The 72,089-nt window shown below is 33.7% G+C and overlaps 4 protein-coding genes across 4 annotated transcripts; 1 reads left to right on the top strand and 3 right to left on the bottom strand.

Moving 5' to 3' along the window:
- Positions 1–47: 47 nt before the first annotated feature.
- On the top strand, positions 48–1,727 carry LOC130675840 (uncharacterized). The gene is made up of 2 exons (XM_057481720.1): positions 48–1,260; positions 1,390–1,727. The coding sequence occupies exons 1-2, from the start codon at positions 960–962 to the stop codon at positions 1,566–1,568; spliced, it is 480 nt and encodes a 159-aa protein (XP_057337703.1). The 5' UTR covers positions 48–959; the 3' UTR covers positions 1,569–1,727.
- A 55,500-nt stretch (positions 1,728–57,227) lies between these two features.
- LOC130676363 (uncharacterized) lies at positions 57,228–57,902 on the bottom strand. Its single transcript, XM_057482517.1, has one exon. The coding sequence runs from the start codon at positions 57,900–57,902 to the stop codon at positions 57,228–57,230; it is 675 nt and encodes a 224-aa protein (XP_057338500.1).
- Positions 57,903–60,404: 2,502 nt separating this feature from the next.
- LOC130676362 (uncharacterized) lies at positions 60,405–61,847 on the bottom strand. The gene has a single exon (XM_057482516.1). It carries the CDS (start codon positions 61,845–61,847, stop codon positions 60,405–60,407), a length of 1,443 nt encoding a protein of 480 aa, XP_057338499.1.
- Positions 61,848–64,658: 2,811 nt separating this feature from the next.
- Positions 64,659–66,197, bottom strand: LOC130676361 (uncharacterized). The gene has a single exon (XM_057482515.1). It carries the CDS (start codon positions 66,195–66,197, stop codon positions 64,659–64,661), a length of 1,539 nt encoding a protein of 512 aa, XP_057338498.1.
- Positions 66,198–72,089: the final 5,892 nt, after the last annotated feature.

Below are 72,089 nucleotides of genomic sequence, written 5' to 3'. Positions count from 1 at the left end.
AGCTGTAGAGGGATGCCAATAGTTCGTCCTAACGGACATGTTATACAACGTACTACTCTGGCAAAAACGACATCTAGAAATCGTGACAAAAGTACCAACGCAACATCTGGAAATCGCGACATTCGTCCAGCGTGACATTTGGATCGTTACACTGTACGTAAAATGTGACACTCATGCAAGTGCGACGTCTGAAAAAAACGACATCTAGACAAGTCGACAATGTTGCAAACGTGACATTTGAAAAACTCACCAATCTGAAAATGGGACATTTGACAAACACGACAGTCAAGCCAACGATAAATGTGGTAAAGTCGACAAATATGTTATGTGACGTTTAGAAATATGGACATCTTTGCACAAGGACAATTGTACATTGTGACAATTGTAAAATTTGACTTTTGGAAATGTTACCACTCACTTACAAGCGACATATGGATAACGTGACAGTTGAACATAGTGACACTTGTGAAAAGGTACATTCGGAAAAATAATTATTTCTACTTACCAGCAATGAATTTATAAGAAATCCGTAGATAAAGTAGATTTCTTATGGTAATGAAACATGGAAAGAGAGAGGACATACATTTTAAATAAAACTCTAACTAATGCAGCCAAAAAATTATTTTAATATGTTTAATAAATTTTAGGATAAAACAATCCAATTGAAAATATTAAATTAAATTTATTTATCATTATCACTAACTCAAATTGATATTATTCTACGTACATAATAAAATGCTATACAAATAATGTTAATTAAAAATAATCTCGTAATATAAATTTTTTTGTACCTAATTGAATTTATGAAATCAAACTTACTTACCATGCTCTTATACCAGCTATATTCTGAGTACACTATCTAATTCTATAAAAATAAGAATAATTAGGATATCTTATCACTAATAGCTAGGACTCTTGGTGATTTTCGAAACGGATATTCTTCCGATGATGACACCAACATGGATTCAGAAAATGAAGTGATTGCAGATGTTGATACTGGTAATTCCGATGATGAGACTAATGGAGATGTAGATAATGAAGCTGCAGCTGTTACTTCTAGCAATCCCGATGATGTTACTTACATGGATTCAAATAATGATATTGATAATGATTCGGAAGAATCCGAGGCTGACACTATCATTCTCGATTTTGATGACTATTCTCATGGCAATGTTCCTAATCCCGACCTAAATGGTGCTGATGTTGCCTGCAGTTTACGGCGCGACGCGGTTACACCTGCGGACTTGAACAACGCTATCAGTAAGTTGAATATTCAATATCTCATGATATTAATTATCTATTCGATTAAATCAGTTTCACTCTTGTTGTTGGATATTCGTTTATAATGTTAAATATTAAATAATCTCAAATAAACCTTGTCCATTTTAGGAAGTGAAGAATGTATGACTTACATGGCCGCTGTTCCGAACGTCTACTACAAGCCCTGTGGGCACTATACTTTTTGCGAAGCCTGTCATAAGAAGATGTTGAATGATGTGCTAACCGAGGGTGGTGATTTCATATGTCAAATGTGTCATCAGTATGTAAACGAAGTTTTTATTATTTAAAAAAACTTTTAAAAACGGTGTCAAAGATGGTCTTCAGCAAGGTTTTATAAAAAAAAGAAATTTCGTTTTGAGGGTACTCTCAGACACTGCCCCTTCCCTATTTCGAAAAAATATTCAATGACTTTTCACTTTCATAAGCGTATCAAAATTTTATTAACAATTGGAATAAAAATTAAACAATAAATTAAAAAAAAAGACAATGTAGTTGCAATTTCATTGTCATGTGGAATTCAAATAAAACAACTTATAGTTTACATCAATTGGGAGTTAAACGAAATTTGTTGAATGAATTTCAGTAAACTCTTTATGTAAATTTGATAATTCTAATTGTTTAAATTTTTAGGCTAAATATTATTCAACGAATTTCGTTTAACTTTAATTGATAACATCTGTTAGTAATTTTTTTGAATTCTACATCTCAGCAAAATTGCAACTACGTTGACCTTCTTTTTAATTAAGGCTTGATTTTTTTTTCTCATTAATTGATTAAATTTTGACACGCTTTGACAGTTAAGGGCATTTCAGACAGTGCCCCCCACTTCAAAAATTTCAATGGCTTTCAACTGCCATAACCGTATTAAAATTTTATTAATTAATTAAAAAAAAAAATTAAAACCTTAATTGAAAAAAGGAGAACGTAGTCGTAATTTCACCGAGGTATAGAATTTTTTAAAAATTACTTGCAATTGATATCAATCAGGAGTTAAACGAAATTTGTTGAATAAATTTTAGCCTAGAAAATTTGAAAATTCAAATTATAAAATTAACATGAAGATTATACTGAAATTTATTTTACAAATTTCGTTCAGCTTCCAATTGATATCAACTGCAAATGTTTTTTTTTAAATCTATATCTTAGTGAAATTACGATTACGTTCTCCTTTTTTCAATTAAGGTTTTAATTTTTTTTTAATTAATTACTAAAATTTTAACATGGTTATAACAGTTCAAAGCCATTGAAATTTTTGAAGAAGTGGGGGGCACTGTCTAGGCATGACCTTAAAAGTTATTGAATATTTCCAAAAGGGGAGGGGGAGCTGTCTGAGTTTGGCCTTAAAAAGCGAAATAACATGACTCTAATGAAGATTAAAAATTATATAATAAGTAATAAAATTTTATACTAACTTTACTAGATAAATTATCTAAATATTGAAAGTAAAAATTTTTTTTTATATTGTCAGGTTTTCTATTGTCGGTTTTTAATAATTTATATTATTTAATAATATAGTAATTTAACTTAAAAAAAAAAATTTGAATTGTTTGTTGTAACCTTCCAATATTATAAAAAAACAATAAATATCAATTTTCCTAATAAAAAAAAAAAAACTTTCAGCATTATTTTTTGTATAAACCATCAATTTATATCCTAATTATTCTTATTTTTATAGAATTAGATAGTGTACTCAGAATATAGCTGGTATAAGAGCATGGTAAGTAAGTTTGATTTCATAAATTCAATTAGGTACAAAAAAATTTATATTACGAGATTATTTTTAATTAACATTATTTGTATAGCATTTTATTATGTACGTAGAATAATATCAATTTGAGTTAGTGATAATGATAAATAAATTTAATTTAATATTTTCAATTGGATTGTTTTATCCTAAAATTTATTAAACATATTAAAATAATTTTTTGGCTGCATTAGTTAGAGTTTTATTTAAAATGTATGTCCTCTCTCTTTCCATGTTTCATTACCATAAGAAATCTACTTTATCTACGGATTTCTTATAAATTCATTGCTGGTAAGTAGAAATAATTATTTTTCCGAATGTACCTTTTCACAAGTGTCACTATGTTCAACTGTCACGTTATCCATATGTCGCTTGTAAGTGAGTGGTAACATTTCCAAAAGTCAAATTTTACAATTGTCACAATGTACAATTGTCCTTGTGCAAAGATGTCCATATTTCTAAATGTCACATAACATATTTGTCGACTTTACCACATTTATCGTTGGCTTGACTGTCGTGTTTGTCAAATGTCCCATTTTCAGATTGGTGAGTTTTTCAAATGTCACGTTTGCAACATTGTCGACTTGTCTAGATGTCGTTTTTTTCAGACGTCGCACTTGCATGAGTGTCACATTTTACGTACAGTGTAACGATCTAAATGTCACGCTGGACGAATGTCGCGATTTCCAGATGTTGCGTTGGTACTTTTGTCACGATTTCTAGATGTCGTTTTTGCCAGAGTAGTACGTTGTATAACATGTCCGTTAGGACGAACTAATGGCACCCCTGTAGAGCACTCAACCCGGGCTCCAATTTATCTACCAGCATTCGCATATCCCAAGTTCGACGGGAGTTATGAGAACTGGTCGGAATTCAAGGACTTATTCACCTCAATAGTGATCAATGCTGAAGAACTCGCTCCAGTTCAGCGTCTTCAGTATTTAAGAAGCTGACTTTAAGGACAGGTTGCACTCAGCCTGGCCAGTGTACAAATGTGCGACGACCAATTTGTACCTGCTTGGAATCAGCTCAAGAAGAGTTAAAACAATCCTCGTTTATTCATTGGTGCTTAATTGGACGAGCTTCTACACATGTATGCGCCCACATCACGCTCATGTGAGCAGCTAAATTACCTCTTGAACACAATTTTGGAGGCAATCAACGCACTCAAAGCAATAGGTGTGCAACTAAACTCAGATATGAATCCACTACTTACGCAGTTGATCAAATCCAAGCTGGATTCATACAACCAGGAGCTTTGGGAAAACAAAATACGCGCTTCTACTGAATATCCACCATTCAAGGAACTAAACGAATTCCTTGTCAGTCGTGCTCGTGCTCAAGAACGAGTGCAACAGGCGTCTTAGTCGAAACCACCGCACGATCGGGAAAATCATCAAAGTCCACACACCTGCTCATAAAGTCAGAGTTACGCTGCTCTGTTCAAAAACCAAGGTAGCTCCGTTAAAACAATTAACGATACCAAGGTTGGAACTCACCGCAGCTCATATGTGAACAAAACTCATAACACACTCACATTGATCAAATCTCAACCATCTCGCTGAAAGGAGTTTGTCTGGAATAGGGTGTCACAAATTAAAGATATAATTCCAGATGACCACTGGAATTTAATTCCGGACACAAAATTGACACCGACAGCATCATTCGAGTAGGTGGGCGACTGGAAAATTCTCCAAATTGAGACCAAAGTAAGCATCCTGCTATTCTACCACGGAATGCGGCACTCACGAAACTCATCATCTCTGATGGTCATTAGCGTACCATGCGTGGTGGTTCTCAACTTACTCTTGCATTCATCCGACAAAAGTACTGGATCATTGGCGGTAGACAACCAATACGCTCAGTTATACTTAAATGTATAACATGCGCACGACATCGTGCTGATTGAGCTCAATAACTCATGGATCAGCTACCGTTATCAAGAGTCACTCCATCATCTGTATTCACACACACTGGAGTTGACTATGCTGGTCCAATATCACTCAGAAATTGTAGACGCAGAGGTGCAAAAACATACAAAGGCTGGATTTGTGTTTTTGTCTGTCTTTCGACGTCAGCAGTACATCTAGAGGTAGTCAGCGACTACAGCTGTAGTGGGTTCATCGCAGCACTCCCCAAATTCATCCGCTGACGATGTATCTGTACAGTCCAATCACGACGATGTGTCTGCACAGTCCAATCACGTCCAATCACGACGCTTGTACTCTTACCAGTTTAACCAGAACCTCAGAAAGATGATAACGAATAACTTACCTGGCTCATTGGCATGCTCGACGAAAGATCACGTACTCAAGAACTCATCAATCATAAACTCTGTTGCTGATGGCGGGCAAAATGTTGCATGATTATAGCTACACTCAAAATCAAATGTAGTCACACTTCCAGTGATTGGAGGCAGCACCTACTGGGGCCTAGTGGCTAAAACATTTAAACTTGATTATGCGCAGTGCGACGCATGCGCATTGCCTGTTTCCTGCCTCGTGTCGAGAAGATCGGCACCATTATCTTTCGCAACGTAAAATCTCAAGTGTTAATACGTGTTATCATAATCTTATTATTCCATACTCATCTCGAGAAACTAATTACAATTACTAAGTTAATTAATTAAATAAAGCATCGAGCTCTATAATTATATAATTATTTATATAATTAAAATAACCGAACTCAAGAAATCAATTACTTAAGAACTCCGAAATTCAAGTGATCTAAGACCACGTTTCTGACGAGGTTAGACCGACAGTGATCGTAGGAGACAGGTGAGATTCATTCAAGGTGCCTTTCGGACCTGTTGGATACCGATCGTCCTTTGGAGGATCCTTGTTTTTCTCCTCGTCCCTTACGTTGAGTTCCGCAACCTGTAATGGTATATAAATGCAGCTGCCCACTGATAAATGCTACCAATACAACCAACCAACCATCTGGCTCGAAGGACCATAAAATGTTGTAATAATAATTTAATAAATACATGCCAGGGCTGGTTGATGGTTAGGATAGTGGAAAAGTATGGACATTGAAAAATATAACAATATTTTTATTTGTTACAGCACATAATATCACTGGGTTACATTATTCAATCGTCAATTTAATGAATTAATACTGACGAATGTTTGAGCTCATGAATACGTGATAAATTGAATACAAATTACTTAGTTGAGCTCGAGTACTTAATTGAAATAATTATATTGAATCAACGTGAACACTGCATTTGTAAGAATGCCATGAAATCAGAGGTTACTGAGTGAAGTTAATTACCGAACACTTAGTGATTATTTTTATGAGCACCAAACGCGTAAATATTTGCGTACATTGAGTTCTCGAGGAAATTGATGTCTTATTTTGATTGATTGCCATGAGTTTATAATAAATTACACTGATTTGAAATTGTTTGTGAACACGAGGACGCATGATTGCAGAGGCTACCGAGCGAGAATAATATTGAAAATAAATAATTGAGCATAAGAATAATCAGAATAATTATTAAATTGAGTCTATTAATTGTATGAGCACTTTAAATAATTAAATAATCAACAATCAAGCACCTGTAATAGGTTCCGTCGGAGTAATCTCTTTAAAAACGTGGTCGCTGATCACTTGAATTCTGGAGTTCTTAAGTAATTGATTTTTTATGTTCGGTTATTTGAATTATATAAATAATTATATAATTACAGAGCTTGATACTTTATTTAATTAATGAACTTAGTAATTTTAATTAGTTTCTCGAGATGAGTGCGAAAAAAAAAGTGTGTGTGTCAGCTCTGACGCACGATTGGAGTTTACTCCTTCAGATCGACTGTCTAAATAGGCACAGAATAAAAGGCTTTCTAGTCTAAGAAAAATATTAATACCATATCAAATGGTAAATAAACGAATCAATGAAAATACCCAAATAATGTATTTTTATTCTATTTTAGTCTAGTCGAGAAGTTGAGTTCCTGCGATAAATAGTTACAGGTCTCCTAAAAATATAGTCGATGGCTTAAACGATCTAGAATGGCGTCTAGAAAAAGACGTTTTTTGGATTTTTTTTGGAAAAATAAAATTACAATTGTTATTAACGTCTCTCTTCTCAGTCACTCAATTGGTCGTAATAGTGATGTTTTTCCGGAATACCTTATTGCTGAAGTTTGGGGTCCATCACGATATAAAATATTGATATCGATAGTCTACCGTCCGTCAAAATCGGGTTATATGGAATTATTTGAAAACGACTTTTCGTCAAGAATATCTAATTATAAATTCTCTTGTTTTCTAGGCGATTTCAATGCTGATCTGCTCTCAAACAACGATAAAGCCGTCAGACTTAAGGATTTCATAGCGAGAACAGGAATGACAACTGTAACATTGAAGCCTACCAACCATGCAGCTCACGCGGATACGTGGATTGACGTCTGTGGAGTAAGTAAGTTGTCTGCCTTGGAATCATGGGGTCGATCGGGCCAACCATTTCTGTCATCACATGATTTAATTTACATTTGTCTAAAGTACAAGTACCCGAAACCAGACAGGCGGCACATTAAATACCTCGCCTGGAAAGATGCTGATCTAGACGTTGCTGCTGAGTTTATTGAGTTAAGGAGCCATGACTTACTCCCTGGTGATGGCTCTCAACATACAATAAACTCACATCTAGATAATTTAAACAAACTCATCAAGTATATGGTAGAACAATGTGTTCCTGTGCGTGACTTCTGCACAAAACATCGTCCAGCACCGTGGATCACATTAGAGTTACGAGAACTCTGGAAAAATCGCGATAAAAACTATAGAAAGTTCAACGGAAGTGGCCACCCTTTAGCGTGGGAATCATACTTAGTACTTCGTCGACGCGCACAATCACTATGGAAGAATGAACAAAAACGCTTATCTGCAGACGATCTTTAGTCAAGCGGGTAGCACCAAGAAGTTCTGGCGAGAAATGGATAGACTGGGACTCACGGCTTCTTCGTTGAAAACACGAAGTCAGTTAAAGTTTAGTGCGGAAGAATTAAATAACTACTATGCTACTGTGGTCGCTGGCAGAACTCCTCCATCATTTAATGATGTACTGGATAGCCTTAATGATATGGAAATGTGCTACCGATTCTCTTTCAGCGAAGTACATGATAGTGATGTTTTAAAGCATCTTATGGTCGGATCATCACGATCTTCAGATATTGACAGGTTACCTATAGTAGCACTACGAACGTTTAAAAAATTACTTACGCCACTTCTCACTAACTTAATAAACCGTTCACTAGAGTGTGGGAACTTTCCTGATATTTAGAAGCAATCATTAATTACTCCAATACCAAAAATTAAAACCCCGAAAGTGCTAACTGACATGCGGCCGATCTCTATTCTCTGCTCGATGTCGAAGGTCTGTGAACGCATAGTACTTGACCAGATAACTGAATATTTAAATGATTATGATATACTAGATGCGCGGCTAACTGGTTTTAGGTCTGGTATGGGTACTCACACTGCTGTCATCAGACTTGCCGATGATATAAGATATGGTATTCATGGAGAAAGACTGCAATGACTCGAAGTCTCATTGAGCATGGACTGAAAAGCAGTGCAGTTGCAAAATCTAGCTTCTCCTGCCTTACTCAAGAATTCTCATTGGCCAACTCTTAACTTTAACCTCTCTCCTCTCAATCCAGCCATCTCATTGGAGCGCAGGTACCGATTGTTCCCACTACATGCAGAACATTCTAGATCCCGGCTCTCGGGTATAAAAGGAGGGAATCGATGGCGGCAGTGCATTAATTCCTGACCAATTATACTGTACGGAACCTTTAGATAGGGAGCAAAGCTATTAGCGACTACATACCAAAACCTATTCAAGCAAGCAAGGCTTGAATAGTGACCAGCTACGTCTCGATAACAACTAGTTCTTTTCAGAACAACGTTGGTTTAGTTCTTTTCAGAGCAGAAGTAGACTGAAAAAATCGACTATATTTTTTAAAGTACATCAAAAATATTCTTTGGGATGATAAAAAAAAATTGTCGTGAAAATTTGAGCCCCTTATATCAATATTAAGAGGTGTGCCATCGCAGTTTTTAATTTTTTTTTAATGAGCGGGTTTTTGTCTCATAACTCTCAAACCATCGAGATAAACGAAATCGACTTTAACATATTTATTAAGAGAAATTGAAAGTTCTACAAAAAAGGTCTGATTAAAATTTTTCGTTAGATAAATCATTTCCTTATAATCATGCTTTGAACATTGGTATGATTTTACAATTTGATTGTTCAACTTTTAAATTTTGTCAGTAATGTGTTGTAATAATAATTTAATAAATACATGCCAGTACTAGTTGGTGGTTGAGATATTGAAAAAATACGCATATTAAAAAATATAATAATATTTTTATATGTTACGGCACATAATATCACTGGGTTACAAAATTAAATCGTTGATTTCATTTATATCATACTGATAGCTGCTGATCTCGTGAATGCGGAATAAATTGAATACAAATTCGATAATTAGATAATTGAGCTCGTCGATTTTGTCATCATGATTACGCCAACAAATGTTATCGGATCCTAATGATATTTTCTACACTTATTCTACAGACAATTATCACGGTTGAGTTCGGAGATAGACTGAGTCACTCGATGAGTTTAAAAGTTATAGCTGTTTGAAATTTTCACGATTTTTCTAAAAAAATCAACTTTTTTTCACTGTTTAAGTTCATATAACTAAAACTGATATACAAATTTCGTAGAAAGTAACTTAAAGCTTGTTCAATAAGCTTTAATTTTCTACTTTAAACTTTATATTTCGACTATTACATCCTATAATTTGATAGTCTTGAAAGTTTGGATCGAATAAAAAAATCTAGAAAAAATGGTTTTTATTCTGGATAGCTTCTGTATTTCTCATTATAATCTAATTCCGCCAGTTACATTTTGTTGCCCTAGCGGTTTTGGTGCCACCGTGAGAACTCGGAAAAAAGTCGACAGAAACTCGGTGTTTCAAGGGTGTTTCGATAGTGTTTTCGCGGTAGAAATGTGGCGTTTCGTGTGCAATTACAACACGGAGTTTTTACGGAGTCTTCTCCGTGTTTTTGAAGAGTTTTGCCAGTTTTCTCTTGGAGTTTTGTTGGTGTTTTCTTGGAGTTTCGTCGGTGTTTTCTTGGAGTTTCGTCGGTGTTTTCACGGACTTTTCTTAGTGTTTTATCGGAGTTCTTTGGGTGTTTCCTTGTAGTTTAGTCAGAGTTTCCACAGATTCTAGCGCTTTTAGGGCCACCGTAGAAATTTGAAAAAATCTCGAGCTAAACTCAGTGTTTCGAGGGAGTTTCGACGGTGTTTTCATGGCAGAAACGCGGTATTTTTGTATACTGTTACGACACGGAGTTTTTGCGGAGTTTTGTTGGTGTTCTTACTGACTTTTGTTGGTTTTTTCTCAGAGTTTTATTGGTGTTCTCTGGGAGTTTCGTCGGTATTATCACGCAGTTTTCTTGGTGTTTTGTGGGAGTTTTTAATGTGTTTCTTTGTAGTTAAGTCAGAGTTTTTACGGATTCTCGCGCTTTTAGCGCCACCGCAAGAATTTGGAAAGAAATCGATTGAAACTGGGTGCACCAAGGGAGTTTTGACGGCATTTTCATGGTAGACACGCAGTATTTTTGTGTACAGTTACGACACGAAGTTTTTTCGGTGTTCTTGCTGAGTTTCTTGGGTGTTCTTTTGGAGTTTTATGGGTGTTTTCGCGGAGTCGTCTTTGGGCTTGCTCGGAATTTCTATGGTGGTCTTTTTATGGATTTGCGGAGTATATTGAGGGTTCTTTCGTCGTTTTGGTAGTGGTAACTTAGTGTTTGTGTGGCATGTTTATGGCATTTTGAAATAAAAAACTTGAATATTTACACCATCGGTGGTGTGAACGTTTTAATTCACACAGTCTAAAAGTTAAAACTGTTTTAACACCAAATCATTCACACCACACCGTGGACTTAAAATTTTTGACATTGTTTAGATGTCATAAACAATTTTAAAGATTTAGGTTACATAACAAAGAAATCGACTTTGAGCTTACGAAACCTGTCCAATCGGAATGTCTTGTCATCAATGTTTTTGGTTAACGAAAAATTAAGCTATCGAAATTTTGGATTATTGGAAATTTAGGTAATTGGTAGTATTGGTAATTGAACAAACTGGTGATCGGGATTTTAGGTGATTGAAAATTTGGGTCATCGGAATTATTAGTAATTGGTAATTCAGGTAATAGTGGACTGGGTTATTGAGATATGTCCTATCGGTTATTTTTCCAATTGGAACCTGTCCAATAGACGTCTTCCCAACAAAATAATCTGTAAACTTGACAACTCTTTTATATTTTCAAAGTTTATATATATAATTATGTAAACGTGGTGGCCCGAGTCGACTGTGTCTCTATACAGATGTCAGATGCCTGTTTAACGTCTCTCGTATTCGAATTTATTATAATAATGAATAAATATGAATTATAACTGTTATATAACTCATTTGCTTATTAATCTATCATTATTCTCTACCGATTCCATAAGAAATCTTGGAGCTTAATATTTCATTTTTCAGATATTTGCTTACGCCGTTTTTGATAATTTTAATGAATGTATAAATCTCGAAGTTGTAATAAATTGTGTAAGCTTTCATCAACCCGAGAAAAAATTTTTATATATAATCATACATAATTATATATAACTATATATGGTCATATATAATTATATATGATCATATATAATGCAATATTTAAACGGAGAAAGTCATATGTAGCTCCATATATAATTATATATGATCATATATGATACTATTCCGAGAAATTTTTTTTATATATAATCATTTATAATTAATTATAATCTTATATATATACCCTCGCAGATTTGAATCACGGTGGGTTTGTTCCATTTTACCACTGTGATTACGCGGTGCATCCACCGTGACTCCACGGTGGATACACCGGATAATCACAGTGGATACACTGTGTATACATGTTTTGGTACCAATTCGAGCTCTTGATAATAATATTAAGGTTTGCCTCAATCGATTTTTCTATTTCCCATTTATAAATACCACGGGGAAAAAATTTTCTTTTTTTTTGAATTTTTTAGCTCACAAACCAATTAACGGATTTTCATGCACAATAAATATTTTTGTAGGAAATTGAACGCTCTACAAAAAAGTCGCTAATTATTTTTTGATAAATCCCCCTGTTCAAAAGTTATTTAAGAGTTCTAACGTTACACTCGAGCGCGACAGACGTGCTTTCAGTCACTCCGTTTTTCGAGTTCCAACAAAACTTTATCGTGTATTATTGAATAAGTGTAATCAAGTGCGTGTAATACTAGTGGCTGCTTTGAAGATATTTCCACCCACCAACAATAATTCTCTGAAAAGAGAATTATTATCTCGACCCACAGTACCATGACACACTCAATGAACTTCACAAAAGCTCTCCAAACCGAAGCAATCCTCACTCGTGAACAAGCGATTATCATTGATGCAATTGAAGGACAACCGATACAAAATTATGCAACTGGACTTGGGAAAATAATTGGACCTCAAAACATTAGATACATCTCAAGAATCTCAAACAACCGCGTATGTATCTACCTAGCAACAAGAGAACTAGCTGACTCTCTTATCGATCAACACATATCCATAGATAGTAAAAGAATGTTAATCCGGCCCTTAATCACTCGAAATAAGAGGCTTATTCTTTCAAACGTTCCACCTATCATTCCCAATGACATCATCGAAAAGAAATTACAAGAAACACATATCACCCCAATGTCAAACATCACTACACTGCGAGCCGGTCTCAATATCCCTGGATACCAACACATACTCAGTTTCAGACGCCAATTGTATATCAAACCTGATGATTGTGGAAAAATTCCTCCTTCATGGAAAATCGATGTTGAAGATACCTCCTACTGGATCTACCCAACCTTGGACAACATGCTCTGTTTTATGTGTAAAGAAGAAGGACACTTAGCTAAATCATGCCCAAAAAACACCGCTCAACAAGAAAAACCAAATGAATAAGGTCAAGCTGGTAAAGACCTCAACTTGCATAACCACTCGACACTACATGCATCAACAACTCAAATAACTACTCCGATAATTCTACCGAACACCTTGCAGGCAATAAATAAATCAACCACCCAGTCGACTAAAAGACAATTATCCGAAACCTCCTCAAGTACATCAATGCCTCCGCCCATCGCACCAATCAAAGATACTGGAGTAAACAATAAAATAACTAAAACTACACAAGACACAAAGAAAATAAAAGTAACTGAACCAATAATGGTACCGTTAAGTCATTTCAATATGAACAACATTAAAACAGACATAAACAAGAACCAACAGGAGTATCCCTATGATTTTGACCAATTAATCAGCTTCCTATCCAAGTACCACACCAACAAAAACTTGGAATAAACTCTAATAGACTGCAGACTGCAAGCCTTTGACCTTGCAACAATGCTACGCACACTATACAAATCGATCACTGGCAAAACAGATAAAAACCGCTTCACAAGACTTATTAAAAAACTCGAATCTGGAGCCCTCGCCGACGACTCAACCTCCACAAGCTCTTTCACATCTGAAAATAGTAATATGGAAATAGATAACACAGCAAATATACCTTCAGATACAAACAAAAGCTCACAAACCAACACTAAATAAAATAAAATAGAACAGACATACAAATAATAATAATAATGCAAATTCTTCAATGGAACATAAATGGTCTTATAGCCAAGCTTGAACAATTACAGCTCATCATCTCTGAATCATTCTACGATTGCTTATGCCTACAGGAGACTAACTTCAAGGGTAACTATGCCAAAAAAATTAAAGGCTATCAGGTCATACATAAAAACAGAATAACAGCAGGTCGTGCAAGTGGAGGAGTCGCAACTAACGTCAAAGACAATATACCAAATCAAGTTATCAACCTAGTATCCGAGTTGGAAGCCACTGCCGTTCAAATTAACTCAAACCATCCTATCACCATATGTAACATATACATCCCTAACAGCAGAACAGTAAACAATCAAGATCTCAAACAGATCATATCTCAACTACCATCCCCTTTCATAATAGCAGGCGATTTCAACGGGCATAACTTAAAATGGGGATCCAGTAACACTGACACAAGAGGATCAATGATAGAACAAACACTCAATAATGATGATGAACTTTTCTTACACAATGACGAAACCAGCACCCATTTCAACTCTAACTCAGGCAAACAAAGTGCTATTGATCTAACAATCTGTTCATGCAGTATTGCGCCTTTCCTTCAGTGGACTGTCATGGATGACTTATACGATAGTGATCATTACCCGATCGTCATAAACGATATCAGATACAATCATGAAACAAACCGGCATCAAAGACACCTCAAGTGGCTTTTCAGCAAGGCTAATTGGTACGAATCTCAAGAAACAATCTCAAATCAATTAAATAAATTACCAAAGCTTCATGAACAACCCCATCTACCCATCAATGAAATACTAAACAAATTTACCAACCTCATAATTAATGCAGCCAACAAATCGATCCCAAAAGGCTCCGACACCATTTACAGCTAATCAGTCCCATGGTGGAACTTGGAATGTAAAAACTCAATGAAAGAAGCAAAAAAAGCCTTCCGTAAATTAAAAAAGAATATCACTGAAGAAAACAAAATACACTTTAAGTGTGCTAGAGCTCTTGCCAGAAGGACAGTTAAACAAAGGAAAAAAGAACACTGGCGAAAATTCACTGAATCGCTCACACCTACAACCACGTTATCGCACGTATGGACCAAGGTGAGACGTATCACAGGGGCCTACACATCACCCCCGAATCCCTCTCTACCATCTATATCCTCTGAACAACCTCATATACAACAAATCGCAAATCATCTCGCTGACACTTTTGCAACTAACTCTGCTGACTCGAATTATACTGAGGAATTTTTTAAAATTGAAAACTCAACGAACCCAACGATAGAAAACCTCAGTTATAATCTTGACCCAATCAATAATCCTTTTTCACTAAAAGAACTGCAACAAGCAATCTCCTTCAGCAAAAACACAAGCCCTGGACCGGATGACATCCCCAATATGATTATCGAAATGTTACCAAATAACTGTACAAATTACTTACTCCAACTGTACAATCATATTTGGAGTAAACAAACTTTCCCGGACCAATGGAGAGAAACAATCGTAATACCAATAGCTAAACCGAATAAAGACCATACCAAGGCTTCAAACTTTAGACCAATCTCCTTAACATGCAACTTAAGTAAAATCATGGAAAAAATGATATGTAAAAGACTCAGATGGAAATTAGAAAATGAGAACTTAATAGAACCATCTCAATTCGGTTCCCGCAATCTAAAGTCAGCCACTGATTACCTTACATGTCTTGAAAATGACATATGTGATGCCTTCGCACTGGACGAGTTCCTATTGATGGTGTCACTAGACATTAAATAAGCTTATGAGATGACATAGGTAAACAGGGTGATATCCATTTTAGAAAGCCTTGGGCTCAACGGTAACTTGATTGCATTCATCTCGAACTTTAATATGAACAGAATTATGAGAGTGAGAATACACAACATCTTATCCAAAGAAGTAAAGATCAAGAATGGTCTCCCTCAAGGCTCAGTCCTCAGTGGCCTCCTCTTTTTGATAGCGATCAATGAAGCACTAGTAATAATTAAGCCCCCACTCAATCGTCGCTTGTTCATCGATGATTATACACTAGCACTCAGAAAAAAAAATTATCAATTAACATTCAAGATCATGCAAGAAACATTAAATAAACTCCAAGAATGGTCTGAATCAAGTGGATTTAAATTTTCTGCCATAAAATCTGAATCTATGATTGTTAAAAGGGGCCATAAATCCAAAGAAAATCCTGAGTTAGAATTATGCGGACAAACAATAAAAAAAGTAGATGCAATGAAAATCCTTGGATTAACCTTTGATAGCCAGCTTACTTGGAACCCACATATCAAATCACTCAAAACTAACTGCCAGGCACGCTTACAAATCCTTAAATGTCTATCTTTCAAACGCTGGGGTGCATCCGCTGAGGTACTCACAACTATCTACAAAGCTTTTATCAGGGCGAAAATGGACTACGCTGCTATTATTTATGACTTAGCCAAAAGGAAAACCCTTAAATTATTAGATCCAATTCAAAATACAGCACTGAGGCTGAGCCTTGGAGCCTTCAGAACAAGTCCAGCCACTAGCTTAGTGGCCGAAGCAGCAGTGACTCTACTAGACATTAGAAGGAAGGAACTATGTCTTAAATATACAGCCACAATCAAAGCCACACAAAGTAACCCGGCATTCCATTGTGTCACTAAGGATTTCCTCACCTCAGTATATACAAATAATCAAAAGCTACCTAAACCTCTTCGAATACATATAAACACATGCATAAATGAAACATCAATCGCATTACCTTTACCAGCAATACGCAGCATAAGTTACCACCCACCATGGTCAACCTCAACCATTGAAATTGATCTAAGTCTCTGCGAATAAGATAAACCGACAACCCCCCGATCATGTACCAAACTCTATTTAAAGAAATACAAGAAAAATACAAGAACCTTCAAGAATACTACACCGATGGATCACTGATTAATGGATACGCAGGATTTGCTGTCACCACCAAATCAACAGTACTAATTACCCATCGCTTGTATGACTATTGCTCAGTATTTACCTGTGAGATCTCCGCCATAATCCAAGCCCTAAAACTTATCAAAAACAACAGAGGATCTAACAATATCATATACACTGACTCGCTGTCAGCACTCCATGCTATCGGTAACATGTCCAGCTCACATCCACTAATAACAAAAACGCATCAACTCATAGACCAACTAAAAACAGACAACACCGGAATAATCCTCACATGGATTCCAGCACATCAAGGAATACAAGGCAATGAAACGGCAGATCAAGCAGCAAAGCAAGCTACTGAGATAGACGTAAGCACAAACATTGAGGTAACTCACCAAGAAGTTAAAAAACATATCCATAATAAACTTCTTGAATATTGGGATGAGCAATGGAGACAACTTCCCCCAACCAAGTTACACTCTGCAAGATACAGCATCTTTGAAAAACCACCGATACTAAACAGAAAACAACAATGTGCAATTACACAACTACGTATACGACACGCAAACTTCAGCCACATTCACCTCTTCACTAAGGATTACCCAAAAGAATGTCCCCACTGTAAAGCAAGAATTACCGTACACCACCTGCTAATCGACTGCAAACTCTACCAAGCTGAGAGGAACAAATGCGGTTTACCCCCAAAAGTTCCGCCCCAAATTGTAAGGCCGGATAGAGGACGAAATTCTGGGACGAAAAGTCCTCTGCCGTTTTTTCACCTGACGAACAGGTAAATTGATATTAATTAAAAAAGGTAGCCAATCAGAAAAGAGCATTAGCGCGAACCAGTGAAGTGGGGTGAACAGTCTGGGGGAAGCTTCAACGCGTGAGCGCTCGGCTGTCGTTCAGCGGCTTTCACAACGCGAGATGCACGCGAATGGAATTTTTAATTATTTAATTTTGGATCTCTTCGCAAAAATCGAGACCTGCAAAGAAAACTAATTTTTTATTTTGTTATTAACTGATCAACGGTCAGCTGACTGCTACCGGTTCAAAAAATAACAACGGAATTTTTAAAAAAAATCTAGATTCGCAATTATTGAAAAAAAATTATTTCGCACTTATCAACTGACTGGCAGTCAGCTGACTGCCAACAGTTTCAAGAAAAACTGAGAATTTAAAAAAAATAAAAGTTCAGTCCCGCAAAAAAAAGAAATTATTTTTCTCTTATCAACTGACTAGCAGTCAGCTGACTGCCAAAAGTTTCGAGAAAAACTGAGAATTTAAAAAAAATAAAAGTTCAGTCCCGCAAAAAAAAAAATTATTTTTCTCTTATCAACTGACTGACAGTCAGCTGACTGTCGACAGTTAAACCAAAGCCGGAGAATTTTATTCTAAAATTCAGTCCCACGGAAGAAAAAAATTATTTTTCTCTTATCAACTGACTAGCAGTCAGCTGACTGCCAAAAGTTTCGAGAAAAACTGAGAATTTAAAAAAAATAAAAGTTCAGTCCCGCAAAAAAAAAAAATTATTTTGTTCTTATCAACTGACTGACAGTCAGCTGACTGCCGACAGTTAAACCAAAGCCGGAGAATTTTATTCTAAAATTCAGTCCCGCGAAAGAAAAAAATTATTTTTCTCTTATCAACTGACTAGCAGTCAGCTGACTGCCAAAAGTTTCGATAAAAACTGAGAATTTAAAAAAAATAAAAGTTCAGTCCCGCAAAAAAAAAAAATTATTTTTTTCTTATCAACTGACTGACAGTCAGCTGACTGCCGACAGTTAAACCAAAGCCGGAGAATTTTATTCTAAAATTCAGTGCCGCGAAAGAAAAAAATTATTTTTCTCTTATCAACTGACTAGCAGTCAGCTGACTGCCAAAAGTTTCGAGAAAAACTGAGAATTTAAAAAAAATAAAAGTTCAGTCCCGCAAAAAAAAAAAATTATTTTTTTCTTATCAACTGACTGACAGTCAGCTGACTGCCGACAGTTAAACCAAAGCCGGAGAATTTTATTCTAAAATTCAGTCCCGCAAAAGAAAAAAATTATTTTTCTCTTATCAACTGACTGACAGTCAGCTGACTGCCGACAGTTTTGAAAGAAACTGAGAATTTAAAAAAAGTAAAAGTTCAGTCCCGCAAAAATAAAAAATTATTTTGTTCTTATCAACTGACTGACAGTCAGCTGACTGCCGACAGTTTCGGAAGAAACTGAGAATTTAAAAAAAATAAAAGTTTAGTCCCGCAAAAAAAAAAATAAATTGCTCTTATCAACTGACTGGCAGTCAGCTGACTGCCGACAGTTAAACCAAAGCCGGAGAATTTTATTCTAAAATTCAGTCCCTCAAAAAAAAAAAATTATTTTGTTCTTATCAACTGACTGACAGTCAGCTGACTGACGACAGTTTCGAAAGAAACTGAGAATTTAAAAAAAGTAAAAGTTCAGTCCCGCAAAAAAAAAAATTATTTTGTTCTTATCAACTGACTGACAGTCAGCTGACTGCCGACAGTTTCGGAAGAAACTGAGAATTTAAAAAAATAAAAGTTCAGTCCCGCAAAAAAAAAAATAAATTGCTCTTATCAACTGACTGGCAGTCAGATGACTGCCGACAGTTTAACGATCATCTGAGGATTTTTCGCAAGTAAAAGTCCAGTCATGAAAAAAAATAAATTATTTTGCTTTTATTAACTGACCGCCGGCAGTTCAATGAAATGCTGAGAATTTTTTATAAAAATTTAGTTTCGCATAAATTGAAAACAAAAAATTTTTTGTTCTTATCGATTGATTGGCATAAGATGATAAGACGTTTGAAATTTTATACTATTTTCATCTCAGTTCAATTTCGCGACAGATTGTTTTTTTTCCATCCTATTATTAACTTACTTCTAGTATTATGCCGTCAGCTAAGCCTTCAGAGGACGATCGTCGATGTTGTTATTTAGTATAATTTTTACGAATATTTCTTCAAATGCTACTGAGTATTCATTTGTATCTCTTTTACTCCTTACTGTTTGTTGCTTTCTCCAATATACTTTATTTAATTTTTTTTCTTGGAAATTTGACGCTGTGTCCAAGGCACTCGCTGTCTTTTTCTCGTTTCACTAATTTTTGTTTCTCTCTGTTCATTGTTTTTCACTTGTTTTTAAAATTTATCGATGCAAACTATGAACAAACGTTAGTCTTTATTGAATCTTCAATAACTGCACTACTTTTCGCTATGCCTCGTGAAAATCAGTATTCTGCTTCGGATTATGCGGACATGATCATGTTGTACGGCGAGTGTCACTATAACGCTAGGGACGCTTGTCGTGTGTACGCTGAACGTTACCCAAACCGTGCTCGTCATCCAGACCATCACGTGATTCTCGGTGCTGCTCAACGTCTTCGGGATACTGGGAATATTTTGCCAGCCCGCGCCGAGCGCGTAGGTCGTCCTCGAGACGTACGTAATCTGCGTAACGAAGATCGTGTAGTTGACGCAGTGCTGAACGATCCTAGCACTAGTGTCCGCAAACTTGAACGTCAGTTGCAGATTTCTCGTACTTCAATTAATCGTATAACAAAAGCAAGAGAATTGCATCCATTCCACGCAACTAAAGTGCAAAAGTTAGAACCTGGTGATTTTGAACAGCGAATAGCTTTTTGCAACCGTATTTTGGAGATGGTTGCCAATGATCCTGACTTTTTGCAGCGTGTATTGTGGACAGACGAATCACTTTTCACTCGTGAAGGGTGTTTTAATCAACACAATTCACATCAGTACGCCGTAGAAAATCCTCATTTCACTCGAGACCGCAATTTCCAAAATAAGTGGAAAATTAATATGTGGGGTGGCATTGTTGGCAACGTCGTAATTCTCGATCCTTTGCCGGACGCTATGAACGTAAGTAGGGAAATTTACGTAAATCATAATTCTTGCGATAGATCGTTTATTCAGTAAAATGTGAATTAGGGCGCCAATTATCTGACGTTCCTCCAAGAAGTGCTGCCGGAAGCTCTAGCGCAGCTACCACCTGATGAAAGACCTCAGTGGTTCCAGCATGATGGTGCACCGACGCATACAGCAGCGCAGGTGACAGAGTACCTGAATGCGACGTATCCCAATTCTTGGATCGGGAGAAACGGTCCCTTTCCATGGCCTCCAAGGTCACCAGACTTGACACCTCTGGATTTTTTCTTGTGGGGTTACATGAAAGGAGTCGTTTACGAGACCGAACCTGAGGATCAGTTTGAGACAATGGCGAGAATTCAGGTGGCATACCTGAACATTACTCCTGACATGATGGAGAAAGTCAGGACAGATTTGATAAGACGCTGCCGTCTTTGCATCCAAGTTGGAGGAGGAACGTTCGAGCAGCTGCTCTAATGATAGTCATCGTTCCATAATAACAAAACGGCCCTTTTCAGGGCCACAAAATTTTTTAAACGTAAAAAAACTTCGAGTTATGACATTATTCGTTTGACGATTTCACGCAATGCAACGAGTAATTTTAGATCAATTTTGTAAAATTTTTGTAGGACTAGATTTTCACCGAAAAATCCTCAGCATTGCATTAAACTGTCGGTAGTCAGTTAACGAGAGAAAAATAATTTTTTTTGTTCGCGGGACTGAATTTTAGAATAAAATTCTCCGGCTTTGGTTTAACTGTCGGCAGTCAGCTGACTGTCAGTCAGTTGATAAGAACAAAATAATTTTTTTCCTTTGCGGGACTGATTTTTAGAATAAAATTCTCCGGCTTTGGTTTAACTGTCGGCAGTCAGCTGACTGTCAGTCAGTTGATAAGAGAAAAATAATTTTTTTTTTTTGCGGGACTGAACTTTTATTTTTTTTAAATTCTCAGTTTTTCTCGAAACTTTTGGCAGTCAGCTGACTGCTAGTCAGTTGATAAGAGAAAAATAATTTTTTTCTTTCGCAGGACTGAATTTTAGAATAAAATTCTCCGGCTTTGGTTTAACTGTCGGCAGTCAGCTGACTGTCAGTCAGTTGATAAGAACAAAATAATTTTTTTCTTTTGCGGGACTGATTTTTAGAATAAAATTCTCCGGCTTTGGTTTAACTGTCGGCAGTCAGCTGACTGTCAGTCAGTTAATGAGAGAAAAATAATTTTTTTTGTTCGCGGGACTGAATTTTAGAATAAAATTCTCCGGCTTTGGTTTAACTGTCGGCAGTCAGCTGACTGTCAGTCAGTTGATAAGAAAAAAATAATTTTTATTTTTTGCGGGACTGAACTTTTATTTTTTTTAAATTCTCAGTTTTTCTCGAAACTTTTGGCAGTCAGCTGACTGCTAGTCAGTTGATAAGAGAAAAATAATTTTTTCCTTTCGCGGGACTGAATTTTAGAATAAAATCCTTCGCCGTTGGTTTAACTGTCTTCAGTCAGCTGACTGCTAGTCAGTTGATAAGAGAAAAATAATTTTTTTCTTTCGCGGGACTGAATTTTAGAATAAAATTCTCCGCCGTTGGTTTAACTGTCGGCAGTCAGCTGACTGTCAGTCAGTTGATAAGAGAAAAATAATTTTTTTCTTTCGCGGGACTGAATTTTAGAATAAAATTCTCCGGCTTTGGTTTAACTGTCGGCAGTCAGCTGACTGTCAGTCAGTTGATAAGAACAAAATAATTTGTTTCTTTTGCGGGACTGATTTTTAGAATAAAATTCTCCGGCTTTGGTTTAACTGTCGGCAGTCAGCTGACTGTCAGTCAGTTAATGAGAGAAAAATAATTTTTTCCTTTCGCGGGACTGAATTTTAGAATAAAATTCTCCGGCTTTGGTTTAACTGTCGGCAGTCAGCTGACTGTCAGTCAGTTGATAAGAGAAAAATATTTTTTTTTTTTGCGGGACTGAACTTTTATTTTTTTTAAATTCTCAGTTTTTCTCGAAACTTTTGGCAGTCAGCTGACTGCTAGTCAGTTGATAAGAGAAAAATAATTTTTTTCTTTCGCAGGACTAAATTTTAGAATAAAATTCTCCGGCTTTGGTTTAACTGTCGGCAGTCAGCTGACTGTCAGTCAGTTGATAAGAACAAAATAATTTTTTTCTTTTGCGGGACTGATTTTTAGAATAAAATTCTCCGGCTTTGGTTTAACTGTCGACAGTCAGCTGACTGTCAGTCAGTTAATGAGAGAAAAATAATTTTTTTTGTTCGCGGGACTGAATTTTAGAATAAAATTCTCCGGCTTTGGTTTAACTGTCGGCAGTCAGCTGACTGTCAGTCAGTTGATAAGAAAAAAATAATTTTTATTTTTTGCGGGACTGAACTTTTATTTTTTTTAAATTCTCAGTTTTTCTCGAAACTTTTGGCAGTCAGCTGACTGCTAGTCAGTTGATAAGAGAAAAATAATTTTTTCCTTTCGCGGGACTGAATTTTAGAATAAAATCCTTTGCCGTTGGTTTAACTGTCTCCAGTCAGCTGACTGCTAGTCAGTTGATAAGAGAAAAATAATTTTTTTCTTTCGCGGGACTGAATTTTAGAATAAAATTCTCCGCCGTTGGTTTAACTGTCGGCAGTCAGCTGACTGTCAGTCAGTTGATAAGAGAAAAATAATTTTTTTCTTTCGCGGGACTGAATTTTAGAATAAAATTCTCCGGCTTTGGTTTAACTGTCGGCAGTCAGCTGACTGTCAGTCAGTTGATAAGAACAAAATAATTTTTTTTTTTTGAGGGACTGAATTTTAGAATAAAATTCTCCGGCTTTGGTTTAACTGTCGGCAGTCAGCTGACTGTCAGTCAAATGATTAGAGAAAAATATTTTTTTTTTTGGCGGGACTGAACTTTTATTTTTTCTAAATTCTCAGTTTTTCTCGAAACTTTTGGCAGTCAGCTGACTGCTAGTCAGTTGATAAGAGAAAAATTATTTTTTTTTCTTTCGCGGGACTGAATTTTAGAATAAAATTCTCCGCCGTTGGTTCAACTGTCGGCAGTCAGCTGACTGTCAGTCAGTTGATAAGAGAAAAATAATTTTTTTCTTTTGCGGGACTGACCTTTTACTTTTTTTAAATTCTCAGTTTCTTTCGAAACTGTCGGCAGTCAGCTGACTGCTAGTCAGTTGATAAGAGAAAAATAATTTTTTTTTTTTTGAGGGACTGAATTTTAGAATAAAATTCTCCGGCTTTGGTTTAACTGTCGGCAGTCAGCTGACTGTCAGTCAGTTGATAAGAACAAAATAATTTTTTTTTTTTGAGGGACTGAATTTTAGAATAAAATTCTCCGGCTTTGGTTTAACTGTCGGCAGTCAGCTGACTGTCAGTCAAATGATTAGAGAAAAATATTTTTTTTTTTGGCGGGACTGAACTTTTATTTTTTCTAAATTCTCAGTTTTTCTCGAAACTTTTGGCAGTCAGCTGACTGCTAGTCAGTTGATAAGAGAAAAATTATTTTTTTTTCTTTCGCGGGACTGAATTTTAGAATAAAATTCTCCGCCGTTGGTTCAACTGTCGGCAGTCAGCTGACTGTCAGTCAGTTGATAAGAGAAAAATAATTTTTTTTGTTCGCGGGACTGAATTTTAGAATAAAATTCTCCGGCTTTGGTTTAACTGTCGGCAGTCAGCTGACTGTCAGTCAGTTGATAAGAAAAAAATAATTTTTATTTTTTGCGGGACTGAACTTTTATTTTTTTTAAATTCTCAGTTTTTCTCGAAACTTTTGGCAGTCAGCTGACTGCTAGTCAGTTGATAAGAGAAAAATAATTTTTTCCTTTCGCGGGACTGAATTTTAGAATAAAATCCTTCGCCGTTGGTTTAACTGTCTTCAGTCAGCTGACTGCTAGTCAGTTGATAAGAGAAAAATAATTTTTTTCTTTCGCGGGACTGAATTTTAGAATAAAATTCTCCGCCGTTGGTTTAACTGTCGGCAGTCAGCTGACTGTCAGTCAGTTGATAAGAGAAAAATAATTTTTTTCTTTCGCGGGACTGAATTTTAGAATAAAATTCTCCGGCTTTGGTTTAACTGTCGGCAGTCAGCTGACTGTCAGTCAGTTGATAAGAACAAAATAATTTGTTTCTTTTGCGGGACTGATTTTTAGAATAAAATTCTCCGGCTTTGGTTTAACTGTCGGCAGTCAGCTGACTGTCAGTCAGTTAATGAGAGAAAAATAATTTTTTCCTTTCGCGGGACTGAATTTTAGAATAAAATTCTCCGGCTTTGGTTTAACTGTCGGCAGTCAGCTGACTGTCAGTCAGTTGATAAGAGAAAAATATTTTTTTTTTTTGCGGGACTGAACTTTTATTTTTTTTAAATTCTCAGTTTTTCTCGAAACTTTTGGCAGTCAGCTGACTGCTAGTCAGTTGATAAGAGAAAAATAATTTTTTTCTTTCGCAGGACTAAATTTTAGAATAAAATTCTCCGGCTTTGGTTTAACTGTCGGCAGTCAGCTGACTGTCAGTCAGTTGATAAGAACAAAATAATTTTTTTCTTTTGCGGGACTGATTTTTAGAATAAAATTCTCCGGCTTTGGTTTAACTGTCGACAGTCAGCTGACTGTCAGTCAGTTAATGAGAGAAAAATAATTTTTTTTGTTCGCGGGACTGAATTTTAGAATAAAATTCTCCGGCTTTGGTTTAACTGTCGGCAGTCAGCTGACTGTCAGTCAGTTGATAAGAAAAAAATAATTTTTATTTTTTGCGGGACTGAACTTTTATTTTTTTTAAATTCTCAGTTTTTCTCGAAACTTTTGGCAGTCAGCTGACTGCTAGTCAGTTGATAAGAGAAAAATAATTTTTTCCTTTCGCGGGACTGAATTTTAGAATAAAATCCTTTGCCGTTGGTTTAACTGTCTCCAGTCAGCTGACTGCTAGTCAGTTGATAAGAGAAAAATAATTTTTTTCTTTCGCGGGACTGAATTTTAGAATAAAATTCTCCGCCGTTGGTTTAACTGTCGGCAGTCAGCTGACTGTCAGTCAGTTGATAAGAGAAAAATAATTTTTTTCTTTCGCGGGACTGAATTTTAGAATAAAATTCTCCGGCTTTGGTTTAACTGTCGGCAGTCAGCTGACTGTCAGTCAGTTGATAAGAACAAAATAATTTTTTTTTTTTGAGGGACTGAATTTTAGAATAAAATTCTCCGGCTTTGGTTTAACTGTCGGCAGTCAGCTGACTGTCAGTCAAATGATTAGAGAAAAATATTTTTTTTTTTGGCGGGACTGAACTTTTATTTTTTCTAAATTCTCAGTTTTTCTCGAAACTTTTGGCAGTCAGCTGACTGCTAGTCAGTTGATAAGAGAAAAATTATTTTTTTTTCTTTCGCGGGACTGAATTTTAGAATAAAATTCTCCGCCGTTGGTTCAACTGTCGGCAGTCAGCTGACTGTCAGTCAGTTGATAAGAGAAAAATAATTTTTTTCTTTTGCGGGACTGACCTTTTACTTTTTTTAAATTCTCAGTTTCTTTCGAAACTGTCGGCAGTCAGCTGACTGCTAGTCAGTTGATAAGAGAAAAATAATTTTTTTTTTTTTGAGGGACTGAATTTTAGAATAAAATTCTTCGGCTTTGGTTTAACTGTCGGCAGTCAGCTGACTGTCAGTCAGTTGATAAGAACAAAATAATTTTTTTTTTTTGAGGGACTGAATTTTAGAATAAAATTCTCCGGCTTTGGTTTAACTGTCGGCAGTCAGCTGACTGTCAGTCAAATGATTAGAGAAAAATATTTTTTTTTTTGGCGGGACTGAACTTTTATTTTTTCTAAATTCTCAGTTTTTCTCGAAACTTTTGGCAGTCAGCTGACTGCTAGTCAGTTGATAAGAGAAAAATTATTTTTTTTTCTTTCGCGGGACTGAATTTTAGAATAAAATTCTCCGCCGTTGGTTCAACTGTCGGCAGTCAGCTGACTGTCAGTCAGTTGATAAGAGAAAAATAATTTTTTTCTTTTGCGGGACTGAACTTTTACTTTTTTTAAATTCTCAGTTTCTTTCGAAACTGTCGGCAGTCAGCTGACTGTCAGTCAGTTGATAAGAGAAAAATAATTTTTTTCTTTTGCGGGACTGAACTTTTACTTTTTTTAAATTCTCAGTTTCTTTCGAAACTGTCGGCAGTCAGCTGACTGTCAGTCAGTTGATAAGAGAAAAATAATTTTTTTTTTTTTGCGGGACTGAATTTTTATTTTTTTGAAATTCTCAGTTTTTCTTGAAACTGTTGGCAGTCAGCTGACTGCCAGTCAGTTGATAAGTGCGAAATAATTTTTTTTCAATAATTGCGAAACTAGATTTTTTTTAAAAATTCCGTTGTTATTTTTTGAACCGGTAGCAGTCAGCTGACCGTTGATCAGTTAATAACAAAATAAAAATTAGTTTTCTTTGCAGGTCTCGATTTTTGCGAAGAGATCCAAAATTAAATAATTAAAAATTCCATTCGCGTGCATCTCGCGTTGTGAAAGCCGCTGAACGACAGCCGAGCGCTCACGCGTTGAAGCTTCCCCCAGACTGTTCACCCCACTTTACTGGTTTGCGCTGATGCTCTTTTCTGATTGGCTACCTTTTTTAATTAATATCAATTTACCTGTTCGTCAGGTGAAAAAACGGCAGAGGACTTTTCGTCCCAGAATTTCGTCCTCTATCCGGCCTTACAATTTGGGGCGGAACTTTTGGGACACCCTGTATGTACATACATGAAAGTTTTTTAATAACATCGAGACTTTTATATAATTGGTAAATTATTTAAAACTCTCAATATTTATAGTTTAGTTCAGCTAATTACAATACAGTTCAAACTTTTCTTTTTATTTCTGTGTAGCGTGTTTTATTATCTGGAGTTTAACAGTTAACTAAACGTGCTAAGCTTTCCATCAGCTGTTTAGTCTCACTGTTTTACCCATTGATAATATTCAACTTTAAATATTGTTACATTGATTGGTACTTATGACCAATTTGGTCGCAAATTATTACATTTAAATTTAAAAAATCATTACAGTAAATTATTACATTAACTTATTGTAAATTAGTACATTAACAATTGTGAGAATCACGATAGATGGAAATTATTAACAACTGCATCAGTTACGTGATCTCTAAGATGTCATTATATATTGAACTTAATTTCTGAGTATCTGATCTTGGATTCACTGTTTTATTAGTCCTTATGAAAACCATCTCGCTTAAACACCTTTTTGGAAGATTTGATTCTCGATCTAAAATTAATGTATCTGCAAACTTGAAATTGTGACCAGTGTCAAAATGATGGGTAGCAAGCGCAGTTTTATTCGTTTTTAAAATATTCAAATTCCTGCAATCGTATTGATGTTGTTTAATTCTATCTTTTAATTTTTGTTTTGTTTGCCCAATATATGACCTGTCACAAGAACAAGGTATTTTATATATTAGGTTTGATTGTTCTAGCATTGGAATTTTATCCTTCAGTTTAGAGTAAACTGAGTTAACTGTTTTTAAATTATAAAACGCTAACTTGCCATATCTTTCTCTTGCAAATTTATCAATTTTATACGAAATATCTTTTATAAAAGGAAACTTGTAGTATCGAATCAAAGGGTTTCTATTTTTTATGTTGTCAGTACTATTCCAGTAATTGTTAAGAACTCTATCAATTAATGTCTTTGGGTAATTATTTTCTATGAGTATATTGGCGATGATTTCTTTATTTTTCGCATGGAAATCTTCATGGCTCAATTTTAGAGCTCTATTTACCATACCGTTAATCATTCCCAGTTTTTGAGACATTGGATGGTTTGACTCATAATTTATTAGTCTACCCGAGTTAATAGTTTTCCGATACCAGTCAGTTTTTAAAGATCCATTAGGTAATCTATAAATCTTTACATCTAAGAAGTTGATAGTACAATCATTTTCTACCTCTATGGTGAATTTGATTCTAGGGTTGACGTTATTGAACATGGATAGAAGATTGTTAACTTCTCCTTTTGGGACACTCATCACACTGTCATCTACATATAATTTCACTAAGGGTAAATGGTAACTTACATGATTTATGACTGATCTAAAAATATAGTTCATTACAATATCGGCTAGGTCGGGACTCGCAGGGTTACCCATGCTGGTTCCGTCACATTGTTGGTATAGTTGACCATTAAACGAAAAATAGCTTGAGTCAAAACAGAAATTAACCAACTTCAAAAGTAATTCTTTGTCTTTTAATCTCATCAATCTTGACCAATTGTTCCATTCTTCATCAATAATTTGTAACACTAATGCTTTGGGTATGTTGGTAAATAAAGATACCACATCTAAAGATATTAAAACATAGTCGGCTGGTAGAACAATTGGTTTAATAAGTTCAACAAATTCAAATGAGTTCTTTATCCTAAAACTGAAAGTCTTAATGACAGGTAACAAGATCTTATGTAATAGTTTGGCAAGATTATAACTGGGTGCTCCTATGCAACTAACTACCGGTCTTAAAACGCAACCAATCTTATGTGTTTTTCTCAGCCCATAAAGTCTAGGTGTCACTGCATTATAGATCTTGAATCTTTTAAGTGAATCTTCATCAATAATTGAATTCAAACTTAACATGGTCGCCATTTCATTAGCCATTTTTTGGAATTTCGAAGTTGGATCTTTGTGTTTCTTCTTATAGGTTGTCGTATCCTCAATATTATTATTAAGAGCTCGAATTAGTACCAAAATTTTTATTTTTAGGTATACTTTCTATTTTTTAATATCAAAGAAAAATTCCTTTTTTTTTTTAAAACACTCTAATAATGATAAATGTATTAGGGTGGTCCTTATTCTGGACATTTTCGAATTTTTATGCTCCCAGAGGCTAATGTGGTTCGAAATAAATAAAAAAAAATATTCTCAAAGTTTCAGGTCTCTATCTCAATTTTAACCCGTGCCGCACAGCGATGTAAAGTTTCCGTTTGAATAACACAGGGTTTTTGGCATTTAACAATTAATTTTTTATTCCGGTCGAAGTAATTGTTCAGAAAAATTGAAACTCAGTAGACTTTATCCGTATGATAGTAGCTACTCCTTAAAATTTTTAGAGATTTCTAGCTACCATAATCATGAAGGCACAGCAAGATAAAAAATCGGTCTGTCAGTTGACTCTGCAGGCCAGCCCTAAAACTTCCCGCTGTTTTCAAGCTCTTTGAGCTCGAAAACTTTGTCGTGAATACATTTTTGAGCTCTTCGAGCTCGAAAATCGTTTTGTATGCCGTTCTTTTCAAAAAAAATAGTTTTTTACCATTTTTTCTCCAACGATATCTCTCAGACGAATAAACCGATTGAGACGGTTGAGGTGGCAATCTACGCGTTTTATCAAGTTCTAAAGCTGATCGAATTTTGAATTCGATTTATCGAGTCGTTTTTGAGATATTTCAAAAAAAATAAAAAATGAATTTTTTTTTAATTCTTTCGACAACGATTTCTCTTGACGGATGAACTGATTTTGATGGTTGAGGTGGCATTCGACGCAGCTTATGAAGCTTTAGAGCCCAGTCCATTTTGGAATCAATCCATCGAGCACATTATAAGTTATCAAAAAAAAACACTTTAAAAAAATTTTGTTTTTGGAATATCTCTGAACGAGCCCTACCGATCAAGCTCAATTTTCTTTCAACTTCAAGATATTAACAAGCCGCGTCAAATGACACCTTAAAGTTCAAAATCGGTTCATCCGTTCAAAAGATACAGGTATTTACATACGTACGTACGTACGTGCGTACGTACATACACTCGGACATCATCGTGAAATTAGTCAAAATAGCTTCCTAGCACCCGAAAACGTCAACATCTGATGGAAATTCGATTTTCGTAAATCGGACCGAAACCAATAACTCCCGAATTTTTGAAAATTTACAAGTTTCTTAGCGGGAAGTTAAAAAAAAGAAAAAAAAAATTTGGATTTTTATCTAAAATTTTTTTCAAATAACATCAAACCACTTTGCATCCTTATCAGGAGTTCTTACTTTTTGTCATTCTCGCACCTAAGTGGGTGAATGGTACATCTTTGTTGCACTAATACAGTAATCAGGAACTTTGCATTAGTGTGCAGTAAAGTGTTCCTCAAAAGAATTTTTTGAATTTATTACGATCACTTTACAAACGGTTTCAATTACGACAAAAAAAATTCCCTTAAAGTTTGAGCTTTTAATTCCAACGGGACCACGTGCCACAAATTTCATTTTTGTGATTTTTCAAGTTTATTATATTTATTTATAAAAGAGATCTATTTTATTAATAATTTACTATGGTTTGAAAATTGTAAATACATAACTATTTCGATATTATAATACACAAAAAACTATGAACTTTTTGTTTATTATTTATTGCTTTAAACAATTAGTAAAATAAAATGTGACCAACTTATTTAAGCAAATATTGAAAGAAATTGTATTTATTGATAATATTTATTAAATAATAAACTAAGGCATAATATGATTAGTCGCATAGATATACCGATCTCAAATATCGATTAAATGCGTTATATATTTTTGAAAAAGACACAAAGTCAAATAATATAAAAAAAAAAATATTTCTTGGAAAAATTACGAAAAAAATTTTTCCACAACTCTTCCCGTTGGAATTAAGCGCTTAAACTTTAAGGGAATTTTTTCCGCTGTAATTGAAACCGTTATGGGAGGTGATCGTAATAAATTCGGAAAATCCTTTTAAGGACCACTCGACTGCACATTAACGCACTATTGTCTCATTTAGCGAAGTGCGCTTTAATTTTTTTAAAATATTCGTTTGCTCATAAGAAAAACTCGTCCAAAGTTCCTGATTACTGTATTAGTGCAACAATGATATGCCGTTCACCCACTTAGGTACGAGAATAAAAAAAAGTAAGAACTCCTGATAAGGATGCAGAGTGGTTTGATGTTATTTGAAAAATATTTTAGATAAAAATCCAAAAATTACCTTTTCTTTTTTTTTATCATGCTGTACCTCCAAAATTATAGCAGCTAAAAATCTGTAAAAATTTTGAGGAGTAGCTATTATTATACGGATAAAGTCTACTGAGTTTCAAATTTTTTGAACAATTACTTCGACCAGAATGAAAATTAATTGTTAAATGCCAAAAACCCTGTGTTATCCAAAAGGAAAACTTACATCGCTGTGCTGCACGGGTTAAAATTGAGATAGAGACCTGAAACTTTCAGAATATTTTTTTTTATTTGTTTCGGACTACATTAGCCTCTGGGAGCATACAAATTCGAAAAAGTCCAAAATAAGGACTACGCTAATGATTATATATTCAGTAAGAATAAAAAATCATTTAATTTTTTTTTTATACATTATAAAACATGTTATATATTTTATTGACGGTCAGTTTTATTATTGATGCTTGACAGGGAACTTTTATCGAACCAAACATAACTAGTACAGCTAAATCCCTCGAACCCTCGCAATTTTTTTTTTTGTACAAAACTGTGCTAAGTCAGATATCGGTTTCTCTGCAATGCATTTAATGGAATTCACATACAAAAACATTTGATTGACTTTATTTTCAACGTTCCATTTCCCCAAATTTTTTTCAATATTCTACCATCTCTCATCTCATAAATCGTTAGCCATCCTCATCAAATCCAATAACGCCAACGTGCATTCATCGGTTGCATACGGATCACAAAAATAATGAAATAATTCTCTAGACACAAAGCAAAATCTTCACCCCTATTTTTTTACTGGCTGTTTATAACAACTAGAAGCTTTGTCATATATATATTGAGAAATTCGATGTTTTTATAAAATTTTAAATGTATTTTATGTATCATTTAGAAATTACTATATAGTTTGAACACACTATAAGTCCAGAGATTTACATAGCTTTGAAAGTTTAATATGTTCTTAGGGAAGGCAAAAATTTCAATCCATTATTCTTACGTGGTTTGTCTCTAAAATGTAGTCAAGTATTGTTCATTTTAGTTCATACTTAGATTAATTTAGACTCACTTTTTGTAATTCATAGTCTGTTCTTAGTCAGTTTTGGGATCAGAAAAACTTTTTTTCGCATAAAATAGTTATACTTTTTAAAAACGCAAAAAAACTGATTTACAGTATAGACTAAAACCAATACGACAGTTATTGAAAAATTCAAAAGTAAAACAACAAGTCTAAAAACAAAATTTAACTAAAATTAAAAATGCCATCTGGCAGCCAAAATAGAAGGTAGATTTTTCGAAAATCTCAGCACCTCCCTGATTTTTCGGTAGCTTACGCTTAGCTTAAAACGAAGGCGGTCCTTGTTCATTTTCACTAAGGTTAAAGCTTAGTTTTGAAGGCCAGTTTTTCAATCCGAAATTCTCAATCCGCGATTTAAATATTGATAGTGTACCTATTTATTTATATATAAATGTACGAGCGCAATACTAATTTAATTGCGTATTACTAAAATTTCGGATTGACAAATTAGCTTTGAGTAAATGAGGCGTTATGTCCGCCGCTTAATTTTTAATTATTTATCCGGGATTACTCCCTTTTGGTAGCGATAGTAATTTTGGACAAGCGGGTTAGAGGGTGCGGACAACAATAAAGAATACGAGGAAGAAATTATCTTCCTATAATTTATTATTTATAGTGGATCTTTTCGAAAATTAAGAACCCAAACGTCTTCGAAGAGACTGGTGCTCTTGTTTAATCAAAAAATATTTTATGAATGATAGAAAAATAATTCTTTCACCTACCTTTCGATGTCAATTCTTCTAGTGTGGCAGTTATTATCCCTCCAGAACTAAACAGCTCACTCGGCCTTCCTGTAGGGTTGGTAGAATGGGTGCGGCTGGGTTGGTAGGATGATATCTTATGTACTACTTTCGAATGAAAACCGCAAGGTTGGAGTGATGAACTTGATCTTTCATTAAGTATTTTAAATTACAACGTTTTAACTGAACGTCACTTGTTCACTCTAGCTTTTCACAACTTTTATATAATTTGTATTATAAGATTATTTATCTTATCGGATATTTTGAACAGATTTTTATTTATAAATGCGTCCTTTTTCACACCCAAAAGGGGTTTTTATGCGCAGAATTCGGCTCGAGATGGACTTACAAATTCACGTGAATTTGTGTCACTGATTTGATCGAACCGGATGGATTTTAAAATCCGACAAATTTTGTATCAGACGAACGATTACTACAGTTGCGTCCGATCAAATTTTAGATCAATATTTGAGGATTTTTAATAAAAAAAAGTTTAAATCCCTTACTGACTTTTTGACGCCTAGGGCGGATTTCTGCAGTAAGGTTAATAGAATTTAGCAATCTTTGACTATTTCTTATTGACTTTCGACTTTTCAAATAATTATTAAAATAAAAAAAAAAATTATTTGGACATAACAGGGGCTAGAAACGAAAATATGCATATACGTAAAAAAATATGTATTCCCGAGAGAAAATTTTTATATATAATCATATATAATTATGTATATTTATAAATGATTATATATAATTGTATATGCTCATTAGGGTGGTCCTTATTTTGGACATTTTCGAATTTCTATGCTCCCAGAGGCTAATGTGGTTCGAAATAAGAAAATAAATATTCTCAAAGTTTCAGGTCTCTATCTCAATTTTAACCCGTGCCGCACAGCGGTGTAAGTTTTCCATTTGAATAACACAGGGTTTTTGGCATTTAACAATTAATTTGTTATTTCGGTCGAAGTAATTGTTCAAAAAATTTGAAACTTAGTAGACTTTATCCTTATAATAGTAGCTACTTCTTTAAATTTTCACAGATTTTTAGCTACTATAATTATGGAGGCACAGCAAGATGAAAAAAAAGAAAAAAAAAATTTGGATTTTTATCTAAAATTTTTTTCAAATAACATCAAACCACTCTGCATCCTTATCAGGAGTTCTTACTTTTTGTAATTTTCGTACCTAAGTGGGTGAACGGCATATCATTGTTGCACTAATACAGTAATCAGGAACTTTGGACGAGTTTTTCTTATGAGCAAACGAATATTTGAAAAAAATTAAAGCGCACCTCGCTATATGAGACAATAGTGGGTTAATGCACTGCAAATCCTAGTGTTTTATTTTAAAACACTTTAAGTGCTTAAATACTTGTAGTCACCAACTAAACACTATTTTAGTGTTTAAAGTGTAGTAAACATTTTAAACACTTAATTTTAACACACATAAAGTGTTTTAGATAATAAGGCACCTAAAGTGTTTAGGCATCAATACACACTTTAAGTGTTTATTGTCATTAATCAATAATATAAATATTTTTTAAATCAAAATAATAATTTTTCCATTGAAGTACAATCAATGAAATTTTTATAATAATATTTCTAATATTAAAAATAATAGTTGCCTTTGAATAAAAGTCGTTATTGATTGTTGTCATATCCTGGAATCATATTTTTATTATCAGAAGATTCAGACAATTATTGCATCACACATTCAGCATATAAGTAGAAATGGAATTTAGTATAAATTAAAAATATATTTCTATTTTTATCCAAAAAAACGCTCTAAAAAATGTTTACACTTGAAAAAAATTAGAAACCATAGAAGTAACTTTAAAATAAGTGGTTATTTATTGAAGTGTAAAAATCATTCAGAATCTGAAAATATACAGTATAATAAAAATAATTAATTACAATAAAATATTATAAGAACTAGAAAAATATCGGCAACACATTTGACAAAAATTAGTTAAAATTTGAAAAATTAAATAAATAAATATTTATTTTCTTCCTTTAACTGTAACATAAATTTTATCATATTGTTCGAATGTTATTGTTAAATTATGTCCATATTACTGCCATAGCATCTTCCAATTGTGACAGTCCTTACAAATTTTTGCATTTGTTTTATCCATCTTAAGAACTGGAATAGGAATTTTAATAGTACCATTAATAGTCATAAAATCTACAATAACAGAATCTTAGGTTGATGAGCAAATTTTATTGTAAAGAAATTAATATTAAAAATTAATAATTTAATTAAATATTTAATTTTCATTATTATTAAATTCCTTTATTTATTTTAAAAATGTTTATTATGTTCTAAATTTAATATTCAATAATTTATAAAAAAAATTAAATTTAGAGAATAATAAATCGCTCCAAAAACAGATTCTCTGTAAATGGTTGCGCCAAGTACACGTTCAACATTGATCTCAGGCTGCATAATAAATAATACTTTCACAAAAAAGGCTGAAATCATAAAACACTAAGTAACTGAGATTTTTAATAATTAAAAAAAAAAAATTTTTTTAAATAAAAATAAAAAAAAAATACTTAAACGTACTTGGTGTGCGCTGTTAAACTCAATTTTAAAAATTATTTAAGAGTAAGATATTCAAAACATATCACATGACTGAATAATTAATTTTTTGCATTTCGCACACCAAGTACGTTCAAGTATTTTTTTTTTATTTTTATTTAAAAAAATTTTTTTTTTTTAATTATTAAAAATCTCAGTTACTTGGTGTTTTATGATTTCAGCCTTTTTTGTGAAAGTATTATTTATTATGCAACCTGAGATCAATGTTGAACGTGTACTTGGCGCAACCATTTACAGAGAATCTGTTTTTGGAGCGATTTCAAATTTTTTTGTAACAGATAATTTTTATTGATTTTACTACTCTTTCGATGATTTATTATTATTTGTATCTATATTGTTAGACAAGTTAAGAAATTATTTTTAACGTTAAATTTTGGCGCGCCACCGAATTAGCGGTAATGCTGCCCCCTGGGCCGAGTTTGACAAAAACGGAACCCTATTGTCGTCAAAAACAGAAAAGTCCGAAATTAACGGAAATTTGACAAAAATTCAAGGAAACTTTTGTAAACTTTTGCCAAAGCAAACTGTGCTATTAGGGTAGTAAACTTAATTGCTTAAAATATAACCACGACATGAGTGTAAATTGACAGAATAATAACCGCAAATTATACTCTAACCCTAATAGCACAGTTTGCTTGAACAAAAGTTTACTGTACAAATGTTTCGTTGAATTTTTCTTCAAATTTCTGTCAACTTCGGACTTTTCCATTTTTTACGACAAGTTGTATACAATTTACTATTGAATTTGAGGTAAATTTACTGCCAGAATTAGAATGCAAATTCACATCAAAAGTTGACTAGAACAAAGTTGTCCTTAATTTTCAGGCAAATTTTATGTCAATTTATCGTTAATTTGATTTGAAAAATTGCTAAGTATATTTTTACGCTCAAATTGTAGACAATTTTACCTTAAAATTGAAAAAAAATTAACCGCAAATTTTTATTTAACTTTTGCTGTGAAATTGTCTGCAAATTCGGGCAGCAGATTTCAGGTAATTTCAACATCAAATTACCGTCAATTTCAATGCAAAGTGGCTATTAGGGAACTTTTGCTGGCATTTTGCCGTTTAATACCAGCCGTAAATTTCGAGTGAGCTGAATTTCTAATTAAACATCAATTTGCAGATAAAGAGGTTAATAAAATAGTTCAAGTCGTACTCATATTGTTGTCAAACTTAAATATATTTCATCAGATTTCTGTACAATTTGATAGCAAATATATGTCAACTTGTTGTTCGGTTGTTTTTCTATTTACGATATGACAGAAACTTACGGTCAGAATTCGACATAAAGTTGACTGCCAAGAGCTGATGCTTTTCTCATAGTTGACACCAACTTTCCTGCAACTTTCCCCAATCAAATAGCCAGGATTTCTGAGCAAGAAATTACTTATATTTTGCCGCCTAATCATAGAAGTAGATTTCCGTCGTTAAATTTTACGTTAATAATAATATGCGGGGAAAATGGTTACTGAAGCAGATAACCAAATTTTTTGAGTAAACTTTTGCTCACTGAAAGTTTCCTTTCATTTGACGACAAATTGTTGCCAATTATAAGTAAGATAAATTTCAATAATTATCAACTGCCACTTTTGGAAGGTAAGTTTATGGGAGGAGTAGCCTGAAAGTTACGAGAAAGTTACCGAAAAACAACAATTGTTTTCAATTTGACAGGAAGTCGTTCAAAAGTTATGGTTAACTAATTAAACAACAATTCTCTACAGTCGATAATACGTCAATTTCTGGCAGTTGTATCCCTGATAGCAAAGTTGGCCGCAACTTGTCAACAACCTACTGCCGCAACCTGTTGCCAAGTTGACCGCAAAAGTTGGCATTTCCATAAGTTGACGGCAACTTTCCGAGAAACTTGTCGACAACTTTCAGCTTGTGTAACTGTTGCCGACAACTTGTCTACAAGTTGCTCAGAAACTTGGTGACAGGTTGCGGCAGTAGATTGTCGCCAAGTTTCTGAGCAACTTGTAGTCAACAGTTACACGAGCTGAAAGTTGTCGACAACTTTTCGTCAAGTTGGTCGCAACTCAGATACACTAACTTTTTGATCAGAAACTCTGGCTATCAGGGATTTCACTCAATCAAAATAACTGTATTTCTTCAGATTCTTTTCCACAACTTTCCATCAACACTTCCTATCAATTTCATATTGTAGTCGAAAGTTGAAATATCTTATATAATTGGCAACAGCTTGTCGTCAAGTTAATGATAATTTTTGCTGAAAAAACATTGACTCGGCAAACCTGACTACCCAAATAGCCATTTTAGCTTGAAATTGACGGTAATTTAGTGTTGAAATTACCTGAATTTTAATGCCCAAATTTGCTGACAATTTGACAGCAAAACTTGAAAATAAAAATTTACGGTTAATTTTGCTTCAATTTAAAGGAAACTTTTTACAAAAAAAAAAGTCGTAATGTTCATTTTCACTATTTTAGAAGGTAAGGGAATTTATACATAAAATTGTCTATAATTTGACGGTAAAAAAATACTTAACAATCTTTCAAGTCAAATTAACAATAAATTGACATAAAATTTGCCTGAAAATTGACGACAACTTTTTTCTAGTCAAACTTTTGAAGTAAATTTGCATTCTAATTCGGGTAGTAAATTTACGTCAAATTAAATAGCAAGTGGCATTCAAATTGTCATAAAAAATCGAAAAGTCCAAATTTGACGGAAATTTGACGAACAATTCAACGAAATTTTAGTAAGCAAACTTTTAATAAAGCAAATTGTGCTATTGTGGTATCTAAGTATATATATATATATATATATATATATATATATATATATATATATATATATATATATATATATATATATATATATATATATATATATATATATATTTATAAGGTTTCCAATAAGATACTATAGAAATTTAATTTTGTTAAGTTGCTAACCTGAAGAGATTTCTATTTAAAAAAATTTGAGTTAGCTACTTTCATTGCATACTACGATATGAAGTCAGCTGAAAGGCGAAAATTAGACAAAAATCGGAATTTTTCTCTGTGGATCCCTAAATCGGCGCAAGAGAAATTTTTTTAAAATTGTTTTTTTATCAGAACATAAAATTACGAAAATTATGAGTAAATTCGATAGAAAACAGATAATTATTAATAAATAAATAGATAAAATATAAAAATATGCTATATTTATTGATAATTATCAATTTAAAATCATTGAAAATACGAGTGAGGTTAAACAGGCCTCTGACTCGGGAATAGAGACACACAGTCGCCTCGCGCCGCCCATGTACACGCACACATATTATGTGTTTGAACGTGTACTTGGCGCGAGACACTGCCGTGTCTCCGGAACACACAGTCGCCTCGCGCCGCCCATGTACACGCACACATATTATGTGTTTGAACGTGTACTTGGCGCGAGACACTGCCGTGTCTCCGGATATTTATTATATGTGTACTTTATACAAAATCATATTAGATTATTAATTGTAAATATTTATTATTTTAATTTAATATTCGATTGTAATTTTTATCACAAATTTTGTGTTAAATTTATTGATTTATTTGCTGAAAATTAAATAATTAATAATAAATATTTAAAATTAATAATTTAATAATATTTAGTAGAAATTAGATTAAATTACAATATAATAATTTATATTAATAAATAATACATACGGATAGTTAACCTCAAATATATTGGAACACTTGAAAAAGTATATAAGCACAATTTTCTGCACTAATATTTACAAATAAGTAGTAAATAATATTTATCAAAATGTTCAATTTAAATCACTATAGTGATTAAGTGTACTGAATATAATTATTCAACACATATACAATTCGCACTTTTAAAACACGTGTTGTGTAAGTAGCAACTTCAACATTTAGTTTTCGTGTAACCCCTCCGCGCGCGCATCGTAAAGATGCGGATCATACATTAACATATATGATAGTACATTTAGTAATATATGGCTTAAGATTAAAATGAAAATAACTAGAAAACAATGCGGAATTTGAAAAAACTTTATTTTAACTAATTTGTAGGAAATAAAATTGTCTATAAAAAAAAATCCTATGATATTTTGTGATAAGTCTGATAGTTTTGCTGGAAAAGTAAAAAGATCTGGAAATTTATTATAGATTTGACTTCCAGCTCCGATAACTTTCGAATGGATGGATTTATCAAATAATGATTAGAGACCTTTTTTGTAGAGCGTTAAATTCTCTACAAGAATATGCTATGGACTCATTAATATGAGGTGCACATGCTGAGCTAGAAAAATAAAAAAAAAAAAAATTTTTTCCCATGTTATTTAAATGGGAAATGGAGAATTGCAAATAGACACCTCTTAATACACTAATGGAAAAAATTAGAGGATCAAAAAAAAATTCTAAATTTTTAGGTGATTTTCAACAGGCTCTAACTTTGAGAGAAATGGTCGTACAAGAAAAGAAAAAAAAGAAAATTGTAGCTCCAAGTATCTACTTTTTGGATTAGAACTTCAAAATTTTTTAGCGTCAGCAGTTTTTGAGTAATCTAAGAAAAACCAACGACAAAAAAATTTTCAAATTTTTTTAATTTTTTTTTTTTGGTCTCCGGGCGTGGAAAAAATTATTTTTGCTTAACCACTATGAGGATCGGATACCTTCATTATTCAGCTTCAATTTCTTTTTTTATGGACCTTGATCTGTCCACTTCTCGCCGAGATATCGGTCTTCAAATGGAAAAGGATCCTTTTGTCTTTGATTATCGATATCTCAGAAACCAATCATCGCACAGAAAGTTAATGGTAGGTTTTAAAAACTTGAATAAATTCCCTTCAATGATTAGCCATTGCTTTTTCGAAAAAAATATTTTTTCCTATCGTCACATGAATTTAAAAATGCAACAAAAAAAGGGCTTTTTGTGGTTTTTTGGCAAATCAAGCGCTGAAACGAAAATATTGTGGAAATCGATAATGTTGACTGTGCATTTTACAGTTCAATATGTCCACAAAAACCCTGCAAAAAGCCAGATTAATCCAACCAGCCGTTTTTTCGTTTCACGCTATCAAATTTAAAAAAAAATTAAAGGATCACGTTTTTTGCTCTGAAAAGCTCATAATCTTTAACAAGATGAAAACAAACATTTTTTCGGAGCTTTGCCCACAATTTTATTGCAGACAGTGCTTAAATTTCCAAAAAAGAAAAAACTTTTTTTTCGAAACAAAATTTTCAAAAAAAAAAATTTTCAAAAAAATTTTTTTTTGGAATAACTTTAGGAAATTTACAAAACCAACACCCAATAATTTTTAGCACGTTTACGTTACTGCATTCCGTGATTTTACTGATCTCCCAGTCATTAAATTTTTTTGACAATTTTTTTTTTTTGAAAATTTTGTTTCGAAAAAAAAGTTTTTTCTGTTTTGGAAATTTAAGCACTGTCTGCAATAAAATTGTGGGCAAAGCTCCGAAAAAATGTTTGTTTTCATCTTGTTAAAGATTATGAGCTTTTCAGAGCAAAAAACGTGATCCTTTAATTTTTTTTAAAATTTGATAGCGTGAAACAAAAAAACGGCTGGTTGGATTAATCTGGCTTTTTACAGGGTTTTTGTGGACATATTGAACTGTAAAATGCACAGTCAACATTATCGATTTCCACAATATTTTCGTTTCAGCGCTTGATTTTCCAAAAAACCACAAAAAGCCCTTTTTTTGTTGCATTTTTAAATTCATGTGACGATAGGAAAAATTTTTTTTTTCGAAAAAGCAATGGCTAATCATTGAAGGAAATTTATTCAAGTTTTTAAAACCCACCATTAACTTTCTGTGCGATCATTGGTTTCTGAGATATCGATAATCAAAGACAAAAGGATCCTTTTCCATTTGAAGACCGATATCTCGGCGAGAAGTGGACGTATCAAGGTCCATAAAAAAAGAAATTAAAGCTGAATAATGGAGGTATCCGATCCTCATAGTGGTTAAGCAAAAATAATTTTTTCCACGCCCGGAGACCAAAAAGAAAAAATTAAAAAAATTTTTTTGTCGTTGGTTTTTCTAAGATTCCTCAAAAACTGCTGACGCTAAAAAATTTTGAAGTTCTAATCCAAAAAGTAGATACTTGGAGCTACAATTTTTTTTTTTTCATTTCTTGTACGACCATTTCTCTCAAAGTTAGAGCCTGTTGAAAATCGCCTAAAAATTTAGAATTTTTTTTTGATCCTTTAATTTTTTCCATTAGTGTATTAATATTAAGAGCTCAAATTTTAATAGAATTTTTTTTTTTTATCATCTCAAACAATATTTTCACTGTAACTAAAGAAAAAAAAAATAGACACTTTTTGTGGCCCACCCTAATGAACAGATATGATCATATCTAAGCATTTTTTCCCGGGCTATTTTTTTCGATTCATCATATGTTTATGTTAAAATACTATTCCTTATTAATTACAGAAAGAATGTCATCAGAGAAAATACGCTGATACCCAGAAACTTAACTTTGAAGAAAGAAAAAATGTATTAGTTCAAGAATATCTCTATCGTCGTTTAAAATGAAAAATCTAACATTTATTTCATTAATAAATTATGATCGTTCAGAATTCATTGGATGATATGAACCGAGTTCAATCAATTGTAAAATTTCATTTTCAATACAAAAAAATACGTTTTGATACATCTATGTCGTAATGCATAAATATGTTTGAAAATTATTACACTTTTATATTTTGAAATTGTTATTTGTATCATTTGTCGATTGACAAAATTGATGAAATTTTTTTAAACTGTTTAAGAAATTTAAGCGTTTTATAATATATATGTTTTTTAGATTAAACGTTTTTTCTGAAAAAGTGTTTAATTCCAGAATATCTGTTTTAATTTGAAACACTCGATGTTTTTTTAAACGTTTAAAGTGATAGTAAGCGCTTTATAATAAAACAGTTAAAAGTGTTTTTTTTCTTTAAACGGATAAAACGTTTTCAGATTAAACACTTCAGTGTATTACGCGAACCTTTAAAACACTTGTAATGATTTATGCGATTGCTTAAACGTTCATGCCGTTTTACTTCTAAGCGCTTAAGTTGCAGAAAACACTAACGTGTTTTATTTTAACACACTGAGTTAAACACTTGGATTTGCAGTGTGCTTATAACATTATAGACAAAAAAGTTTTTACATTTTTATTTCACCACTTTCCATTAATTCATTTTAAAGTTCGTCTGTATGAGGAAAGGTATGTTATTTCTATTACTTCTCATAAAACAATTTTTTTTTTCCCTTGATTTTCTGTTTAGGTCATGGAATCTACATAAATGATCATCGGTACTCTAGTGATAATAATAATTATTTTTTATTTCAACGATTTTATAGTCAAAAACGGTAAAAATGAAAGTAGAATTAAAAATATTATAGGATTGATATCAAACACAAGTTTAACGTTAAATAACTTTTGAAGGAGTTATTTGATCGAAAATCCATAAGAGAACTTTTTTGTAGCACGTTCAATTTCCTATCAGGATATACTTCGATAAAATTTTTACTTTCATTTGTTTCTGAGAAAAAAATTAAGAGTCAAAAGCCTAAAAGTTCCATGTTATTTAAATGAAAAATATAAAATGATTTCGGCACGGTTTAATGTGAAAATTAAGAGCCTGTTTGTGTTGGATATTTTTTTTTAGGTCATAAACTAAAGATTCAGGGGGCGATCAGTAAATAAAAATCGATTTGGGAAATAACGGACACCCTAATATATATGGGGCATTCCATGCCAAATCACCGAGTTTTTTTTCGACCCCTTCCGATTTGGCTAAAAATTTGGTATTATTTTCTACCCTACCAATAACATTTTTCTGAATTTTTTCAGATTTTTTTACCCAACCCAAAAAAAGTTACGAATTTGAAAAAAAAACGCTCTTTTTTTTTCAAATTGCTATAACTTTGACACAAATTGACCTTTTGGCACTTTTTTTTTGTTTATTCTTGTTTTTAAATGTAGTTTTTAGAAAAAAATTCAACAAAATTTTTAGAAGTAAAGAACAATAAAATATTTTAGTTTTTTCAAGAAAACCGTAATTTTTTCGAAGTTCGACACTTTGGATTTTTAATTTTTTTGTCTAAAAAACAACTTCAACTAAAACCGTATTCAACTCCACTATTCCCATTTTGTGCCCACTTATTCTTCTAATTTTTTTTTTCGATTGAAAAAAGAAAGTTTTTTCAAATTTTGCTTATTTTCTTAAACTTTGCACTAAAACGATTTCGGTCGGCTTTTATAACCTCAAAAGTAAAAAAAAAATTAAACTAAAAAAAACATAAACTGTATTAATAAGAGTAAAATTATTTTTGTTAACTTCAAATATATTTTTTAGGTAATGTGTTCTCAATTTTTTAATTTTTTTTTTAGTTTTGTCTTTTTCCGCGAAATAGTTGCTTTAAAAACTTTTTTATTTAACGAATTTTTCACCAACTGTTCGTATTGTCAATAGTAGAAGAAAATTTACCATTGATAATGTAGGTAACTTCTCATTGTTTTTTAAATCTTATTAAGGTTATGTTTTTGAATGATATTAGTGTTTTCATCGCACTTTGTTGAAATTGATTTCTTTTATCGAAGAAAATTATCATGCCGAAATTTTCTGATCGTTGTTGTAACCCTTTGAATCTTGATAAACACATTAAAAAATCGTCTTCACGTAATCTGCCTGTAAACTTGGCTCTTCATTTCCGTTTATCTACCAGTAACCGTATATGTAGTGCATGTGACAAAAAATTACTTCGTCAATGCACTGAAGCTTTATCTGATGAAAATGATCATGATTCTAATCAGAGCATTGATAGTGAAGAAAATTTGAACTACGAATTAGTTCGACCAACCCTCAGATGCTGTTCCGTCAGGTATACATCTTAAATATTTAATTTGTTTCAGTATGTAACTCCTATGATTTTCTAGAACCATCATCAAGTGGCCAAGAATTAATTATTCACCAAAGTAGTCCATCAATGTCTGAATTGAGTCTCGGTATCACTCTTCCTACTATAAATGAAGCATTGACATTATTAAATCAATCTCCAGTTTCTGCACAAGGAAGAACTTCTGATACTTACTTAAACCAGAAGGTTACTCGTGTTGCTAGAAATCTGCGAAAGGCATTAGGTGTAAAAACTCAAAAAAATGATGAATTTAGCAATGCCGATGCTACTGAAATTATTAACGGCTTGAGAGATAAATTTAAAGATGATAATTCGAGTAGATCCACACGTGTCCAAATTTTGACCCTTCTACCATCGAGTTGGAGCGTTTCTAAGGTTATGGAAGTGATGGGTGCAAGTGAGCATATGGTACGAAAAGCCAAAAACCTTGTTGCCGCTGATGGAATATTATCAGTACCTGAAAAAAAAACTGGTAAGATATTAAACTGCAAATAAATAAATTACTAAATTTCTTCACATGATGAAAATGTTCATAAATTCTGCGATCTAATAAAATTTTCAGGCCGTGAGCTTTCGGATGAACTAGTGTCACAGGTTACAAATTTTTATAACGACGATGAAATGAGTAGCATGATGACAGGAAAAAAAGATTTCATTTCAGTTCGTAACGATGGTGGTACTAAAGTTCAATGTCAGAAACGTTTAGTACTCTGCAATTTAAAAGAGTTGCATAAAATTTTCAACTCAAGATATCCAGATGTCAAAATTGGATTTTTGTCGTTTGCATCTCTACATCCGAAGCATTGTATTTTAGCTGGTGGTTGTGACACTCATACAGTTTGTGTTTGCTCTATCCATCAAAACATTAAATTAATAATCTTAAGCAAGTTGAAACATGAAGAAATAAAATTTATAGCATTGATGTGAATCATTTTATTTACAAAAATTACCATTCTCAACATTTGTAATTAATTTAATCATCTTGATATATTTTTATTCATATCTTCAACAGGTGCCAACTTTTCACGATTAACTGAAGGGACTGATTTATTATTAAAAACCTACAATGATTGTTTGAGTGCTGTTGTATGTCAAGCACCATCACCTGAGTGCTTTTTTAATAATTGTTCTTATTGTCCAGGCGTTGAAAACTTAGAGAAACATTTATTTACTCAGATGGAAAACAATGAAATTGATGAAATTCAATATAAACAATGGGTGTCTACTCCACGAGTAACCCTTGAAACGACAATAAAGAATATAAATGATTTTGTTGATGATTTCAGTGAAAAATTGAAGGCTCTTTTGCCACATAATTTTATTGCAAAAGACCAAGCAGCATACTTAAGACAAGTAAAAGAATCTTTAAATGAAAACGAATTTATAGTTATTGTTGACTTTGCTGAGAATTATTCGTTCGTTGTTTAAGATGCTGCACCAGGATTTCACTGGAATAACGATCAAGCTACGGTTTACACTGTAGTTATTTATTATAAAAAAGATAATGAACTCAGGCATCAGAGTATGGCGATTATATCTGATTGTTTAAATCATGATGCGATTTCTGTTCATCTTTACTCTGGGATCATCATTGATTTCATGAAATCTCTGTCTTCTGACGTTTGTGAAATCTTTTTTTTCTCAGACGGCGCGCCTCAACAATATAAGAATTTTAAACATTTTGTTAATTTATCTCATTATAAGGAAGATTTTCCAATAACAGTCGAGTGGAATTTCTTCGCTACGGCACACGGCAAAGGGCCATGTGATGGGATAGGTGGAACCTTGAAACGAATGGCCGCGCGTGCTAGTCTACAGTTGCCACCTCATCTACAGATATTAACGCTGATACAATTATTTGAGTGGTGCTTAATTAACTTACCAAATATAAATATTAAGTTCTCAAAAATTGAAGAGTATAATTCAATGAAAGAACAATTGGAAGAACGTTTCAAAAGTGCTAAACCGATACCAACAACACAAAAAATTCATCAAATCACACCGTTATTGAATTCTGTTATGGAGGTAAAGTCCTTTTCTTCATCACAAAAGTCCAAACAACACTGTGATCAAGAAACCGAGGAAACAATCGCTGAATCAACGCAAATAATTAGAATATTGAGATTGTATAAATTATAAAACACTATACTTAAATAAAATAATTTTACTTTTATTAATACAGTTTTTGTTTTTTTTAGTTTAATTTTTTTTTACTTTGGAGGTTATAAAAGCCAACAAAACTCGTTTTAGTGTAAAGTTTAAGAAAATAAGCAAAATTTAAAAAAACTTTTTTTTTTCAATCGAAAAAAAAAAAATGAGAAGAATAAGTGGGCCCAAAATGGGAATAGTGGGGTTAAATACGGTTTTAGTTGAAGTTTTTTTTTAGACAAAAAAATTAAAAATCAAAAGTGGCGAACTTCGAAAAAATTACGGTTTTCTTGAAAAAACTAAAATATTTTATTGTTCTTTACTTCTGAAAATTTTTTGAATTTTTTTCTAAAAACTACATTTAAAAACAAGAATAAAAAAAAAAAGTGCTAAAAGGTCAATTTGTGTCAAAGTTATAGCAATTTGAAAAAAAACGAGCGTTTTTTTTTTAAATTCGTAACTTTTTTTGGGTTGGGTAAAAAAATCTGAAAAAATTCAGAAAAATGTTATTGGTAGGGTAGAAAATAATACCAAATTTTTAGCCAAATCGAAAGGGGTCGAAAAAAAAACTCGGTGATTTGGCATGGAATGCCCCATATATATATGTACACACTAGGGTGATTCGTTTTGAACGACTTTTTTTTGTTTTTCTCTCCCACTTGAAAATATTGTTATAGACATAAAAAACAAAATTCCTTGCAAGTTTCAGCCCTTAATTTTAATTTTAAGTACTTTATATTTGATTTTGAAGTTTTCACATTTAAAATACATAGGAAAGTTGGGATTTTTTTTTAATTCTCCATAACTCAGCCGCATTTTAAGTTATCGGGTCGCCGTTTGCGGCATTTCGTAGGCAATTTGATACTCTTTAAAAGTCTCCTTAATAATATTACTTGGACTCTAATTATTTTTTCTGTATTGGTTCTGAAACCAATATTTTTAATAACACTTTGGGTTTTTAGTTGATATAACTAAATAACGAAATTTACAGAAATAGTGCACATAACGAATTTTTAGAAAATTTTATTCGCTACAAAAAAGGTCCTTTTAGTTAAGTGGCTTAAGTCCTTCGTTCACGTGATATAGGGATTTTAGTAATTTTGTAAATAAAATATTTGTCAAAAATTTTCCGAAGTTCATCAATTTGACCCCTTCTGATTTTAATGACTGTATCAAACTAATGAAAGGAAAATTATTTACTGTTTTAAAATTGAAATGAAATAGCTTTTGGTGGAATTTTTTGACAAATATTTTATTTACAAAATTACTAAAATCCCTATATCACGTGAACGAAGAACTTGAGCCGCTTAACTAAAAGGACCTTTTTTGTAGCGAATAAAATTATTTTCAGACCCAGTACAGAAAAAATAATTAGAGTCCGAATAAAACTATTACGGAGACTTTTGAAGAGTATCAAATTGCCTCAAACGGTGATCCGATAACTTAAAATGCGGCTGAGTTATAGAGAATTAAATAAAAAATCCCAACTTTCCTATGGATTTTAAATGGGAAAACTTCGTAATCAAATATAAAGTACTTAAAATTAAAATTAAGGGCTGAAACTTGCAGGGAATTTTTTTTTCAATGTCTATAACAATATTTTCAAGTGGGGGTGAAAAACAAAAAAAAGTCGTTCAAACCGAATCACCCTAATATACACTGGTCACAAAAATTAAGGGATATAAACAAAAATTATAAATTTTTGGGTGATTTTCAACATGCTGTAACTTCGTGAAAAATGGTTGTAGAGTAAAAATTAAAAAAGCAAATTGTAGCCTTGAGTTTCTAGTTTTTAAATCTGGACTTCAAATTTTTAAATCATGCACGGTTCCGGAGTAATCCTGAGAAAACCGACGAAAAAAAATTTTTTCAAATTTTTGCTCGTCTTCCAACAAGTCTATGGGCTTCAATAAATTCTTTTTGATAATCTGACCTTATGACTCTTTTAGGAAAGTTTATGCCCTTCAATTTGGCGGCCTCAAAAGTCAAGATTTCGCGCCAAGTTATTATTGATCAAAGCGAAACAGTCCATTTTAGATTTGATAATCAATAACTCCGGACATATTGGTCGTACAGAGAATGGAAGTAGGGTTGTGAAAATTGAAAAACATTCTCTATAAGGCAAAATTAGTGGCTTTTGATGGAAAAAATTTTTTGAAGCGATAATGTTTATTAAAAAACAGGTGAAAATTTGCATATTTAAGGATATTTGGAAATCTTGGTATAACTTTGGATATAACGGATTAACAAAGGATACCGTCGGTTTTTTTTCAACCTCAAAGTATCCTGAAAATACCCTAAAAGTTTCAAGCTTTATTTTATCAATCAAACATAGTAATTATTGAAAAAAATTAAAAAAAAAATTTTTTTTCAAAATTTTTTGTTTCGAGAAAATCGATTTAAAAAAATTTTTTTTTTTGATTGTTTTGCTTCCTTATCATCTTTTAAATGGTTTGGATGTTAATAAAATCAATTGTCAACTTTTTTTTCCATACACAATATAAATACATAATTTTATATATGATCAGAATGTATTTTTCGTATATGATTGACATATGTATTTTATATATGCTAAACATATGGGGACTTGTATATGATGAATATTATATTTTTTTATATAAAAAAAATATATCAGAAATTATAGTTAAATTGGCGACACATATTGTCTGATATTTATCATATATTTTGACCATATATGTTATTTTCATACGGTTTTCTCTATGGTGACCGGAGGGGTCATTAAAACTTCCTTTAGGTGTTTGCTCTAACATTTTAATAAATGTCAAACAAACAACCTCAGCTTATTTCAAAAATATACTCAAAATTACATTATGTCTTATCAGCCTGAATTTGTTTTAATGTAAAATTTGGTCGCCTACTAAACTTCAACAAGAAAATAAAATTGACTGCAATAAAAAAAATAATAAGTTCAGCGTCTGAGCTCGACGTAACAATTCGGACCTAACAAAATACGAACTGTAGTTTATAGTCGGGATAACAAATGAAAATTATTTGTTTATGCCCACTTAAGAATGCCAAGTAGTTAAATACGTATGTTCAAGTATATTGAGTTCTAAGCGAAGTGAAGTTTCCACTCGGTTCACTACCATATATCCAATATGATTGAATATCAACATAAATCAACGAATTATTTACGACGATAATTTGTCATTTCCCTAACAGCCTATAGAAAGAGTTCTTTACTTGATATTTTTCTGTGTATAGATAAAAGAAGTTCAAGAATAGCGTTGAATATTCACTTGATCGGAAGATAGAAATATAAAATCACAATGAAAAAAAAATTATTATAAAAAAAATTATATACATACTAATTGTCTTTTGAAGTAACTTGCTCATCCTTACTATTTATTTTCTTGTTACCATTATTTTCTAGCTTTTTTATTCAACCCTTTATCTTCCTTTCATGTATCCTTTCATTTCTTCATCCTTGTTCTGACAAACCTAGTAAGGTCTTTATTTCCAAGTTAACTAAGCGTTGCTAAGCTTCAGTGACCGAGTCTGCTCAATTTAGCGTTAGAGCGTGAGCTAATGAACAACGATATGAGTGGTTCGCGCACATACACCTCGTGCTCCTCACGTTCCATTGAAGCATATAAAGTGAGATCGCGGCTCAATGATTTTATATCGAGCCAATCGGCTGTAATCTTAGCGCCATATTTGTATTGAAAATTAAAAAAAAAAGTGTTAGCGAACAAAAAATCCATAAATACGTGGAAGATTCCGAAGAGTAGTATGAGTAGAGGCGTTAAACGTTTTTACTGAGCGACGAGGCATGGCACGGATTGATGTTGGCAAAACCGTGTTAAGGGTACATAAAAAAAAAAACTAGGAGAAAAAATGTCTTTGAATACGATTCAAATATAATATAAGCAACATAAAATTCGTGCGCTAAATTTAATAATAAATCAATAATGTTTTGTTTATTCATATCCATGCGAAAATCCGTGAAGTTATTACCACTCTATTTTTGTATATTTTATGACGAGACGTTCGTCATTGCTGGTAAATATTTATTATTCCAACTATCCGCGTGGCCGTCCAGAGAAGCACCTTTCTTTGTTGCAGGTTATTCGAGGACCCGTAGTCAGCTAGAGAAATATTCGTATGAACATTTCTCCAACGAGAGCCCCGTGATGTGTTCACAGCCCTAGAGGGACTTAAATCGACCCGTCAATTAGCGACGTGCTATTAGTGTCCTCTCTGATCATCAATTGAGGAGTATACACAGCCGGATTGCAGGAGCGATATCACGCGGGCCTATACGGCGTGTCCCCTAGAGTGAGGCGAAGCAATCAATTAAGCATTCGATAACCTGTATCGACGTCTGATCATAGATGGTGCCAAAACCATAAATCACCACGTGGGAAAGTGATAGACCCACGAAAACTTGCGAGGAGAGGAATGCTTCCTCTCGGGTCCACCATTACAGTGAACGGTCACGTTTTTATTATAACAATAAAATCTAATTATAATTGTGGAATTATATTTTTGGGCATCATTGCCGCTATTTTTGATTGATTTGGGAATAATATTTACGTTAGCCAAGTGCTCTTTAAGCTAGTATTTTTATAATGAAATTATTCGTTTATTTTAACCACGTGTTGAGAGATTTATTTTACATTAGAGAATAAATTCCTTGTTCTTAAATAAGTATTAAATAACACCGGCACACAAAAAAAAAAAATTGTCTGTACACCGGGCGCCACCCGTCTACTGGCATGTTTTTCGACCCGCTGAATACGAATTTCAAGTCAGTTTAGGCCGTCCAGCCTTCAATTTCGAGTAAATTGCAAAAAACCCCAAAAAATAGCGAAAATTCGATGTTTTGGCAAGAAAAAAAATTTTGAGATCTAAGGCAAGCATAATTTTCATGTATTTCGATCTGTTAAAAACCACTTTTGATCGTACTTTAATCATAAACCGTTCCAAATCTAACAAAAAAAGTAAAAAATCATAAAAAATTGCAAAAATCGAAGAAAATTGGGATTATCTTGGTATATAAAATTTTGTGGACCCGGATTGACGAAGATTTTCATATAATTTAATCTGCTCGATCTGATTCTACAATAAATTTGGCCCATAGTCCCCTCAAACATTCATTAAATATCAAAAAATCGATAAAATAGCAGAATATTGCTGCTGAAAAAATGGAAAAAAATCTTTTAAACTCAATTAAATAAATTTCTTGTATTTTTTATTAACAAAATACAAGATTAAAATCTGAAAATGCAAAAAAATTTGTAAAATCTATAAAAATGACGTATAAACAAGATTAGAAAAATGATTTTCCCAACTTTTAAACTGTTTTCCGGTGGTATCGAACTCTTTTATTTTCAAATGATCTACGGAGTGGATTTCTCTATCGTTTGTTATTTTCTTTTGGTGTATCTCTTTTGAGTGTCCAGCAATAGTCTGCCATCATGTTGATATTCCAATTTCCTTGATACCTAGTCTCCATTTTACTCATGTCTTGATGAAAACGTTCTCCCTGTTCTTCACTGTACTCCCCAAGATTCTCAGGAAAGTGGTCGATGTGAGAATCTAGGAAGTGTGATTTTAGATTCATTAATCATCCTGAATTTTTGTAGTTAGTCACTAATTCTTCGACTATTGTCCTGTAATTTTCACTTTTATTATTTCCTAAAAAGATATGACACACATTTTTGAAACTTACCCAAGCTGCTCTCTCCGTATCATTCATTTCATCTATAAAATTAGCATCCTGAAATAGAGTTCTAATTAGGGGTCCATTAAAAATTCCCTCTTTTAATTTGGCATCACTTATCGCCGGAAACTTTTCTCTCAAGTACCGAAAACAATCACCATCCTTGTCCAGAGCTTTGACATATTGTTTTATGAGACCTAGTTTGATGTGAAGTGGCGGTAGCAAATAGTTTGAAGGCTGAATTAATGGTGTTCGTATTACATTATGAGTACCGACATTTAATTGCACTCTCGTAGGCCATTCTTTTTTCACATAATGATTCTTTCTGTCTCTGCTATCCCACAAACAGAGATAGCAAGGATATTTTGTGGACCCTGATTGTTGGCCTAAAAGAAGTGTTGCGATTTTAAGATCCCCGCAAATTTGCCATTGGTGTTCTGAATACTTTATCTTATCCAATACAATTCCCAAATTTTCATAGGTCTCTTTGAGCTCCGTCGAATGGGCTATTGGAATTGGCCCTACTATGTTTTCAATGTAAAGCAAGACAGCTTTGAGACTTATAGTTGATGAATCTATAAAGAGTCTCCACTTATCGTCTTTAAAGATATTAGGTTTTAATTCGTCAACCAAGCCTTTAACATTGGAACAGTGCACCACCGAGTTCTCATCGTCCTTTGTGAAAAACTTCCGGAACTCCTCTTCTCTATTCCGATAAAAGTAAGCCGTTACCTTTTAAGCTAACAAATTTTTATTTTTTAGTCTTGATGCTAGTAATTCAGCTCCATCCTTAGGCAAATTTAAATCTCGTATGAGATCATTTAGTTCTTCTCGACTAAATGTTTCAGGGTCTTTCGTTTTCCCATCTGACATGAAATCTTCATCTTTGGGATTTTCATCTTCAGAAATTTTTTCTTCCTCTTCTTCCTCCATTGGCACTTCTTCTTTTTCTACTTTCATCTCTTCAAGAGCTTCAGTTTCATCAACAATAACTGTTTTCTGTGGCTTAACAGCTGATGAAACATTGGCGTACTGTATTTTACTTCTATTCGACGAAGTAAAACCGGCGATTTCAGTCATACAGAAGTAACAGTTATGCGAACTAGTTGGTGAAGTCCAGATCATGGGAATTGTAAATTTTAAGTTTTCTCTGTTTTTGGTTTTTTCCCATCGCGTCAACATAGTATAACATTGACCACAAACAAAGTGTGGGACCCAGGCAGAATCCAAATTTGTAATTTGAATGCAAAAGCATTCTTCATAATTTCGTTTTAATCTATCTGAAAACGTTCTGCGGTTTTTTACCGGCTAAAACTCCCCACAAACGTAACAAAATAGATCAGAACTCTTATTGCATAGATGGGAATTGCTTCTTGTAATAGTATACTCTCCAGTAGCCAAGTTTCCCACTACTGAAGAGTTCCAGTCGCTAGATGACGACGCCTGCGGGCCTGCTTTCTTACCCTGACCAGACGCCGATACTGGGTTTCCGAATCCCTGCATCGTGAAGTACTCATCACTTGTACCTGCTATGGCAGCACACACGCCGTTAACCCAGGGACTCTGCCAGAAGGTTCTGTTGCTCACCGTCACCCCGAGGAGGTGCCCTGGTTGCAAGTACAAGCGATCATGCAATAAAATGAAGTCTGCACATCGAAGAAGTTGAAATCCCAACACGATGGTAAATTTTTACTAAATAAAGGAAAAGGTGGAAAAAGAGGTATCCACGTCGTAGATCATTTGAGAATAAAACAGTACGATACCCTCGAAAAACCGTTAAAAATCCAATTTGTGTACATTCTTAGATCTTAATATGGTATTTTAGAAGTAAAAAATACAAGAAATTTGTGTAATTGTGTTTAAAAGATTTTTTTCTATATTCCCAGCAGCAATTTTCTGCTATTTTATCGTTTTTTTGCAGTTTTATGAATGTTTGAGGGGACTATGGGCCAAATTTTTTGCAGAATCAGATCAAGCAGATTAAATTACATGAAAATCTTCGTCAATCCGGGTCCATAAAATTTTGTGTACCAAGATAATCCCAATTATCTTCGATTTTTGCAATTTTTAAAGATATTTTACAATTTTTTTATAATTAAAAAAGTTTATGATTAAAGTACGATCGAAATTAGTATTTAACAGATCAAAATACATGAAAATTATGCTTACCTTAAATTTCAAAATTTTTTTTCTTGCCAAAACATCGAATTTTCGCTATTTTTTAGAGTTTTTTGCAATTTACTCGAAATTGAAGGCTGGACGGCCTAAACTGACTTGAAATTCGTATTCAGTGGGTCGAAAAACATGCCCATAGATAGGTGGCGCTCGGTGTACAGACAATTTTTTTTTTTGTGTGCCGGTGTAATTATTTCACGTGGTGAAGCGAATACTCGGGATCAGTGACGACACAGGTAAGCCTTCTACGAAGCTCTTATTGTTTTGTTCCTGTAACGGTAGTAAAAGTAAGTAGGAGAGAGTGAGGTCAATTGAAACAAAAGAAGTTTAGCAATTTTTTATTATTAGAATTAAAACTAAATAATAATTTTTTTTTTCTTGGAATGGTAGTTTATTGGTCGCGCGCGTTTTGATCCCCAGACAAAATATCCCCGGACAAAATATCCTCACGACAAAATATCCCCGAACAAATTATTCTCACGACAAAATATCTTCAAATAGTCATCTTAACTCCTAAATTTTAAATGATACTTTTAAAAAATGTATCATAATGAATAAATAATAATAGTCAAAAAAAATATGCCAAGAAATACGCTTGCAATCGTATTTTGTCTTTTTTTCACTCGTTTCATGTGTGTGTAATTACAAAATAGTTAAACAAATGCTCTTGGACGCATGAAACTCGTAAACAACTCATATGTAATTATTATTTGGGTATCATTAATCAATAACAACAATTTTTAAATTAACATTATATTTAATACGAAAAATCATTATCAATATAATAAATAGTTCAATATATATGATTAATAATATGATCACTAGTTAATGTAATGAAATATATTTTGTTGAATTGAAACAACAATGATTAATATTATAAGTTTTTTATTCCATCGACAAATACCAAACTTACATTGTTATGTATTTCATTTTTTTTTTTTATAATTCGAAATATTATAATTTTTTCAATTTATCGGTTCCTTGTAACGATTCAATCACATTTATTTCTATTATTCTACGTTAAACTACTTATTATTATATATTTCACTATAGAGTCATCTATCTTAAACTATTAATTAATGGAATAATCTTAAAGTACATAAATTAGTTATTATATAACTTGTAAAAATAATATTGTCTTATTAAGTCATAATTTTTTTTTTGACATCACTGATAAAAAAAAAATTGTCAATTGTTACGTTCTGGATTTAATTGAATTTAAATAAAAATTTTTAGAAATTTTTTTTTTGAAGTCTCGAATTATTTATTCGCCGCAGTGGGCGAATAAACGGTTCGACACTTCTTAGAATCATAATTAAATAATAAATTAATAAATCGTTACTTTGTTGGCGATATTATTTTTATTCACTGCCAACAATGTAACGGAAATCTCTTGCGATAAGAGAGTCGCCGTGGCTCGCGGATAGTCTAAACAGATGACGAAGCATGAGACCCGGACCACGACGATTCTCTCATAGGAAACCTGAGATGCAACGTTACCATTTTGATAATGTATAATACCAAGGAGCGACAGAATCAAGTCAGTGGATTACAAGTCAGTCTTTTTACAAGGCAGTCGATCACAAGATCTAGTAGAGCCAAGAACTCTACACAAACCTGCTGGCTTGATCCTGTCACTCGGACTTGAAGCAAAATATATATCCGTATGTTATTCAAATACGCACTCCTTATTTAAACTTTGGGCGCCGCTACGGGCAGCCCAAAAATCACATACCTCGTATTGGGCGCCGCTACCGGCAGCCCAATACTCTCACCTGTTCCGGGCGCCGATGCCGGCAGCCTGAACGCTTCCTTTCCGAATCCGAAATTCATGCTTCGAGGCCGATGACGCAGGAGGTCAGGATGTGCGGTGCGGCTCGGTCGCGGGATTCGAGGTGTTATCGCGGACTTCACCGAAGGTCATCCGAGAGTTGGGTCGGAGGAAGTTTTTGTTGAGCTTTCGAGCTCATGTGTTGTTGAGCTTTCGAGCTCGTGTGTTGTTGGGCTTTCGAGCTCATGGGTTGTTGAGCCTTCGAGCTCTGGTGGTTGATCGACCAATTGGGATTGCTTTCTTCTACGAAGGGGGCCCATAATCCCCACCATGGTAAGTCAATAAACTTTTTTGCATAAAATAAAAGAAGGTAAACAGCTGACGCACCTGGGGTCTATCGACACCCTAACGACGTCAACCTGGTAAAATTAAAAATATTCTGTCTGATTAATAGATAAGCCAGAATGTAACACAATATTATCTAAAGTTCATAAATAAATAATATAAATAACTAACTGAAATTAATATAAAGAACTAACTGACAATATATTTATTCATCTAAGGCACGACGTGATAGAACAGTTTTAAGATAAGTATGTCACAAATCAAATATTAATTTTTAAGAAACTGATACTAATATCAATAAAAAATTGAATACAGAAAATTACTCAGCTATTTTCATCACACAAATCACTGTATTGAGATAATTTTTGCCACATTTTTTAGGTATCTAAATTTATCGTTTGAATCGTAATTCATGAGAATTTTTTTTAATCGAGTATCATAGTCTCGATAAGTTTGACAACGAGAAGTTGAAACATCTAACCCAGAATCGATTTGAGCAATTGATGTTTCAGTTTTAGACTGTTCGTCTTTAATTGAATTTAAAAACATCCCAATGAAAGGTTGACAAACACCAACACGGCGATTAAAACCACTATGCCACTCTTCCATTGGATTGTTTGATCTAATTAAGTCGTCAACGACAGCCTTATAGCAGTTCCACATTTTGATATTAAATCGAGGGTTTCCACGTTTTTTTTTACTGCGAGATAATCCACCAATCCAGGTCGTTTCAATGTAACCAATAAAATCATCAAGAATGTCAATATTGCGCTCATAATAATCACTGGACACAATAAGCTCATTACCAGATATCACATGTTCAGGAAGATTAAATGCCAATGCCGCAATGAAACGTATGTTGTGAGCAAAAATCACATCTGTATTGTACATTTTTTGAAGCCCACATGACTGAAGACGACGCCAAATACACTGGTTGAAATGAAAATTACACCCACTAACTTTCACACCAGAGTATATTTCTTTGAATGATTCAATGAATGCCTTTTCAAAGTCAACCATCATTCGAGTGGGTGTAAAATTTGGCAGACTTTTTCTCAACACCTTTAAAACTTTATGTAGGTAACTTTAGATTTGTCAGGTAACAACAAGTACACAAGTGGAAGTGATTTTCGATTTGATAGGCATGAATAGTATACAATTGGCCAAAAATACAAGGCACAGACTTAAAGGTTCCATCACCAAGCCAGTGTTTACATTTAGCTAAGAAATTCAAATTTGTAAGTGTTGTGAACACTAAAAATCGTTTTTATTACCACCGCTATCATGTTGTAAGAATAATTCACCATTTTGTGTAGTTTCAAAAACATCTGGCAATTCTAGTTCCCCTCGAGACGGTGGGTCAATCATCTGCGGATTTTTTATCGCTCGAACACGATTGACAGTCCGGGCGAGTGTTATAGGTTTGGGCAATAAAGCGGAAACAGGTGATAAAACACCACGTAATGCATTTGACACAATATTAGCAGGTTTTGCGTCATTGTTTTTGGACTTCGTCACTATTTTATTTTTTATAATTTTAGTTTCAATTAAAGCTGGATTTCCAGCATGTTCGTGGATTGGTATCACGCCAACTATATTGCCTATATAAAACAAATATTATTATTATAAATATATAAAATAACATCTGACTGATGTCAATATACATATAACAATGAAACTAAATAAATTACTCAATAAAACCATTAATTAAAAAATAATAACAAACCTGTTTTTTTTTTCAGTATCTGTGTGTATTAGAACGTTACAATTAACATTAGAAGCACAACGCCACGAGATTGAATTTTTATTAACTTTTTTTCGAGAATATAAATATCCCTCATATAATAATAAATTATTACTTTTTTGGGACGTCACAAATTTTAAAGGCATTTTGTCATTGCAAAAACAAGTGACTGATTGGTTATCAATAATAATTAATGATTTATTATATCACAAGCGAAAATATTAATGTAAGCAGCGAAGCGTCAAATATATGTACAAAATACCTGAGATGAGAAACAATAACCACAACAAGATGTAAGTCATTAATCAAACACTAGATGAAACTTCAATACACGAGAGTTCGCGCCAAACTTTAATTAATGGAATAACTGATATGAATTTGAAATTTTATCAAAAATTGACTATATTGAAAATTGAACAGATTCACAACTATTTTGCTGTGAAATATTTGCACTTAATATTTAAATAAATATAAGGGCAGTCGAATAAATTGAGACTCGGCTCAGTTAAGGTTTATTGTTGAGTTTATTTTGTACTAGTCATAGACGTGTTGACGATACAGTACATTGATGGTAACTAACTTACAAACTTAGAACATAATTTGGTTGTACAAATTTTAAAAGGATGCGAAAAACTGGAGAAGGTCACAATTTTAGTGGAAGGAAAATTAACACGAGTGATTGGTAAACAAGTAAAGGAAAGGGAAAAAGGGGCTGTGGAAAGTCGTACGTAGGTGGATCGATTGGGACGGACCCAAAAGGCTAAAGGAGCGCTGAGAGGTTGAAGGTCATTATTTAAAAATGGCATTTTACTTAAATATTACTTAAATAAAATTTACAACTTCTTAAGCGTAACTATATAAAAAATATTTGGAAATGTCGGGTTATTTTCCCAGGGTGCAATAAAGGATGCGAGACCCAAACGGTCGGATTGTAGAGCAAAAAAAAAAAAAAAAGTTCACAAAGTGACGGTCAACGCAGTTAAACAAAAAAAAAACATGAAGAAAATTTAAATTTTATGGAAACGAAAAAATACAATTTCTTAAGACTAAACAGATGTCAAGTTGGCCGTCGTGAGAATTTTACAATTTTAAAATTAAACAAGAAGCAATAAATTTTACAATCTACAAAAATAAGTTTAGAGAAAAAGTATAGAAAGAATACAATAAATTATTTTTCGTGAGAAAGTTTAAAATTTTAAACTACGAACTGAACATGCCGCCCCCCTTGAACTATCTAAGTTCAAGGAGCAGCGTATGAATATTTAATCTAAAGGTAAAGGGCACAGTTTTTTAGTGCAACGTTTATATTCGCCGATCTTCGTCTTCAGGGTGACAACACGTACAATGCCGTCTTCTCCAGGATGCGTAGCGATAATGCGGCCCAAGGCCCATGAAAGTGGAGGAAGATTGTCCTCCAGAATCAGGACTAATGATCCCACTTGTAGATTGTCGGTTTTGGATTGGTGACGAAGTCCGATGAGATTGTTCAGGTATTCCTTATACCATCGAGTCCAGAAATGCTGCTTGAGCTTTTGAGCGTGCTGCCATGCTGACAATCGATTGGATGGTGTATCGGAGAAGTCAACCTGAGGAAAGCTCGTCAATGGACCACCCGTGAGGAAATGGCCAGGTGTTAAGGGTAAGAGATCATGTGGGTCAGAGGACATAGGAGACAGCGGTCGGGAATTTAGAATCGCCTCGATCTCAATGACATAGGTTTCTAGTTGATCGTATGTTAATAGGGTGTCCCCAACGGTGCGCAATAGGTGATGCTTAAATTATTTTACAGCGGCCTCCCAAAGTCCTCCAAAGTGAGGAGCCCTGGGAGGTATGAAATGCCAAGCGGTGTGTTGACTGTCAAGATATTGTTTTAATGACGATGAATATTCTTCGGAATTAACAAGCTGTTGTAATTCTCGATTTGCACCAACAAAATTTGTGGCATTATCTGAATATATTTCAGTAGACTTTCCTCTTCGGGCAAACAGGCGTTTGAGACTTGCAAGGAAAGCCTCAGTCGTGAGGTCACATACTAATTCTAAATGAACCGCTTTGGTTGATAGACATACATAAATCGCCACGTACACTTTTATCTTATTGCGATTTCGAAATCGCTTTTCTTTTATAAACAACGGACCACAATAATCGACTCCAGTGCGTAAAAACGGGCGGGAGTGAGACACGCGATATTTTGGTAAGCAACCGGTGCTATGATCCGCTAAACGCGGCTTTACGCGAAAGCATGAAATGCAGCTATGTATTATCTTTCGTGTGACATTTCGAGCATCTAGCGGCCAATAGGTTTGGCGTACGGAGTAGAGAGTGGCTTGCGGGTCGGCATGCAAAAGACGTACATGCTCTTCGCGTATAATAAGTCGAGTTATATGATGCTGCGCGGGCAATAAAATTGGATGGCGCTGATCTTCAGGAATTGACGCATGGTTTAGCCGACCACCAACTCTTAGAATGCCAACTTTGCCAAGATATGGCGTTAAGGGAATTAATTTGCTAGATTCCGGAATTCCATCTTTTCTTTTTAAACAGTTTATTTCTTTGCCAAACGCTGAAAATTGCTTGAGCTTCATAATCAAAGCATGTGCTTCCGAAAGCTCTATAACGCCCAAGAACGAGCCCTTACGTGGGGATTGAGTTCTGGTATTATGTATAAATCTAATTACATACGCGACCACGCGTTGTAACTTACTCATCGAGCTGTATTTTTCCAACAGACAGTCATTTTTTACAGTAAGATTCATGCATATAGCTTGGTCGGGCTTCAAGGGTTTTAATTCGGGAATATCGATAGGAGATAACACTCCACTCGGCCAAGCTTGAGCTTCGAGCAATAGCCAGGAAGGACCTTGTGACCAAATGGGATTTTGAAGAAACTCCGAGGGGAGCTGACCACGGGATACGAAGTCTGCGGGGTTATCTTGTGATAGCGTATGTCGCCAGTGACACGCGCCGGTGAGTCTCTGAACTTCGGCGACTCGGTTTGCGACGAAGGTTTTAAGGAGATGAGGTGAAGTATTTATCCAGTGTAAGGTGATAGTAGAATCGGACCACAGATGAATATCGTTAATCTTAAGTAGAAGAGACTTCCGCACCGTAGCGCACAGGCGCGAGAGCAGGAGCGCACCGCAGACGTCCAGCCGCGGTAAGCTTACGGTACTGACCGGTGCAACGCGAGATTTGGAGCATATAAGACGCACGTGCACCATACCTTGCCGATCAGTGGATCGCACGTATATACAAGCGCCGTATGCCTTTTCTCTGGCATCGCAAAATCCATGAAGCTGAATGTCAATTGGTTCTGGAATTATAAGAAAACGCGGAAAGCTTAACCTTTCCAGGGAAGGTAGTTGGTCGCGATACGATACACACATGTTATGAATATCTAACGGAACCGATTCATCCCAAGTTACGCCCAACTTCCAGCAGAGTTGAATAATTATTTTGGCGTACACGATGACAGGGCCAAGTAAACCCAAAGGATCAAATAATTTAGCAATTTGCGATAAAATAGCTCGCTTCGAGACAGCTTCAGATGCGGATAAATTTACGCTGTAGAATAGCGTGTCATTGCGAGAGTTCCAATGAGTACCCAGGGTTTTTACCGTGGCTTCAAGGTCGAGAGATAGGTGAGAGCTGTCTGGATGCTCAGGATAGTTGGTTATTAAAGAGGGGTGATTGGATGCCCATTTACGAAGATGAAATCCAGCCTTTTCTAGCAACTGAATTAGCTCATCACGCAGCCTTTCTGCTTCTATGAGCGTACTCGCACCAGTGAGTAGATCGTCGATATAAAAATCCCTTTTTAATGCTATGGATGTATGGCGGAGTGTTTAGCTTGCCAAGTCTGGTCGCACCTAAGTATTATAGTCGAATATTAGGGCGCCACTGGAAGATGGACTCGGCCTTCCAGAACCGGATGTTAATGTAATTTTTGATGCTCAGGGTCGTTTGTAAATTTTATATTTTGTGAGAGAGGAGAGGAATAGTGAACAGGCTGAAATAAATTTTATTTTAAACTTCACTTTTAAATTTTAACAATTTCAAGCACCTTGCTTATTATTTATTTAACCTTTAATAACAATTAATATACTTATGACAAACTATATTCTTATGACAAACTAATTTTTTTATGACAAACTAACTTATCTCGTCCCCTGGACGGTTTTCCTTATGACAAACTAACTTATCTCGTCCCCTGGACGGTTTTCCTTATGAGAAACTAGTAATCTCGTCCCCTGGACGGTTTTCCTTATGACAAACTAAATTATACCTCGTCCCCTGGACGGAATCTTATGACAAAACTAATAGCGTCCCCTGGACGTTTCCACACCCACACACTCCCGTTAAAATACCGTCCCCTGGACGTTAAACCTTAATGCCAATTAATAAATTTGTCCCCTGGACATTAACTAAACTATTATAAAATCATCCCCTGGGTGTATACTAAAATTTACTATAAAATCATCCCCTGGATGTATAACTAATCTAATCTTAACATGTCCACCGGACCTAAATCACAGACACAGTTTTCTTTATTCTAATTTGACTCTATAACTAAGTGACTCTACTCATTAACTTTCTCACTCAATTTTTCAACACTTCATAATTTCCATTACTCAATATAAATTTTTTTCATTCTATGACTTACTGTCCTTTCCAATCAATTAATTTATTTTTTGTTTAATATAATTCATAAATTAATTAATCTTTTCCACTTTATAAATTTTCCTAATTAACTTTCTCTGATTAACATTTATAATTACTTTGCCACAAATTTTATACAATTATTATTTTCAATTCCTAATTTTTCCACTGACAATTTTCACAATAATTTATTTCACTTTTAAAATAATCCGTTTCACTTTTTACTCACAATTTAATTTATTCAAACTCTAGTATCTTTTAATTAGTTTTTAGATATTTTATTCAACTTAAAATTAATTTAATAATCACGTGCTGACTAGAATTTGTTTTCGGGTTGACTAGAATTTTTGACCGGTGAATTGACGTCACGCGGTTCCCGATTTTATTGGAGTTAATTAAGTAATTCGAGTAAATTAATGAATCTTAGAATTAATGCGGCCGACGGAATAAATTCCAGCCTGTATTAATCTTAAGATCAATTAATAAATTAATTTATAACGGCTGGAGAGCCTGGAATAAATTAATAAATCAATCGTTTTAATTACCGGATTATTTACGAGATAAATTTAGTTTTATTCCGGCTAGGGAGCCTTGAATAACTATAACAGAGTTTAGACAAAATATGGACGACAATGACGCGACGGAATTTTCGAGAACACGAGGTTGAACGGCTGGAGAGCCTGAAAGCGAGATCAACGGAAAGATATTAAGTAACCTATTATAATTAATTTGCCAGATTAATAAAATTAATCAGCGGCTTGAATTAATTATAATTTACCTCCAATTTTATTTCAGCAGTCCTTGGAAATTTCAGGTGATGATTTGCTTCGGGCTGCTTCCAAATTTCACTGTTGTTCGTTGTATTTCCAGGTTTTCCGTTGTCCTTCTTTAATTGTCCTCTTATTCCTCTTTCGCAACTTTATTATTTCTTTTGATTGTATTTGTAATTTATAACCTTGTAATTGTACCTGTCAATGAACAGTGCGTATAAGTAAATTGTAATTTATTAAAATGGGTTAACAATTGGCTTTAGAGAGCCTAATTAATTTTATTTTAATTAATGTAATCGCCTCGTTCCACGTGAAGCGTGTACAGACGTAATTATTTACCTTGTTTTAATTAGTGTCCTGCCGTTGTCGTCGTCTGAACAAAAACTAGAACTTAACTGATGATTCCATGTTCCGCAGTCCTTTTTATATGGTCATTCCCTCTATTCTGGTTCACTCCCGAAACTTAGACTAGGGGAGTGGCGAATGTTCGGGCCTTAGCGATCGTGCGACACCCGGTGACAAGTCGCAACCCTAACTCGCAACTTACGAGGTCATTGGCCGGTTAACGGCGGGAATAATATTCAAATTCAAATATTTAATTTCTCAAAAATTTATAATTCGCCCTGTTACAGATGTGAGTGGATAAGGACTGCCTTCGTCCTCAGCTAATTGCTGCAAGGATCGAATTGCCAAGTAAGAAGCACTTGCAGTTCCGTAAGTTACGGTATCGAGCACGTACATGAGAGTAGGCGCATGAGGATTTTCTCGAAAGAGAATCTTTTGATAGATAGCGTCATCAGGATGAACACGAACCTGACGATACATTTTCTCCACGTCTGCTGTGAGAGCGTAGACATGAGAGCGGTAACGCGTTAGAGTGACCAATAGGTCATCTTGGAGCTTTGGACCAACCATCAGCGTGTCATTTAAGGAGATACCAGTGGAGGTCTTTGCAGAACCATCAAAAACTACACGAAGTTTCGTCGTCAAGCTGTCGTGCTTAAATACGGCGTGGTGAGGAAGGTAAAAGCCAGAAGAGGTGCTCTCTTGGTCTTTTGACAGAGACATGTGCTTCAAATCTAGATATTCAGCTAAAAAGCCTGAATAATCACGCTTGAGATCTTGATTTTTCTGGAAACGAGCTTCCAGTGAGTACAATCGTCTTAATGCTGACGAATAAGATTCTTCGAGTCTATGTATTTTATGATTAAACGGTAATCTGACGACATATCGACCTGAGTTATCCCTCGTAGTGTGGAGTTTATAATGTTTCTCACAGGCGCTCTCTTCAGGAGAAAAGACCCTGTTGGATGGAACTTCTTCGAGTTTCCAAAACCGAGAGAGATCGAGATCCGATGAGGACGCACGGATGCTTAGATGGCACACTATATTTTGCGCCGTGGATTGATTGTCGATCTCACCTGCAACTATCCATCCCAGCTGCGTTTTTTGAAGAACTGCATTGGGATGATTTTTCAGAGCAATTTGACCAACGCTAAGAAGCTTATAGAATAATTTGACACCAATGAGAGCATCGACCGTAGATGGCCTGAAGAATTCTGGATCAGCTAAAGGAATATTCTTCGGAATCCCCAGAAGCGCAGGATTGATAGGAATGGAAGGCATTGTTGTATTGATTCGGGGTATGACCAGAAATTCTACGGTTTTTTGATATTTGTTGTGACGAGATTTAATTACCGCAGTGGTCGAATGTTTGATAGTGGTAGATAAATCATCCAGTCCAAAAACTGCAATGTTTACAGACTTGAGCTCCAAATTTAAAAATTGGGCAGCACTTTCTGTGATGAAGTGGGCTTGAGACCCAGCGTCTAAAAATACCCGACAAGTTTTCGTTTTTCCCTGACTATTTATGAGGTCTACTAGCGCGGTAGCCAGCACTGCCTCGGAGGATACGTGTGCGTGCAAATTGATGCTAGGACTACTAGGCGATGGGGATAAGGCAGTGTCCAGGACGTTAGAGTTGCCGACGTTCGGCTTATCGAAGTGTAAGAGAGTGTGATGTCTCTGGCTGCAATTACGACAATTTCCAGAAGTGCATTGAGCCGCGCGATGCCCCTTGCGTAGGCAATTGATGCACCATCCTCCCTTCTTTGAAGTCTCGTATCGCTGAGAGGGATTCATTGCCAGAAATTTGGTGCACATACTGAGGTAATGATTACCTTCGCAATGGAGGCACTGATTACGAGAGGTAGTGGCAATGTATGCATGCTGAGATCGCGAATTAGACTGAGAATTAAAAGACTTGGGCTTGTCTTGAGAGTTTTGTCCTTTAGGAGTAGCGACCTGGGTTTTGAGCTCTCAAGCTGAGCTCTTCGGTTTAAGAATGAGATCATTTGATTTAATGTTGGGTTGCGCAAGTCATTACTATAGTCGTCCCATCTCTCGTGAAGAAAATTATTGAATTTATTGCGGAGCAATACGATTAATAACGCGTTCCAATGCTCGACGGGTTCTCCTAAGGCCTGGAGAGATCTAACATTTTTTTGAATTTGATCGAGAAACGAACGCGTCGAGAATTCCCTTGAAATACAAGGGTTATCTATTAATGATTGACGTAACTGTCCCGAATGAATTTTCTATCGTCATAACGTTCTTTTAGTAAGTTCCACGCAGTTAGATAATTTTGAGCAGATAACTCGATAGATGATATAACACCGACGGCTTCACCGGCTAGACAGCCTTTCAAATAAAATAATTTGCGAATAGGCGGTATACTGTTATCCTCATGTACTAGTGAATTGAATAAATCATAGAACTCCAACCACTTATCGACAGATCCTCGAAAAGTAGGCAATGAGATGGCCGGGAGGCTTGGATTCCAATGTGAGCCCGATTGATTTGGTTGATGAGACGCGGATTGTGAGATAGGTTGATTCATGAGAGGCGTCGTTGATGTTGTTTGAGGAAGTACGGATGGTGAAGTTGTTAAATTAATAAGAGGTGCTGATGGCGTTGTTTGAAGATTATCCCCACCTTCTACAGCTGCGAGATTCGGAATTGGAAACGGAGATGGCGATAAGATGGTAGACCCGTGCGCGGAAGAAGTCGATGATTGCGACTTATTTGTTATTTGTTTAGACAAAAGATTCGTGGCGACTGTGTATGCTTCGAAATATAGTTCTTCGAATTCAGTTCGATAATTTGAAAGCTCTTCGCTTTCATCCATAAGTGATTCTAACTGCGATTGATGAGACTCGAAGGCTTCCCGAGTTGCCTCTATTTCCTTGTAACGTTTTTCCAGAGCAGGAAAGTCTTTTGATGGATCAAACCGACGGAGAAAGGTATCGTAACTAGTCAACGCCCTCTTGGCGATTCCGCGCTTGGACTTTAAAACTTTAATAGCTTGTTCGGTCATGATTTTTAAATTAGCAAATGAATGTTGTATTTGAGACTTGAGATCAATGCGATACAAAATAGGAATTCAAATTGAAGTAAGGAAATATTGGATGGTCCAATTGACTTACCTTGATCGTTGCAGGCTACTAATGCTCCGATAATATGACAGGATCACTGACGTTGCGATGATGCGGGACTGCCACTGGCGTCCTTCCAATGGATTCGAAAGGGTTGATGATATACAGTAGATATACTGCCGACGACGATGGTTGAATCTCGATGATAACGATGTAACAGTGACGGAAATGCAATATTAAAAAACTTATACACTGCACTCACAATTGTAATAATCGAAGTATTTAATTGTTTGTAGCGAAATTAAAACTGTGCAATTACAGTTTTCGAACACAATGAAGATAGTACCGAATTAATTATATAATTTTTTAAGAAAATCCGGCTCGAAGGACCATGAACAGATTCACAACTATTTTGCTGTGAAATATTTGCACTTAATATTTAAATAAATATAAGGGCAGTCGAATAAATTGAGACTCGGCTCAGTTAAGGTTTATTGTTGAGTTTATTTTGTACTAGTCATAGACGTGTTGACGATACAGTACATTGATGGTAACTAACTTACAAACTTAGAACATAATTTGGTTGTACAAATTTTAAAAGGATGCGAAAAACTGGAGAGGGTCACAATTTTAGTGGAAAGAAAATTAACACGAGTGATTGGTAAACAAGTAAAGGAAAGGGAAAAAGGGGCTGTGGAAAGTCGTACGTAGGTGGGTCGATTGGGACGGACCCAAAAGGCTAAAGGAGCGCTGAGAGGTTGAAGGTCATTACTTAAAAATGGCATTTTACTTAAATATTACTTAAATAAAATTTACAACTTCTTAAGCGTAACTATATAAAAAATATTTGGAAATGTCGGGTTATTTTCCCAGGGTGCAATAAAGGATGCGAGACCCAAACGGTCGGATTGTAGAGCAAAAAAAAAAAAAATGTTCACAAAGTGACGGTCAACGCAGTTAAGTGGGGGGTAGGGGTTTTAAATTATTTAAAATAATTTTTTTTTTAAATTTTTTTTCTGAATGAGCAATATGTCAAGAATATTGTGTACAAATTTTAAATCAATCCGAGTAAAACTAACGGAGTTACAGCGTTTCAAATGACCGGCCGGTATACCTGAATTTTACACCTGCCTGACCTGCCCCTACATACCCCTAGTAGAAATCAGCTGCAATTTTCTTTGTTCTTCCGAATCCCTTTCTCCGGCAATGTGTCTTTCAAAGGATGTAAACTGATGACAATATAAGTATAAAAATTCATATTCTTTGATTGATAGTTTATTTCAAATTTTCACGAATAAAAAACTTTAAATGGATTTTCCCGAAAACGGTATTTTTAAAGTCCGTGAACATCATAACTCAAAATGTACTGAACCGATCCCTTTGAAAATTCGAACATTACTTCTTCACATAAATCAACAGGTAACTACGAAGAGTTTTTTTTTGTTTTTCATTTTTTTCTATTTTTTAATAACAAATTAACCGCGATTTTTTGAGCTAAAATCGCGCTTTTCACTTCCGAATGCTGCAAAAAATTGAAAAAAAAAAAAAAAAAAAAAAAAAAACTCTTCGTGGTTACCTCGAGAAATACATCAACTTTAAAATGCATATCAATTTTTTTTTTTCCGATGATCCGGTAACGAGTTATGATGTTCACCGCAAAACGACTTTTTTTCGAGGCACCTCCGGAGATTCAACGTCACCAGCTTATTAATCAATATTTTTTGTTGAAAATTTTTTCTGATATTCTTCAAAAGTTGTACAATAATGTGTGATTAAGTTTAATGAAATTATATTACTCATCTCGCCGGAAAAAAATCACAAAAATATGCTTCTTTTTCGCCTTTAAAACCCTACCCCCCCCCCCTTAAACAAAAAAAAAAACATGAAGAAAATTTAAATCGTATGGAAATGAAAAAATACAATTTCTTAAGACTAAACAGATGTCAAGTTGGCCGTCCTGAGAATTTTACAATTTTAAAATTAAACAAGAAGCAATAAATTTTACAATCTACAAAAATAAGTTTAGAGAAAAAATATAGAAAGAATACAATAAACTATTTTTCGTGAGAAAGTTTAAAATTTTAAACTACGAACTGAACAGAAAATTATTAAATTAATATATTTAGGTAAATGTTTAAATATTGAATAAATAATCTGTTACGTCCAAAACTTGGTACGTAATTATTTAAGTTTGTGAGTATTTGGCCCAAGCCGAAGCCTATAGACCGGGAACTCCAGAGGTTTTTGTCTTAATAATATTGTTGGTGAAGGTTAAATTAAATGATGAATTCTCTGTTTAAATTTAATACATATATTGTAAAACCGTACAAATATTATTGGTTGCTAAATAACTATTACAAAAATTTAGTTATTGAAAATTATTTAATTACAATTTTTAACGTAATATTAAGTGTAAACAGCACTTAATAAAATTAATTATTCAAATACAAATATTAAACCGAATAAAAATGATAAACGGCACGTAGCAAAAATTAATTATTCAAATACAATTTAAAAACGAATAAAAATTGATTATTCCAATATAAATTCTAAACACAAAATTTAAATGTTAAAACAACACTTAAATAAAATTAATTAATCAAAATATAAATTCAAAAATAAAATTCGCGACCAGACTATTCCTTAAAGTCTCTTACAAAATTTAACTATTCCCATATAAATTCAAATATAATAATTTGTGACCAGACTATTTTTCAGTCTCTTACAAAAGTTAATTATTACCATATAAATTCAAATATAATAAATTGTGACCAGACTATTTCTTAGTCTCTTACAAAAGTTAATTATTCCCATATAAATTCAAATATAATAATTTGTGACCAGACTATTTTTCAGTCTCTTACAAAAGTTAATTATTCCCATATAAATTCAAATATAATAAATTGTGACCAGACTATTTCTTAGTCTCTTACAAAAGTTAATTATTCCCATATAAATTCAAATATAATAATTTGTGACCAGACTATTTTTCAGTCTCTTACAAAAGTTAATTATTCCCATATAAATTCAAATATAATAAATTGTGACCAGACTATTTCTTAGTCTCTTACAAAAGTTAATTATTCCATATAAATTCAAGTATAATAATTTGTGACCAGACTATTTCTTAGTCTCTTACAAAATTTAATTATTCCATATAAATTCAAATATAATAATTCGTGACCAGACTATTTCTCAGTCTCTTACAAAAGTTAATTATTCCCATATAAATTCAAATATAATAATTTGTGACCAGACTATTTCTCAGTCTCTTACAAAAGTTAATTATTCCCATATAAATTCAAATATAATAATTTGTGACCAGACTATTTTTCAGTCTCTTACAAAATTTTATCTGTGGTATTTTATATTAAATATTTATTAACATACCTGGGTTTCCACCTTGCAGTATTTACCGTTGCGAAAATATTTAAATAAAAAGATATACTAGAGAACACTTAGTATAACGCTCACTGACTCTAATTAAAAATATACTTGTCCATTCTACGTGGAGGATCCCGGGGGAACCCGGCCACTGAACCTAAGTTTTATTTACGATCCGCATACTTGGAGATCCTGGTCAAGAGAGAGAGTTCACACGACCAATTTTTCGGGTGTCGATTTTCGGGGCGTTCCAGTTGACCTCAATTGGGGGAAAAAGCGTGACCAATTAAGTGTCCGAATTCCTGGGCCCTTACCCTCACTCTTAGATTTTCCAGAGTGTCGTATGAACTCCCACTACAAGTGGATGCCCTCGTATGAGTATGTGTACATATGTGTGCGTATATGTGTCCACCCACACGCAAGCACATTTACACGTGAGCAAAACACACACACGCATACATACACATACTCATGTACATCATATATTCATGTACATCATCTTTACTATTATGAATTATTATTTATTTATTAAATTATTATTTATTATTGGCTATTATTTATCAGGCCTGGCAAGCTGCCTAGAACCTTTGAGCATTATTTATTAATTATTATTTATAAAATATTATATTATTTACCAGGTCTAGTGTTCTCACTTAGAACCTTTTACTATTATTTATTAATTATTATTAATAACCTACTAAATTATTTACCAGGTCTAGTGTCCTCACTTAGAACCTTTAACATTATTTATTATTTATAAAAATAATAAAATGTTATTATTTATCGGACTATGAAATAATTTTTTATGAATTATCTTTATGAAATATTTTTAGCTAAAACATTAAAAATGAGTCATTTGTTTTGTTAAAACATTTTTTTTAATGAGTTTAAAATGTGTTCAGCTCTTATCTAGTATTCGAAAACTGATAAAAATTCCTATTTATTTGTTTGTTTTGGTTTAAGCCGTTAAAAGCTTTTGTGACGCACCAAAACGATTTCTAAAACTGACCATCGAGGCACTTAATGTATACTCTCATTATTCTGTTTTACTTATTTAAAAAATTATAAAATTAAAATAAAATCGTCTAAATTTTGCCAGACGTAACAAATCATAACAAAAAATAATAATAATTTTTCTTTTTTTTTTTTTTTTGATTATTTTGTCATGAGTATAATTTGTCCGGGAATATTTTGTCCAGGGATATTTTGTCTTGGG

This window comes from Microplitis mediator, chromosome 10 (assembly GCF_029852145.1).
Source record: "Microplitis mediator isolate UGA2020A chromosome 10, iyMicMedi2.1, whole genome shotgun sequence".
In the NCBI taxonomy this organism is placed as follows: Eukaryota; Metazoa; Arthropoda; class Insecta; order Hymenoptera; family Braconidae; genus Microplitis; species Microplitis mediator.
Note: the sequence above shows the minus strand (reverse complement) of the source record. Positions and strands in the feature narration are given on the sequence as shown.

What these genes read in the sequence shown, in the direction of transcription:
- LOC130676362 (XM_057482516.1), bottom strand. Translation starts at nt 61,847, where the DNA reads ATGGTGCACGTGCGTCTTATATGCTCCAAATCTCGCGTTGCACCGGTC.
- LOC130676363 (XM_057482517.1), bottom strand. Translation starts at nt 57,902, where the DNA reads ATGGTTGACTTTGAAAAGGCATTCATTGAATCATTCAAAGAAATATAC.
- LOC130676361 (XM_057482515.1), bottom strand. Translation starts at nt 66,197, where the DNA reads ATGAATCCCTCTCAGCGATACGAGACTTCAAAGAAGGGAGGATGGTGC.
- LOC130675840 (XM_057481720.1), top strand. Translation starts at nt 960, where the DNA reads ATGGATTCAGAAAATGAAGTGATTGCAGATGTTGATACTGGTAATTCC. An exon ending in GGACTTGAACAACGCTATCA is followed by an intron (nt 1,261 to 1,389) that starts GTAAGTTGAATA and finishes TGTCCATTTTAG; the next exon opens with GAAGTGAAGAATGTATGACT.